Raw genomic sequence first — 68,852 nt, forward strand, 5'->3', positions numbered from 1 at the left:
TCTCTCTCTCTCTCTCTCTCACAAAAAGACTATATAGAAGCAAATTATTCACTATTGCGACCATTCTCTGCCTCTCCATCCCGCTTTTCCCTCGGCTCGCGCTCCTCCCTCCGCTTCAGAGCTCTCCGATCCAAATATATCAGCAAATATATGGCATCGCGAAATGCAGACGGAGGAGGCCAACACCGACGAGGACAATGCTTAGTGCGGGTGGTGGAACAGTCGCAGCGGTGGCGGAGAGAATCGGCCGACACCAACGAGGATGATAGTTAGTGGGGGTGATGGCACGGTCGTCGATTGTACGTTGGATTTTTATCCAAATAATTGTGTTATACATTCAAAACAAATTTGTGTGTTTGATCTTATTTGAATAATAAGATTCATGGCCGAATCCTTGATTTTTTTTAGATCATAAACTTTTTTTTAGTAGTGTGATTTTTCGGATCTAATCTTTGCGCTGCTCAGTCGTCGCTCAAGACGGAGGAGGTTGGAGTTCATCGCGGCATTGTGTATGGCGGAGATTCGTTGTGGGTTGGGTGCTTTTGATTTATTTTGGTTTATTTTCGTCTATTTGTTGTACGTTCTTGATGTTTTATATTGTTGTTGTCTGTGTATTATTATCATCTTATTAATAAGTTTTTTTTTTGTTAAAATATGTGACGTTGATATTTTTTTCCATATTCAATAATTTATGCATTTCGATCCTCATGTTCTCCTAAAATATTCTGCATTTGATAAATTTGAAAGAATTAAGTTCGGTAAAAAAGAATAAACTAAAATTTACAAAAATAAAGTTCGTAGTTTATAGATAAACAAAAATTAACACACATTAACTACGAATTGTTTCCATTCTACCCAATTAAAAATCCAAAAAACCTAAGAAAATTTTAAAAAAAATGCATCAACATATAAATAACATACCTATCTAAAAAACGTAGGAAAAAAAGATGCAGTATTTTAATATCCACGCGTAAATGTTGGTTTATTTTACTCTAAAACCGATAATTTTGGTTTATTTTACGAATTTTTGGTATAACTTTTACCCTGGTGATAGTTGTATCAGATTTTATTATTTATTAATGAATATTTAATTTATTTTCTTTATTAAATGAATTGTCTTTTAATTGTTTGAAATTTATATGATGTTTTAATTTTCAAACGCACAAGTTTACTTTTTAATTTGCATATTTCAAACGTTGGCTACTGTTTTGTTTGTATGATTTACACTACACAAAGTTATTTCCGTCATTTTATACTCGTTTATTTCTGTAAATGGCTAGATTACAAAATTTATCAAACGTTGGCTAAATCCTAAAAACCACGTTTGAAATTGGTTACTGATTGCCCATTTGGCTAAATAACTAGCCCAAACAGCCCCCCTACTTTAAAATTATAGCGTATCTATTAACATATTTAGGAAAGTAGTCAATTTGTTATAATAACATTCCAATATTCCAATAATACCCTTAAGGGTTAATATTATTAATTGTCAAAGTAAATAATATTAATGGCAACAATAACAACAACAAAAATCTCATTAACGGTAACAAGAACAACAATAAATCTCATTAACGGTAACAAAAAAAAATAGTAAATCTCATTAACAATAACAAAAACAACAGTAAATCTTATTAACCTTAACAAGAACAGCAGTAAATCTTATTAACGGCAATAAGAACAACATGAAATCTTATTAACCGTAACAATTACAATAGTAAATCTTATTAACCGTAACAAGAAAAATAGTGAATCTTATTAACTGTAAGAAGAACAACAATAAATCTTAAAAATAAATTTCATCAAAGGTACAAATAATTTTCGGATTCTTGTTCAATAAATCAAATGGTTAATAATATTAACATTAACGGTTAATATTATTAACTTTCAAAGTAAATATGATTAATTGTCACAGTAAATATATTTAACTAACGCATGACTATGGGATTCATCCTTCGATCCCTCATTCCTCGGATTTGTAAATTACTCTTCGATCTTCCTACACTTGATTTTCAATGATGATCTCACCAAATAACTCTCCACAACGAAAAACTCGCCGGAGCTCAAGAAGACGTGCTTCCGAGCTCCGTCATCGGCCATTGGACGAGAAGTGAACCAACCTCATCAGCATATCGATCCACAAAACCGTTCTCCAACGATCCACATTATACAATTGGCTTCGAAACAAAGTGATGTCATTGTAATATCCACGACTCTAATTTAACCTTCATAGTAAATATAATTAACTATCATCGTTAATATAATTAACTATCACATGACTCAGTTGCTTAACCTCAAACTCTCTTTTCTCGGCTGAAATTTACGTAGCTAACAACTATGGAAATTCAAATTTCAAATTCCAAAAACCTAATCGAGAGATCTAGTTTATCTCCAAATAGCGTTCCTCACTTGATGCAAATCCTCCATTTCAGGGTCCTTTTTACGCCTTCGAGCACCGAGAACGTCGTCCTCGGCGAAACTCCGGAGAGTTGGAGAACATTCCCATGAAGCGATCCGAGGAAGGTAATCAGTGGTGTTGGAATATTGGAGATTCCATTGGAGAAAGAGAGGCTATGGTTATGGAGTCAGGGAGAGAGAGAGAGATGTGGCATAGTGATGCTGAGTGGGGTTGGTTTTTATTTTTCTTTTCTTTTTTTGTTTGGGTAAAGAAGAAAATAATGAGATTGAAAATGGAAAGAGAGAACAAAGAATCTTCGACGAGGTCTGTGAACTTTCTTTCGCGTAGAAGGCCATTGACGATTTGGGCGAAATGGATACGATATGGGATAAGTGCATTTTTGGTAACCTAATTTTACGTTAGCTATTCTTTAGTCAATAGATTGGCTATAATTTTAAATTGGCCCTTGTAAACAAGCTAGTTATTAATAAATTTCTTAAACTATTACTAATATTGAATTTATTACATTATAATTAGTAAATAATTTACACGTCAATTTTAGAATAGCAATAAGAGAGATGGACATAAACACTATTTTTTTAATATAAATAAAAAATTATTAATTAATTTAATATTAATACTATTGTGAAAATCTCGGATTCAAACTCTCAAAAAAGAGATATCTTGAACAACAAGAAATCGCTTGATCGTCTCCGGTAGTATTTATCACAATACCACCAAACAGATTAGAATTTGGTAAAATTTTATTTTATTTTAATGAGATCACTTTTCGTTAATATTAGAATATCTATTGGACATAACTTAAATTTGGTTTAATTATTGTTAAAATTGGACGCTTGAATACGAGTAACAGAAGGCAATCATAAAACCTGAAATTCATGTATTACATACCAATTTACAAAAATAAGGACTAGCTACAGTCAAACTTTGTGGAGCAAAAGAGAAGCTATGATCAAACGGTTACCAGTGGCATTTTAATACGTTGAACCACTACCCATGTTCCCCCAAAAATATAGAAATAAACAGAGACAGAAAAATCAACTTTGCCCTTGAAAACGCATAATTCACAAAAAAGCAGCTGTGTGTACATATTCAGCCATTGACCCCTTAAAACAGACCCTTCATTTGATTAGGAACCCAAAAAACAGCCTTCCACTTCCAAGGCTAAGGTAACAGCCTGCAAAACAAGTAAACACAACATGACATAACATGATCAGTTAAATACAACACAATTCAAAATCCTCCCAAACTCGATTTTTAGACCCAATAAATAAAAAATAAAAAAAATCTACAATTATAATCACTTTGTGACAATTTTATGACAAAACTTGAGTGTTTTGAGACAACATTGTCACAAAATAATCAGTTTTTATGACATCAATGTCACAAAGTAATAATAAAAAAAATTATGGGAAGGAAAGTTGCCTTATTTTAGCCATAGATATGTCCATTTTCCCATTTTAATCCAACCAAACTAGATTTTTTTGAAAAATGAAGTACCGACTTTGTTCTTTTCCTCTGTTCCGCCAGGTTGAGAATCGCAGCGATCCCTTCCCTCAGAGTCGCCTTCCGACTTTCGCGGAAGTTCCAGAGCTCGCTGACCGGCCTCCGAGAGATCGGGTTGTACTCGCTCATCTCTCTCAACGCCTTGGCCACGGCTTCGTAGACCTTGATTCCCATTTCCGACCTCAGCGATTTCAGTTTCTTGTCACTATCGTCGATCATCTCCTGAACACATCGTAAAAGTTACACCAAATCCAATCAAAACTGTTGCTGATAATGAGAAAATGTACCACGGATTCTCCATCGACGGCGACGGCTTTGAAGGGACGCCAGCTAGGATCGCTTATGTGCTCGGCCCAGAGAGCACACTTGTTCAGCGCGATGTGCAACGCTTCCTCTTTGTTCTTGCCTCCTCTCTTGACCGCGTTGTAAAACGGCGTCGGTTCCAAATTTCCCATTCTCTTCACTCGCACGTGATGATGATTCGAGCTTTCCACGTCCTTCAGACCCTATTGAGTTACCGAAAAAAATTAAATAAATTTTTTGTACACCTAAAACTCAGTTTAACACAAGACTTGTTTGTTTGTACTTACATCGATCAAAAGCTTACGAGCTTCGCGAATCTCGTCGATCTCGTCACCTTCGTTCTCGATTAGATCTTCTGATTCGTCTTCATGTTCATCGTCTTTTAAGAGCTCGAGAACAGCCTCCAACTTTGCAGTAATTAATACCACAAAGTATTTAACCAACATTTCAGTACAAGAACAAGTCAAAATCATGTTGAAAGCAAGAATAATTACTAAATCAACATTTTATGACTGAGAAAGGGATAAAATAAGAGCTCACTTTTTTCCTCTCACGGATCAACCTTATACGAGTGCTGTTGTTTTGCTTAGCCCTTTTCTTGTTCGCTTGACTGATTCTGTGCTTGAGTTTTGCATTTTGTTGCTCGATAATCTCTCCAGCCTTCTTCAACGCTGATTAACATATGCATTAAACAAATTTGGGAATTTTTACACCGATGTTCTTAGAGAAAATCAACATTCTTCACATCACTAAAATGCAAGAAATTTATTAGAGAAAAGCAAAGTAGCTCTCTGCACTAAGCATAAATAGACCAAAATGTTTACAGAAAGTGACAAGAACAAACGCCATAGGAAGTGGAATAAAACCTTGATAATGTTCCTGAGAAAGGTCACCATTCTGGTCTGAGCCGTCCAAAACCTGATTAGCCATTTTGGGTCTGAGAAAGAGAGAAGAAAAAGATTATGAACTCAAACATAGAGCTACAAGAACCGGTTGGATTATATTAGCGAGATATGAGGGTACTGGAAAATCAACTGTTTTCCCGCCATACCGCCTGTCACGCGTTCTTCAAGCTAGTTCTTTTCTCTCTCTCTCTTTCTTTCTATTTTGCTAACCTTCAAGTAATTTTTTGTTTTTTTTTTTTTGGGCTGTGGGAATGTGAAAAGGTTAAAAAAGCATGCCTACATTTTTTTTTTTTTTTTTATATATATATATATATGGTGAAAAGGTCAAAGCAAGGGCTAATTGGTTTGTGAGTGAAGGTCAGTACACTGTACATACGTTAAGTAGGCACACAGCCACGTGTACCCCCTCAAATTTTTTTTTTTTCTTTCATTCTTTGCTAGTTTCTTTTATTATTTATTTTTTTATGTTTTTTACTTTAAATATTTACAAATCAGCCTTTATGAACTTTTTTTTGCATATTAGTCCCCCAAATTTAGATTTATGACTTCGTCTTCGCTAACAAGAGTGTTACGTTTGCACGTAATTTATTATTTACGAGAGTCTCGGCACTTTTCAAATGGTAAGATTATAAATTGATCTCATTGACGAAGATGTAATATAATAGATTTCTATTTTTGTTGATATCATGCTTTAACGGTTTAAAATCAAGTATATCTTATTAATCATTTATACGCTCATTTTTAAGCGGGGATGGATCGAGTGGTCTCAGTTGAAGATGGATTGCACGTTTTATGGACCAAACAATGTAATTTTTTTTAGATGGACTTATTAGAGTCTCGTGGTGATAGAGTTGGTGATTATGATTCTTTATTTGCATCATAGCTATCTAAACATTGGAAAAAACACACGTTTCACAACGACGATGATTCGGACCTTTTCTTCACATCCATGTTGTCTTCTCCCGAAGACCTTTTAGTGACGAACACATTGATTATACCAAACAATCATCATCCAATACGAAGTGTATAGAGATTGCAATCCTCTATAATACATTGACGAACAAGATAATGAAAAAAAATCCTTAAAATATTTAACAAATTTTTCAAACAGCTAATATATGTCACAAAAGAATGAACAATCTCCCTATTAATATTTTTGACAAAACATTCATGAACGTTTTATTCAAAAAAAAAAAATTAATACAATGATGCCCTAAGTTGAGGGCCCGCATATAGTCATCAGTTCATCAACATGTTGATGAAGAACACCAATTTTCATAAATAAATATGGATACAATCGCAAAGTACCCCATATAGAAAGGAATAAATTGTTATTTTGTGTGTATGGGCAAGTTTTGTTGACCCTTGTAACTTATTTGAGGATCAACTTTCACCTAAAGACTTGTGGATGTTATTATGCACAATTTCTTGATTACCAATATTTTTGAAGCAGAGTATTTGTGGATGTTATGCTCAAGTCTCAACTAACATATCATCTTCCAAAGATGGTGTTTTAAACTAGAGTTAATATATATATATAGATATATATATATATATATATATCTATATATATCTATATATATATATATATCTATATATGTGTGTGTGTGTTGTACTTTGCATTGTATCTTCAATTATACTTGCAGCATGTTTGGTTTTGAGTTTGGTCTGGTTTGGTATATTGTTGGACAAAGCTAACAAATTAAATATTGAAACTTTTGCATCGATGACTCCATTACAAACTACCATAAAAAATCAAGGTAACACTATTGATCTTCTTCATTCATAAATAGTAACATATTATTAATCTTATTCAATGAGATCTGCAAAGGGTGCCCATTCAATCTTGGAAAATACAAAGGTGAGTGGCCTTACTTTTACCTTTTATGTTTGGAGAATATTTATGGCTTGCCTACTTTTTCTATCAAGCATATCACCCTCTAACGCGTATGGCAGCGAAGGAATAAAAAATCCACGAGATTTCATTGTCAATTGGCCCATGGACTATATTAGAATCAGTTTTACCTTTGACCATATGTTAAAGTTAATTGTATTGCTGACATGTAAGCTTATGATTCTATGTATTATAAATAGATCATGAGCGTGAGTTGATTTAGCCAGTCTTAAAGAGAATAAGGGAAAACAAAGAAAATAAAGAGAGAGAGAGAGAGAGAGAGAGAGAGAGAGAAAGAGAGAGTTCGTGAGATTAGGGATAAATCTCAGGGTCTAGTTCTTCTTCTTCTTCTTCTTCTTCTTCTTCTTCTTCTTCTTCTTCTTCTTCTTCTTCTTCTTCTTCTTCTTTATTTCTTTCTTTCTTTAGGTGTGAACTCGGATTGTGAGTGTCACATGGGTTGTTTGAGGGATTGTATTATGTTCCTGTTCGATTATACACTGCACACATTTTGAGAGGGGAGTTTCGGGGGATTGGGTCAATTTGACTGAACCTCGTAAACAAACAATTGTGTTCTTGTGCGTTGTGTGTGTGCACGTTATTTAGAGTCTACAAGAAGTTGATCTCTAGATCCTAACAAGTGGTATCAGAGCCTTCCGGTGATTCAAGACTCAAAGACGTACAAAAAGGAAATCGATCACATAACTCAATTTTGGCAAAGGAGGAGCAAGTAGACTCATAAATATTTGATTCAAAAGGGAGGGCAAAAGAAGACCTAAATCCAGTGGAGCAAGAAGACTCGATATCGCTGATCAAGCCTTGATCAGGTAGAGAAATTCAGCTCAGCTTGGAATTCCGGTCATCCTCGAACATGAAGATCGACATCGACAAGTCCGACGGAAACGGTGAGTAAAGAATCTGGCGAAGAAAGATTTGTGCTCTGCTGGCACAACAAAGACTTCTAAAAGCGCTTGAAGATACGATAACATGGCCAGAAGGGACGTCCGAAAATAAGAAAGAAGAAATCATTTAGACGGCCAGAGGTATAATCATCTTCCATCATCCGCAAAGTCGACAAAGAAGATTCACCAGCCAAAATTTGGAAGAAACTCGACGAACTATTTCAAGTCAAGTCTTTGACAAACAAGATTTTCCTATAAGAAAGGATGTTTGGATACAAGATGAGCCCCTCCAAATCCCTAGAAGAGAACCTTGATAATTTCCTGAACATGACCATTGAGTTGGCTAACTCTAGTAAAGATGAATCGTTGAGTGATGACAATCAAGCTATCATCATCCTTATCGGCGCCTGATGCTTACAAGGAGGTTAGCTCTGTAATCAAGTACGGTCGTACAAAAATCACCCTTAGGAAGTCATATTAGCTCTCCGATTGAAGGACTTAGAGATGCGATCGGAGGAACATGCCTCATCCACTGCATAAAGTCACTTCAATAGAGGCAAAAGTCCCGGTAGATCGAACAAAAGGGACCAAGAAACATAAGTCAAAGCAATCATCCAAGCCTTCCAGTTTTGGAGAAAAGGAAACAAGAACCTGCTACGACTGCAAGAGAGTTGGCCATATGAAAAAAGATTGCTATGTTGGAATTGATCTAAGGTTTAAGAAAAAGTTTAACGCTTCGGTAAGCGGTAGAATTTTACAAATTTTCTTTTTCAAGTAAAACGTTTTTACTAACCTAGACAAAGAGCAAGCACATGTAAATAAAAACTATTATGAGCATAAAAGATTACTAACCTTTTAGAAGCATGAACGTTGAGAAGCTTTTGGAAAGTTGCAACGTTCGTCTCCCTCGCAGCACGTCTCTCTTTCTTTCCTCGGAAACTCGAGCAACCACGAAAGTTTCTATCACTAAATCACTCGAGAAAAATAGGAATTGGTGTGTGGGCACTTTTAAACACGACGACTCTAGAACAAGTCTAAGAGACGAAGAGCTAAAACCACTAGGTCAAATGAGGACCTAAGTGCCAAAACAAAAAAAAAACGGAATTAAATAGAGAGAGAGAGAGAGGAGTCGGCCACAAGGTCTAGAGAGAGAGAGTATCTCAATCTCTAACTTATGTGGAATGAATAAAATGGGAGGAATGATGTCTCTATTTATAGGGGAGGGATTACCTTCATAAAGGTAGTTTCCTCTTCTCTATAGAATATCATATATTCATGAGAAAATCTTATTTCCTCTTTTCTACCCATGTTGGACGTTCATGACATGTCATGCAAGTCCTTGGATTTGTTTCCTCATTTGTTCTATCTTAGTTGGCCGAAAATGCACTTTCCTTTTAGAGGAAATTTGTTTCCCCTTTTTCTTTTGGCAAGTATCTACATACATTAATGCACAAAATAAACTCTCTTTCCCACTATGGCATGAACGAAATTCAGCCTTATTTTCCTTGGGTTGGACGAAATTTGAGCTTCTAGAAGGAGCTTCTAGATGTATCTTCATTTGTTCATGACAACATAAGAAAAACCCATTAAGAATTTTCAAGTAAAATTCTATGAAATAAAATTAATCCTCAAGGCCCAAATTCTTTAAGTTGGCCGTGTGATTTAAATTTCATTTGTCATCATATGACAATGTCAAAAAATTTATTGACATTCATTTCGTCCTATGTCTAAAAAGACAAAAATACCCTTTTGACAATTTTCGTAAAACTTGTCTCGTTTTTGTTTTGACTTAGCTTCTAGTTTAACTATTCCTACTCGATGTGATTCGTGACAGTGACCTCATGGATCCAAATGAACAAAGCTTGAGCTAAACACTTGGACTCAAAAGTTCACAAACCTTTTCCAAGTTTAGCTTAATGTCAACTGACTCCACTAAAGAGTTGACACTGAAATTATGTCGGTTCAAATGAATTTATTTTCTACTCAAGAATTCAACCTAATTGTAATGAGTGGATCCACAGAATATTATCAGTGTTTACCCTTCATGAATATCATCAGCTAGTCGGGATTTACAAAATTACCATTTTACCCTTCTAGCTGTTATTTCCTCAACTCCTTTGTAGCTTGTGAATAAGTTAGAAACAATGTATTGACGAGGAGCTAACAAGTCACATTGTTTCATCCAAAAGAGTCAAGACTCAATTTGGACACTGGCCAGTTCATTTATTCACATTCCAAGGAACAAAGCATGAGGTGATATACATTGCATTTCAGCAATCTTGTACATGAATTCCATATCTATGAGAACTTCACAAAGTTACTCATGACATTCTCACAACTTAGTATTTCACCAATAGGCCTTGTTCGGAATCACATAGTGAGTCTGAACTCTAACTTTCTCAAATGAGAATACGTAAGGTGTGAAATGGCATGTCTCATTTCAGGATTAAGGTAAGCATGATGCAATTCATACGTAGTGACTTCGAGACATAAGAGGTTAAATGGTTTGTTCTTATCTTGTCTCTAGAAGTGCACTGGTCAATTCAGTACCTTCGGAAGATACCTAGAAGAACTATAGAGTCTCCAACTCTCAATGCCCCATAACCAGACATCATAGATTCTCCTAACAATCGTACTTAGGTCAATAGTCCTTTGACCCTTAGATTGCGAATATATCGTTTTAAGCAAACTACGAAGAGTTTGTTCATGCAAATCTACATTTGTCTCTTCGTAAGTTGTTTAGTTTGTTTATGGACTAAAGACTAATGTTTTATCATAAAGCTTCAAACAGACAAGGAAGAATGAATGAACGTTTCAACTTTTTATTAATGAATAAGCAATTTCAAGCAAGAGTCTTCGTGAGACTTTATTACATCAAATGTACAAAATAAAGACTACAACTCTTCTTGTGGGCACCATTGACAACATGCTATTCTTGGAAGAAGAAACAAAAAGAAAGAGGTAGCAGTGCAACTGAAGAAGGAAATGACTCTTGCTAATTATGGTGATGGATATGATAATAGAGATGTATTATTGCTGATCTTTGAGTACATTCATTCAGACTTGTGGAGGCCAGAGAAAAATCCTACACATAGCGGTAACTTCTATTTCCTATTTCTTGTTGATGATTTTTCTAGGAAAGTGTGGGTTTATCTTATTAAAAATAAGAGTGATGCTTTTGATAAGTTTAAGACTTGGAAAACCCTAGTAGAGAATGTATCTGATAAGAAAATTAAAACCCTTAGAATTCATAATGGGTTAAAAGGTTTACAATGAAATATTTGACAATTTTTGCAAGGAAAATGGCATTCAGGGACACCACTCAGTGAGGTTAACACATTAGCAGAACGGTGTTACTGAAAGAATGAACATGACCTTGTTAGATAAGTTAAGATTCATGCTCTTTAGCTCAGGATTGTCAAAGTCTTTCAGGGGCGAAGCTGTGATGACAACTACTTATCTCATCAACAAGATTCCATCTAGTGCCTTGGAGTTCAAGACATCAGAACATGAATGGTCTGGTAAGGCTCCTGATCACTGCCATTTAAGAGTGTTTGGTTGTACTGCTTTTGCTCACCAAATGGAGAGAAACTAGATCCTATGGCTGTTAAATGTGTTTTCTTGGGTTATCATGCTGGTACTAAGGGTTATAGATTGTGGTTGAGAGGTGAGAAAGGGTTCAAGACTCTCAACAGTAGGGAAGTAGTTTTTAATGAAAATGAATTTCCTTGTCTGATGTCTCACGATCCTATAAGTGTAGAAGAAATTCAAAATAGCAAAAGACCTAAGTTCTCTGATCAAGTGGAGCTTGTACAAAGATAAGGCCAAAAGAACATAGGTCGAGAAGACCAGTACCAAGATTTTGAGATAGATGAGTCAAGTCATCAAGAAGAACCTGATCAAGAAGAGCTTCAAACAAGTCCACAAAGCTATCAGCTTGTAAGAGATAGAGAAAAAAAGGTCCCTAAGCCAGTTGAGAGATTGCTTCTCTGCTTACACAGATATACTGGCCTATGCATTTGTCACTGCCATAGAGATATCAAAGTCATAGCCAGAGACTTATGATCAAGCGGTGAAGTGTAAAGACTCAAAGCAGTAGGAATCTGCAATAAAGAAAGAGATGGATTCTCTGTACAAGAATCACATGTGGAAAAGTGGTGAAAAGACCACAAGATTAGTATGTAGTAGCATGTAAGTGGACCTACAGGCTCAAAGAAGGAGCCACAGTTCTTGAGCCAATCAAATACAAGGCAAGACTTGTAGCCAATGGATTCACACAAAAAGATCGCATAAACTAGAACGATATTTTTTCTCCGATAGTCAAGTACAAGACTATCGGAGTCATGCTTACTCTTGTAGCTCAGTTCAATCTGGAACTCAAGAAAATGGACGTCAAGACGACGTTTCTACATGGTGACCTCGAGAAGTTATCTACATGGAACAACCGGTTGGGTTTGAAGTTCAGAAGAAAGGTGATAGTGTGTCTCTTAAAGAAGTCATTGTATGGATTAAAGCAGTCACCACAGCAGTGGTACATTGGATTCGATACCTTCATCACCAAATAAGGCTTCAACATGAGTTTCTATGACACCTGTCTCTACTTTAGAGGTTCAAGTATTGAAAATTCAAAATAATTACTCCTATATGTAGATGACATGTTGTTAATCAACATGAGAAGAGCTAAGGTGATGGAAATGAAGAAGCTACTTGAGTTAGAGTAACTTTGACATGAAAAACTTCAGAGCTGTTGGAAAATTATCGGAATGGGAATTGGTCGTGATCAAGATGAAATGGGTGCTATTTCTGAATCAACAAGGCTACTTGAACAAAGTAGTGGACAAGTTCAGAGTCAGAGGAGCAAGGTTTACAAGTCTGCCACTAGATGGTGAAATTCAGCTTTCTAGATCTTAGTGTGCATAAGATTTAGAAAATGAAGAGTTAATGACAGATAAGCCTTATTCTATGCTGTTGGGTCTATAATATATGCTGTGACATGTACTCGACCAGACCTGGTACATGAAATTAGTACTTTGAGCAGATGTATGGAAAATATAGGGAAAACACACTGGTTTGCTATTAAAGGCATGCTAAAGTACATTCACAATTCTACAAAGTTGGGTTTGCTTTACATTGCTAGTGGTGACGATACAATATCAGTAAAAGGCTATATGGATTCAGACTATGCTAAAGATAAAAACACCATAAGACCAACATCCGCTTATTTCTGGTATGTGGAAGCTGTGTGAGTTGGCGGTCTCAGTTGCATCCAGTGGTTATCTTGTCGACTACGGAAGCATAGTACATTGATGCTACAGAAGCGGTCAAGGAAGGAATTTAGCTTCAAGGATTGCTAAATGAGTTGAAGCTTTTGAGTGATGTCACTACTATATACTCAGACAACCAAAGTGCAATCCATTTGTGCAGAAATCTTGTTTTTCATGATCAGACAAAGGATGTAGAAGTGAATTATCATTTTATTTGTGATAAAGTGGCACATAGAGCAATCGTCATTAAGAAGGTCTTTACGAAAGACAAACCGGCAGATTGCAGAAATAAGGTGTTGCCCCTAAAGAAGTTCAAGTATTGCTTGAATCTGCTTGGGGTCACAGAAAGAAGATGAAGGACTTGAGCAATGATCCTCTTGGTAGGAGTGTGCACCGCGTAGGTAGTTAAAAAGGTAAACTAAGGTGGAGTTTGTTAGAATCGGTTTTACCTTTCACCATAGGTTTAAGTTGACTGTATTGCTGACATGTAAGCTTATGATTCTATGTATTATAAATAGATCATTAGCGTGAGTTGGTTTAGTCAGTCTTAGAGTGAATAAGGGAAAACATAATTTCAACCGACAAGAGAGAGAGAGAGAGAGAGAGAGAGAGAGAGAGAGAGAGAGAGAGAGAGAGAGAGATTGGGGATAAATCTAAGGTTTAGTTCTTCTTCTTCTTTCTTTAAGAGAGAGAGAGAGAGAGAGAGAGAGAGAGATTGGGGATAAATCTAAGGTTTAGTTCTTCTTCTTCTTCTTCTTCTTCTTCTTCTTCTTCTTCTTCTTCTTCTTTCTTTAAGTGTGAACTCAAATTATGAGTGTCGTAGGGGTTGTTTGAGGGATTGTACTCTCTTATTACTCAATTACATAGTGGACACGAATTCCGAAAGGAGATTTCCGAGGATTAGGTTAATTTGACTGAACCTCGTAAACAAACGATTGTGTTTTTGTGCGTTGTGCGTGCACGTTGTTTAAAGTCTGCAAGAAGTTGATCTCCAGATCCTAACAGGCTACGTAGTTGCTTACCACATGGATATATCAATGACCTATCCAAATCGAAGAAGACCCAATCCGACCTGAATTTTGAGGCCCCTCAAGGATAAGTCTCTCTGGAAATGAGATGAATTAAGGCTAGCGATTTGCGACAAGGTCACGACTATTGCTTCGACTTATTCGGTCTTTGGCAATGTCAAAAATTGGATTACCCTCGTGTCGTCCTTGCATCCGATTGCAAATGCATCATCGACAAACTTGTTCGGCACAATTTAACGATACTCTACTACTTTAAACAAGGTACAACAAAGTCTTGCTAAGTTTAGTATTATCTCTTGTATGAACAATGTATGGTGGCACGGTATACTTGACGTGTATACGGACCCAGTGACGGATCTAGGTGGGGGCCAGGGTGGGCCAATGCCCCCCCTCAATTTTTGAAAATTATTTTTTTAACCCCAAATTTTTATATTTTTTTATAATTTTACCCCTAAATTTTATTAATAATTATGTTTTTGACCCAAATTTGTAAGTTTTTTTTTTCAATAATGCCCCTCCTAAAAAATATTTCTCAAATTTGCCCCCCCTTGATTGAAATCCTGGATCCGTCACTGTACGGACCGTTATTGAAGTGGAATCCAATAATTAATATGATGAATGCGGTACTCTTTTTCTCTTGAGATTTTCCCTCTAAATTTTCTTTCAAGAAGTTTTAACGATATATTTTCTTAAAAAACATATTATTTTTACGCATCTCAGTGTAAATATACCAAAAAATCATCATCTCCGTATATCGATATTCAGAAGAAAAAATAAATTGATGGCATATTAATTCTTAGAAAAAAATATGTTGAGGATATGTTATTATGAAGTTCACTATGTCGAGGAAAGTGCTTAATAAGGCGAAATAATAAGTCGGGGAAGGGGGTTTATTGTGGGCCTGATTATAAACCATTTCTCATTATCCATTAATGTTATTGTTGTCTTTGTTTTTACCACGAAATCCCGAAAGGGAGAGAGAGAGAGAGAGACAGCCTTATCGCCACAAGAATTTCCATGCCAACCTCGGTTCGTCCACACATTATTCTCACCCAAACGCTCACCCACTGTAGCACCTTCTTCTTCGTCAATGGCTTCTTCCCTCGCTTCCCTCGCCAGCGTGGGAAGCGTCATCGTCGTCACCCCCTTCCTCTCCAACCGCTCCTTCCTCCGCCGCCGCACCAACTGGCGCTGCCTCTCCGTCTCCGTCGCCGTCAGCAGCGACCCCGTCTCCCTCAGCCGCCCCGAGCTCAAACCCCCTCCCAAGCCCCCTCTCCTCAAACCCCCCGCCAAACCCCAATCCCCCGCCGCCAGACGCCCCGCCGCCATCGACTCCCTCCCCGACGTCCTCAACAAGGCCGAGAAGCTCGAAACCACCGCTCCTCCTCCTCCGCCGCCGCCGCCGAGGCCCAGACCCGCCGCCACAGGTAATCCCTCCTCCGCTCAGAAATCCAAAACCTTGAAAAGCGTCTGGCGAAAAGGCGACGCCGTTGCTTCGGTCCAGAAAGTAGTCGTGAAGGAGGCTCCGCCGCCGAAGATCGCTGGCCCTGTGCGGCCTCCCCGTCCGAGAGCGCCGTCGGAGCTCCAAGCCAAGCCTTCCGCCGCAGCGGCGACGACGCCGGAGCTCCAGGCCAAGCCTTCCGCCGCAGCGGCGACGACGACGAAGCGAGGGCCGATTCTGATCGACAAGTTTGCCTCGAAGACGAAGCCCGCATCATCATCATCATCATCATCGGTGGCGAAGGTGGATCCGGTGGCGAAGGCGGTGTCGGCTCCGACGAGGCCCGGGAAGGCTCCGCCGGCGACGGCCGGGAGGTTCAGCCGGAAGAAGGGCGGTCCGGTGGGAGGAGGGTCGGCGCGGCGGAGGATGGTGAACGACGAGAACGACGAGCGGTCGGGTCGGGTGAGAAAAGGGCGGAAGTGGAACAAGGCGAGCCGGAAGGAGGCGAAGCAGCGGGCGGCGAGGGACGCGGCTCCGGTGAAGGCCGAGATTCTCGAGGTCCCCGAAGAAGGGATGTCCATCGAAGAGCTCGCTCGCCACCTCACCGTCGGCGAAGGGGAGATCATCGGGTACCTATACGAACGAGGGATCAAGCCCGACGGAGTTCAGACGCTCGACAGAGACGTCGTCAAGATCCTCTGCGAAAAGTACGATGTCGAGGTCATCGACGCTGACTCGGTCTCCGTCGAGGAAATGGCGAAGAAGACGAACGTGTTCCTCGACGACGACGACCTCGACAGGCTTCAGGACCGCCCGCCCGTTCTCACCATTATGGGCCACGTGGATCACGGAAAGACCACTCTCTTGGATTGCATAAGGAAGAGCAAGGTTTGTGTTTTTGTGTGTGTGCGTATAAAACATCGTATTGGAGCCTGATTTTGGGAATGCTTTGTCTATCTACAGGTAGCTTCCTCCGAAGCCGGTGGAATCACGCAAGGGATCGGAGCGTATAAAGTGTCGGTGCCGATAGACGGAAAGTTGCAAACTTGCGTTTTCCTCGACACTCCTGGCCACGAGGTGATAAAGAAATTGAAAATGAAATGAAACCCATGAGCTATCCTCGATGGCTGATGATGATAAGTAATGTGTCGGTTGTTGTAGGCGTTTGGGGCGATGAGAGCTCGTGGAGCGAGAGTGACTGACATTGCGATCATTGTGGTGGCCGCCGATGATGGAATCCGGCCTCAGACGAAGGAGGCGATCGCTCACGCCAAAGCAGCTGGAGTGCCGATCGTGATCGCCATAAACAAGGTAAAATAGTTTTAGCCTTCTCGATCTCAGCACAAACGATATTTATTATAATTTTTATTTTATTTTATTTATATCAGATAGATAGAGACGGAGCTAATCCAGAACGAGTCATGCAAGAACTTTCGTCGATCGGCCTAATGGCAGAAGAATGGGGTGGTGAAATTCCCATGGTTCAGGTTTATATTTTGTTCAACTTCTTTTTTGAAAGAAATTGAAAAAAATGTGGATATCCTCTCTGACTTCTCATAATCTCTACTGTGCTTCAACAGGTCAGTGCTCTTAAAGGAGAGAACGTAAATGAGCTCTTGGAAACTGTCATACTTGTTGCTGAGGTTTGTAGTTATTGTTATTTTCTCCTCTTTTTTGTCTTGACTTGGCAGTGCTGTGTTCAGTTCATCACTTTCATGGGTCAGGATTATGAATTGACTCGAGCAATGTTTAATTTCTATCAGATGCAAGAGTTGAAGGCTAATCCGGACAGAAATGCAAAGGGTACAGTCATTGAAGCTGGTCTTGATAAAGCAAAAGGACCTATAGCTACGCTTATTGTGCAAAATGGAACTCTTAAAAGAGGCGACATTGTAGTTTGCGGGGAAGCCTTTGGAAAGGTCTGAACTCAGAACATTTTTCATTTCATTTCCTTTTTTTTTTTTTTTTTTTTTTTTTTTTACAATTTCTCTTTCGGCTTGATGTAGTGAGGGCAAAATCTTACCTTCTGGCTCAGCGAGCTATATGATCAATGTCAAGTAGATGATAAATTTGAGTGTTTGAACTTTTGCCTATCAAAGCTCTTTAAAGACAACTTGGTTTGGTCAATGATTAGGTGCGGGCTTTATTTGACGACGAGGGAAAGCGCGTTAATGAAGCTGCTCCGTCCACACCTGTTCAGGTTTTCTTCCGTACCATATTATCTGTAGCGAGTGGTGTGTTAGAACTCTTGCCATAAGAGTCAATATCTTAAATATTGTCGTATTTTTCCGTCCTTGGTTGTCCGGATCTCCATTCCCTAAATGGTATTAGCATGTTCCAGGTGATTGGATTGAATAATGTCCCGATCTCTGGCGATGAATTTGAGGTCGTTGGATCTCTCGACGTAGCTCGGGAGAAAGCAGAGTCCCGCGCTGAGTCACTAAGAGATGAACGCATTACAGATAAGGCCGGCGATGGAAAAGTGACCCTCTCTTCATTGGCTTCTGCGGTTCAATCGGGAAAATTGTCTGGACTGGATTTGCATCAGCTTAACATCATAATGAAGGTCGACGTTCAGGTACATAAGTTAGAATGTGCTTATTCATATTCACGTTGTTGTATATATGAATAAGAGTCTCTAGATATCTTACTGTTTTTGGCGGCCACGAAACCAGGGATCCATCGAGGCGGTGAGACAAGCTCTACAGTCTCTTCCTCAAGTCAACGTCACGTTGAAGTTTCTGTTGGAAGCGACGGGCGATGTGAGCTCGAGCGACATTGATCTCGCGTTCGTTAGCAAAGCCATCATCTTTGGATTCAACGTAAAAGCGCCGGGTCCCGTGAAAAGCTACGCCGATAACAAAGGGGTCGAGATTCGGCTGTACAGAGTGATCTACGAGCTCATCGACGACGTACGGAATGCAATGGAAGGGCTCTTGGATCCCACCGAGGTTAGTCGTTGTCGATCGTTTTTACCTCCGTATTTTTTGTGTCGTCTCGTGATCACGACAGTATCTACTTTTTTTTTTATTTTTTTTTAGGAAGAAGTGATGATCGGTGAAGTGGATGTGCGAGCTGTGTTCAGAAGTGGGAGCGGCCGTGTGGCCGGTTGCATGGTAACGGAGGGAAAAGTCGTGACGGGCTGTGGGATCCGCGTTTATCGGAAGGGCAAAGTAGTCCATGTCGGGGTTGTCGAGTCCTTGAAACGAGTCAAAGAGAATGTGAAAGAGGTATGTTTCAGCCCGAGTAGGGTTTTGCTGTGTTTTAATGTTTTCGGTGGTTCACTGATTTTGCGTGTACAGGTAAGTAACGGGCTCGAGTGTGGAATCGGAGCAGAAGGGTTTGATGATTGGGAGGAAGGAGATCACATAGTGGCGTTCAACTCGGTTCAAAGAAGGCGAACACTTGAAGAGGCATCGGCGTCGATTACAGCAGCGTTGGAAGGAGTAGGAGTTTGAACAGCCATGGATTTTCTTGGACTCTTTTGATCTCTGACGAGAGCACCGGCGCCGCTGCTATAATATCGCTCGGGTTCCAACACAAGGCTCTCTCTCTCTCTTTGGCTTGAGATAGTTTAGTGTTTTATCCTATTAGTTCATGCCCTGTACATAATTCCGAACCTTGTAATTTCGTGTTCTTTCTGTAAAAAAAAAAGTAAGAGAAGGGCATTCTTTTTTGTTATAGCTGCAATGTCCAGGATTATTCGCCACATTATTCCTCTTTTATGTGAAACCAATACAGAAAATATTTTTCTCTTCTTCTAGTTCTAGCAACTGATTTGATGGTGGTGTTATTCTACGTCTGCTCTTTCATGTGACATAGATCGAAATAGGAACAGATCGAAATAGATTTACATATACAGATCCAAGATTTATGGTCACAGAGAGATTACAAGTTGCTAGTGCCTACAGGGAGAGCAACTATACCAGGAGAAACTTTTAAAAGGTACAAACTTTCATCACAATTTTTTACTTGATTTTGGACAAAGAAATATGCTAAGCAATTGATTTGCAGATCATGTATGAAGACCTTGTAGATTCCTTTGTTTTCTTTTAAGATAGCATGTAATTTCGTTGATATTGAGTCGTTAGGGCTGAAGCAAGGCAGGTTGATGAAATTGAGGGAGGCATTTGTTAGCGCGACCCAAGAGAAGTCCAGGAAGTTCTTCGATGTGGCAGTAAAGCTAAATGTGACTGACCAGATTCCACTGGTACGCATCTCGCTGCACTTTCTACGAGTTAGACTATCATCGTCGCTGTCAATGTGATTTGAATTTAAATCAAGTTCGATGTGTTTATTCACAATGGTAAAAAGAAAAATAAAAAAGTACATTACAAAAAAGATTTCGAGTTCATAAACTGAGGTTCTTTTCATAAATGTTGCCTTGGAAGTTAAGAGAAATAGTTGTACCTGGGATTTCTGACAAGCTTTTCCTCCATTTAGTCGGCGAATTTCGTTTAAATTAAATTTCTGAAGGATGCTTTTCAAATGGGATTGTTCGTGCAGATCAGTCCAAATGAATGGTGAAACCTTGGAAGCCGCGTTAAGAGGAATCTGCCAATAAGCACCGACTAGAGACTACTGAGTATCTGAAGTACAAACAGTTGGTTAAAGTAATGAATATTTCCTGTAAAATTCCTGATTCAGATTTACGAGATGGACCTCAAAAATAAGAACATCCAAAGGTATTAACAAATGTTTTTTGCTTTATTTATTTATTTTTATTTTCAATGAAATGCGAACTTTTTGGGACTGGTTGATTATAGACACAAGAGTGATTGATTATATCATAGACTAATTGGAACAAATGGTAGTCGAACTTCTGAATTATGACGAATTTGTCATTATACTTTTAGCTTTACTAACTTCGTTCATGAGTTTTTCTAATTTTATACCGAGTAAGAAAGTTCAGGCGTGATTTTGATAATTTCCAACATAATAAAAGAAAGGGGATGAAAAACAAGTTAGGGACTAAATTAGAAATTCGAAAGTGTAGGGACTAAAAAAATAAAGAGCTTAGGAATAAAATATACAATGCTAAATTTAAGGAAAATATGCTAAAATATTATAATACTGACAAATGATTATAAGTTAAAAGTTCAGTGATGAAATAATTAAAATTCAAAGTTCGGGGACTAGATATGTCAAATAGTCGGATCATACTAGGACTATGGTACATAATTGATCAGTGTTATTTCGATTGAGAGCCCAGGATCGCGTTTCTTATTGTATAAAAAACTTCATGATTTTCATTAGTGGCTACAGCTATTCATCTCATTATGACATTTTTTTTACTGTTTGGTGATAACTTTGTACGAGTTAATTCATCCCATCCATTTCCATAATTTTGAATCTACATAATTGCTCTAATATCTCATGGACTAGTTGGAAAAATTATATATTAGGGAAAGATAATTAGAGTAACCAATGGCTAGATGTTTGTTTCTGAAGTTCTTCGTGTTATAGTATCAATTAATCCACTTATTAGGGAGTGACATGAATACATTATGAAATATGATTGAATCATAGAGAAAAGAGAGCTGAGCATGATGTGCATAAATGTAAACAGTTCTTCATTAACTCTGTTCCAACAAAACCCAGAATTAAAAATCTCTGAAGCTGGCTATGTAATGTAAGAGTTGGAAAGTCATGCGAGTGAAAGAAAAAAATAAAGCAACTGGCGTTTGTAACAACTTGATGTTTGACTTTGAGCTTAGATTTGAAACAACATTGTAGTGAGAATCGCGGAATTTTAACGAAGAGGAAGATGAGTTTCCTGATTGGTTTGAAAAGTTTATACGTGGATGTATTGTCGCTAACTAGTCTTTTCAGTTTTATCAACGCACAACATTCTCATTAGCTAATGCACACCGTTACTGTTTATCAATGAGCTGAGAATCATGGTTAAAAAGGAAGACGAGAACATAATCAACCAGAACTGCGGTTTTTTTGTGATATAAGGCTCGAGGGTGAAGATTTGAACTTAAATGGCCTTTCGAGCATCATTTTGGAGGTTAAACTAGGGATCGTGACCCGAATAAAAATGAGTGACTAGAAGGCCATCCTTGCGGTACTAGAAAACGAGGCACGCCTCAAGTTTTATCCGCAACATTGCAAAAAGCGTGATGAAAATGACCGAGTGGAAGTAGCCAAACCCGAGCCTTGCTATTTCAAATGGATTAACTAACCAAGGGTGAGATCAAAATACAAAAACCTCTCCGTTGACTGTACGAGCAACCAAGTCTCATGTTAGAGGATATATATTCCGAAGTTGCTTCTAAGAGCAACTCACAAGACATTGTCATGTGATACTTGGCAGGGTGCTCTCTCTCTCTCTCTCTCTCTCTCTCTCTCTCTCTCTCTCTCTTACTTGGCAGTTCTAAAAGAGTCTGAATTGTGAACTTGTTAGAAAAACATGAGATTTGGTCAAGGATGCTGTTTTTTCTCTACATATATTTGTTTATATGGAAGGATTAATATATATAAAAAAAAACCTGCAAATATAGCTGTCGTAGAACCTGAATGGCTTCTTTCAGACTAGTCCACAAGATGGCAGACAAACTCTCAGAGAGAATCACAAAGAGTTGTAATTAATATATGTATATAATATATATATATATATATATATGTATATATATTAACTCTAATCTCAAAACACCATCCCTGGGAAGATGCTATGTTAGTTGAGACTTGAGCATAGCACCCATAAATACTGCTTCAGAAACATTGGTAATCAAGAAATTGTGCATAACATCCACAAGTCCTTAGGTAGAAGTTGATCCTCGAATAAGTTACAAGGGTCAACAAAACTCTCCCATCCACACGAAACAGAATCAACACAAAACAAAATAAAGAGTTTTTAAATTCTTAGCAACAACGGCGCGAGTCGATCTGACTGCTAACTCCACTGAGCCGATTGACTCCAAAATCCTTTCTGATCAGCACATCCCGTGCCATAGATATCTGAAAATAATAAATAAACAATAGGATTAAAATCAGACACTTTACTATTCGCATTTCAATTCATCCCCGAAATTCAAACAATGACTCAATAATTTTTTAAAAGAGAAATACATATAGCACAAGATAAGGAGGATTATGTTAGATGAGTGAAAGTTACATTTTGTAGTAAAAAAAAAAAAAAAAAAAAAGAAGAATTGAAAGATCGTACATGGGTGTGCGGTTGACTAAAAATCACTGTCGTCCTGGCTATCAATATCGGCATCGTCGTGCAAAAGATCCTCGAACGCATCGTTTTGGTTGGCAACGCACTTGTCGTGCAGATTCGGAAGTATATTTTCAATGAGAATCTGAGTAAGATTAGAGGGGCAAGTACGGTTTCCGAGTTGGATGTCACCGACATGTTCGGTCCAATCGAAATTGCAGGCCTCGGGTTTAGCCACTGCAACTTCGTCTTCTTCCTCGATACCGCTCGTTTCAAGTACGTCCCAGAATAATCGGTGTTCTATTTTTTGCGGATACACATAGAAGTGCTCGGAGCGAGTGAAAAATGCCAGTTGTGCCTCGGTAGCAAGTATGTAAGGGAAGTAGTGATGCCATATGTGTTGGGTGTTCAAGGCATGCAAATTACACTCACGTTTCACAGTACAATATTCCTCCGACCGAAACCACTTGCACTTAAACAAAACTACCCGTTTCTCGTAAGCGAACTTCAACTCCCAAACGCTGCGTATAACACCGTAAAGTTTCACCTCTTCACCTTCAATGTTCTCGAAGCAGAACACTCCACTGTTCTGGCTGACTCTGTCCTTGTCTTCGTCTTCGGTTACAAATCTTATTCCGTCAACAACGCAGCCAGAGTACAAGTTCACCTTGGCCTCGGGTCCACAAGCTAATGAGTACATGTCATTCGTCACTTCTTCCGGCTTAGTTTCCTTCAAGCTTCGAATCTGATAAGGTAATAAATACATAATAATGTACGATCAGTTCTTCAAAAACTTAATTATTAAACTGTCTTGAACATAGAAACACAGCGTTGACATACCTGCTGTACAAACCAACGTGCAAAGTTTTTAAGAAGTCTTTCTTTTTCTTCTTCCTCTTCTCCTACTTTGTGTCCTTCTGCTTCTTCTCCAGATTTTTTCTCCAGCTCATCCTCGTACTCCCTAAATGAATCTATTACAGTCTGAAACGGAAGAAGCAAGCTCGAATGAAAAATAAAAGAGTGGATATGTTCACTTACTTCATATATGGTTCTAGCTCTTCTTTACAGTGACGCAGCACGAAAATTTTGAGGTCCTCCAATTCTTCAACACTTAGTTTCACGGAATCTTGTGGCCCAAAGGGTTGAGCACTTTGTGAGAAGATGGGCATTGACGGCCTAGTCTGCGTGTCATCTAGAGTAACAATGGCATCGTCATTAATCTGAGTGTCTTCTTGATTAACAATGGCACGGTGATACATGGAGCAAAATCTAAGTGCCTCATTCGCAATGTAAGCCTCTGCAATTGAGACTTCTGCTTGAGCTCTATTTGTCACACACTTTCCGAGTTTCTCCAAATTCCTGTACACGAGAATACGAATTGTTATTTGGATTCACGATTGAAAATGGACGTCGGAAGTGCGACCAAGTACAAACCTTTCAAATGGATACAACGAACGGAAGAAAACGGGTCCACCGAATTTTGCCTGGACTGTCAAGTGCAGAGCAGAATGCACTATCATGTCAAAGAAAGACGGCGGGTAAATCTTCTCGAGCTTACAGTAAATCATCCCGAGCCTCTGTTCCAACTTGTCGAAATCGTCAAACGGTATGGCTTTGGCAAACAAACGCTGGAAGAAAGTGGCTAGTTCGCTAAATGTCGTCGTGATATCTTTCGGCAGATGTGGATGAACTGCAATCGGGAGAATGCGTTGAAGTATCACGTGACATTCGTGAGCCTCCAGCCCCGATATATTTACTTTTTCACAGCTAACATTTTTCGCGATGTCGACCGGACAAACGTCTGGGAATCTGAGTGACTTCATAAACTTACAAAACTCTATCCGTTTCTCAGGCGGCAAAGAATAACACGAAAGCCGTTTCACCAGCATGGTTCCGCTGATTTGAAGGTGCAAATCACTTCTTCTATTCAAACGACACAAGTCCAAGCGGTCTCTTTCCGAGTCCTTTGATTTCCCTTCCATGTCCAGAAGCGTTCCGATAATGTTGTCGCACAGGCTCTTTTCAACTTGCATCGCGTCGATGTTGTGTACGAGTCTAAGCTTCGACCAATAATCTAATTCCAAGAAGATACTTCTCTTCAGCCAATTACGCGTATGATCTCGGAACCGTATCCATCCACGCATATTGTTCGGATGTTTCCCCGGCTTCTGACTTCGTAGTCTGTCAAGCTCAACCAGCATGTCATCTCCAATGGGCGGTGATAGCGTCGGCGCCGATCCTAATCGAGGAAAATGATCCAAAACATATTGGGCTCCGACTCTCCAGGGATGATCACGAGGCAAGTAACGACGATGGCCCAAATAGCTGTGAGACGTCTCGAGCCCGAAATCCTTACCACCCCTGAGGTACACCATATCTGTACTGTAGCAAATCGGACACGCGTCTGACCCAGCCATATTCCATCCTGATAAGCCCTTATACATCGGGAAGTCGCCGATGGTCCACAACAGACAAGCGTGCATCCGAAACGTCTCTCCGCTCGAGGCATCGTAAGTGTCGACTCCGTTCATCCACAACTCTTTCAACTCATCCACCAGAGGCCTCAAGTAGACGTCCACGTCCAAACCGGGAGTTTCTGGTCCCTGAATCAGCATCGTCAACATCAGAAACTCCTCGTTCATACACTTCGACGGAGGCAAATTATAAGGCACCAGTGTCACAGGCCACATGTTGTACGAGTCGTCCGTGAGCTTTAAAGGGTTGAATCCTTTAGTGGCGAGACCCAAGCGAACGTTGCGCGATTCCTTCCCAAACCAAGGGTAACATTCGTCAAAATACTCCCATTCGAGGCCGTCCTTCGGGTGCCTGATCACATATTCCTCGGCGGCGCGTTTTTTCAAGTGCCACCTCATGTCTTCCGCGGTCTCTTTAGACATAAACAGCCTCTGAAGCCGAGGTTTCAATGGGAAGTAATACATCACCTTCTGAGGAATCTTCTCGCCCTTCTCATTCTCGTACTTGTACCTCGGCTCGTCACAAACCGGGCACCGGTCACAAGAGCTATGCTCTTTCCAGAACAACGCGCAATCATACTTGCAAGCATGAATCAACTCGTAGCCCATCCCAAGCTCTCGGAGTAAGTTCTTGGCAGCATGAAGTGAGGCCGGGAGGTTCGCCAATTCAGGAGAAAGGCCTTTGATTAATTGGAGTATCGTATCAAACGATTGCTCGCTCCAACCATGTTGTAGCTTCAGCTGAATCAACTTCGCCACTACATCTAATGTCTTCATTTTTTCATGGCTGGGATACAAAGGAGAGCTAGCTTCGGCTTCAGATCCGGTGCCGATAGCCTTAAGGACATCGCCAACCAAATTCTCCACAATGCTCTTTACAGATATATTCTCCGACATGCCATTGAAATCCAAGACTGTGTCCTCGTCCCGGGAAACACGGCCTTCGGATTCGAGGCGCTTGTCGTCCGTCAACTTTCTTTTCGGCTCTTCGATTATCTCTTCGCCGTGGAATATCCATCTTCTGTAGTCTCTCGAAAATCCGTTTTGAATCAAGTGAACCCCAGTGGCGTGTTTTCCATCGCGCACGCGAGTGTTCTTGCACTCTCGACACGGACAACGCCAAATGCTATATTTCAGATTTTTTTCAGCGAAATCGAGAAATGACTTAACTCCGTCTTTGTATTCCTGACAAGTTATGTCAGCCAAGTACATCCATTTCTTGTCCATCTTTCACTCGCTGCAAAAGAAACATACAAAAAAAAAGATACCCCCCCAAAAAAAAACTATATTAAAGAAAATACCAAGTGATGTTAGAAGAAGAAATAAATTACTGAACTTGGATACTAATTTATGTCATACAACAATATATTAAATAATAAAATATAAACTGAAACAGAGAAACCAAGAAGAATTGTGCACTTATTTGGGATTTAGTTCTTCGAGCTACTACTTTACAACATGTTATAATTACTGAGCAACGCGTACTGTAAGACAAGTAATATACCAGAATCCGAAGGGGAAAATAACTTAGAAATCAATGACGTAGCTAAGCCGATCATAACTAATTTGTGTGTTCTGTTTAACCAACAACCTATTTTCATTTTCATGTACATTCGTAAACGTACCTCGATGAGTTGAGTGGGAAATGGGAATCGAAGAAGGGAAACTTCAGAGCCCGAACGGGAACACGGAATAATTATATTGAGAAAGCTGGTCGAGAAGTGAGTTGTGAGAAAGAGAGAAATGGCGGTGGAGAGAGATGATAAGAGTGACGATGCGTCTTTTTGTATGTGTTTTACATTATATAATTAGGGTTTTGAAGGATGTAATCGGAGCTTTGGCGACGAACTTTGAGGCGCCAAAAGTCGCGTCTAATTGCTATGCATGGTCATTCGCACTCTCTAGTCTCCACCTTTTATTATTTGTTTGTTTATTCAAATATTCATTCATTATATAAGTTTCTAAGTTAGCACCGAATTGTAAACTTATGTTATAATTAGACAACGTCACTCCAAAATGGTCTACTACTACCCTGCTATAAATTTCATCGACTTTCAAGTTTTCAACAAGAAGAATAAAGCTCGTTGGGAAAATTATACTTAAAGTATATATCTAAATATGTTAGAATATATTTTCAACAACAACAAATAAATTAATAAAATTTGCGTATAGCAACTATGTATCAATTAAATTTCTTTCTTGAACTCACGATCGAATCATTTTTTGAGTGTTCCGTCTACAATGAAGTGAATGGGGTTATGTTTAAAATATAAACTGTCTAATGTTTTAGGTGGCTAGATATTTAATAAGAGATCATTTTTCTATAATTAAAATAGAAGAAATTGTGTGAAATAGTCTAGTCCCAACTACAATTATGGCTCAATTATATAAATAATAATAATAAACTAGCCTACTCTCACAAAATTTTAAATTTGACCCCTCCTTTTTTTCTACACTATAAATTAACCATCTTACCAAATTAAATAAACAATCATAGTAATTTAAATTAAATTGATAGCTTTGCTATGCAGATTAGATTAAACTTAACCAAAATTATTCAAAATTAGCCTTGATCCAACTTCTTTTTTACAAATTTCCTGTTCACAACAGACAAGTTTACTTTTAAATTGAATTAACCACCTAACTCAATTCAGAATTGGCCAAACTTTCATTCACTAGTACAAAATTAGGATCCTACAACGATTAGACATCCGTTATAGAAGCTTCACGACTTCTACAACGTTTACGGATCCGTTGTAGAAGCTTCTACAACGGTAGAGTTCCATTGTCTAATTTTCAAAAATTCCATAATTTCCTGCCACGGCGGTGTAAATTTCTCGCAACGGCGACACCTAAATCTTGCCGCGGAGAGTATTAAAAGTCGCTGCGGCGAGAATTATCAGAATTTTGAACTTGAATTTTTTTTTTAAACGGTAATAAAACCCGTTGTAAAAACTGGTACTTGAAAATAAACTTTAAATCCAAAAGAAAATTTTTACATCTTCAAAACATCCAAAAGCAAATATCTACATCCAAAACCAATCCAAAGTTCACAAAACCTAACTAATCATCGCATTCAATAAACGGTTGTATGTAAGTTAACAAAATCTCCACGGCGAGAATGTCTTCAAATTATCATTTATGTAAGATTTAACCTATTTTTCATATTAAACATGTTTTTCAACTAAAAAATTACCATTCAAATAAAAATTCCACAATCTCAAACATTAACAAACATATTGAAATTAAGATTAGTTTCAAACATAGAATCGAGTCTCAAACACACATAAAAAGAAAAATAATAAACGAGTCTAAAACTTAAACACACCAAACGAGTCTTAAACTTAAACTTAATCTCAAACACAACAAACTAGTCTTAAATTAAAAACTTAGAAATCCATACGATAATTATAACATACGATAATATACGATACCGTATGATAATGCACGATACAATACGATGAGATATGATACATTATAATTATAATATACCATAAAATTCATACAAATGAAATTATGTTATAATGTACGATAATATACGATAGTTTACGATACCGTACGATAATGTACGATGCAATACGATAAAATAATATTTTTAGGCATTTTAAGCGGTTAAGGTCAAATTCACGTGAAACTTTGTCATCCTAGGTCATCATAGTTCGTCGGATTCCCTCATATCTCGTCGAATTTAGTTGTATCACGTCGGAATCAAGCGTGAGAGACCGAGTGTGGGATTGAGAAGATAGATTGACTTATTTTTTAAAAATGGCATTTATGTCCGAAATATGGATAAAAGTCCAGTTTTATATATTTTTATATATGAGGTCTAGTCTTTATATTTTGTTAATTTTTAGGTCTATAAAATGAAATTTCTCTTTATGTTTTGGGTTTTTAATATATCATCTCTTTATCTAATATCATTATATACACAACCAAGTTATAATTCTGTATATATCTATTCTAATGTAACGATGACATTTGTTTTATGAGGATTCAATTTTAACTGATATTATAAAAATGATTTACAATCAGTATAATATGCTTATTTTAATTTGATATTTATATTATGTTTAATTTATTAGTCACCAAAGTGGCCGATCGAATTAGAAATTTTAAGTATCAAATTAAAATAAATTCAATTACTCATATTTATGTGATGATTTTGAGTTAAATGACATTTGGTATTTTATGATTCTTGTCATGAGTTAATTGAAGTTCATGATAATAAAATCTTTCGGATCATCCAAAGGTTTAATTCGTTTGATAATTTATGAACATTATCGTGGCCAATTGATACTTGGTTAGGTATATTTATTATATCCAAAGATTACAAATATATCTAATTTAAGTACGTCGAATGCTAATTATGTGAAAATTTATTTTTTTAGCATCAATTATGTTTACTTTATTGTATATGTTGTTGTTCTACCCAAAGGTGTTTTCAATGTATACCTTACGTTTATTTCACGTATTCTGAACCTGTATTATGGATTAGGTTTATTACTCAAAACATTAATATGTGAGCATATATTATTTATTTTTACAGATCTTTTCATGTTTCTCTTCATTCGCAAGCCACGTATATTATTAAGTTCAATGGTCTTAATTTCTCTGAATGGTCTGAACAAGTTCAGTTTCACCTCGGTGTTCTAGATCTTGATTCGGCACTCTTAAGTAAGGAACCTGCTGCTCTTACTGATGCTAGCAATGCTGACCAAAGATCTTTCCATAAAGCTTGGCAAAGATGTAACAGACTGAGCCTAATGTTTATGCGAATGAATGTAGAAGATAACATCAATAAGTCCACGTTTAAGAAAATTGAAAACGCTAATGAATTTATGAAGTTTGTGGAAGAAAGCTCTCAGTCCGACTCGGATTATAAGTCACGGGCTGGGGCACTAATGGGTAAGTTAACCACCATGAAGTTTGATGGTTCTCGTACCATGCATGAGCATGTTGTCGAAATGAAGAACATTGTAGCAAGACTAAAGACCATGGGAATAGAATTGAATGAAAATTTCATCGTAACATTTATCTTCAATTCCTTACCTCATGAGTATGGCACATTTCATGTGCATTACAACACTCTGAAGGATAAATGGAATGTGCATGAATTACAAAGTATGCTCATTCAAGAGGAAACGAGGCTTAAGAACCGGGAAATCATTTTTCCAATCTCGTTGGTCATAAAGGAGCTAGAAAGAAAACATGGAAGACCGGAAAGTGCAAGCAAGACTATCAAAGCCTAATGAGTCATCTGCCCAAATCCACAAGAAGGAACAAAACATTGATGTGTGTTGGTTCTGTAAAAAGACTGGGCACTGGCAGAAAGATTGCCTGAAACGTAAGGCATGGTTCGAAAGAAAGGGTAAGCCTAGTGCTTTTGTATGTTTCGAATCAAATTTAGCTGAAGTTCCTTATAATACTTGGTGGCTTGATTCTGGTTGTACAACTCATTTTTCAAATACGATGCAAGGATTTCTTACGACCCAAATGATAGGTGCGTTTATTACGCGTAAAACTCCTATTTCCCGGACTAAAAACTAACGAGTCCTCAAGCGTTTTTGATAGCTTTTGTATGTTTGTGAGTGATTTTCAGGTTTAAAAGTTCAATTGGATCTTGAGGAGGTTATTAGCTCATCATGTGACGATTCCGAACAATTTCAAGGAGATTCATACACATTTGGACAACTTGGAGCGAAACAAGGAACGACGTCCTCTTCGGCAGGATTTTGGGATTTTTAAATGATGATTCTGGATGATCCACTTCCATAATTGGATAGAGCTCCCTCTTAGCTTTCCAACGCATGTTTATTTGCAGAAATCGGACATCGGAGCTAGGAGTTACGACCGTTTAAAAAACGGTGTGCAGTGAACCGGGAAGCGCGCGGCGCGCGGAAAAAAGCGCGCGCCGCGCGGACGAAAATTTCGCCGTTTTCGCCTCCAGAGTCGTACGCGCGGACCGCGCGAAGCCAAAAAAATGGTCTGCGCGCCGCGCAGACAAAAGGGCGCGCCGCGCGGTCCAAAAATCAGCTTTTTCCAATGTTGCGTTTCTGAGCGAATTTTGGCCATTGGATCAAAATGAAAGGTCCAGATGGCTCCGAAAATAACCCCATTCAGCCTTAAAAGATTCATTCAAACTTGTGAATCTTGAATCTTCAATTTAGCTAGTCCTCGTGGGATCGACTCGTTCTTACGATTTATTACTATTGCGACCACGTGCACTTGCGTGTGCGAGAAAATTCGCAACACCAAACCATAAGCCAAATTGTAAAATTCATCCTAATGGGAAACATAGTCAAAGTTCAAGTTGAAGCCATTGGAACCTGTCGTTTAATCTTAGACACTGGGCATCATTTAGACATTTTCCAAACCTTTTATGTTCCTTCTGTTTCTCGCAATTTGGTTTCCATGTCTAAACTCGATAAAGCCAGGTACTCTTTTAATTTTGGGAATGGATGTTTCATTTTATTCAAACAAAATCTTTTCTTGGGTTCTAGTATTCTTTGTAATGGTTTGTACAAATTAAAGCTTGATACCCTTTTCGTTGAAACTCTGTTAACCGTGCATCATAATGTTGGTACTAAACGTGGTTTATCTAATGAATCTTCTGCTTACTTGTGGCATAAACGTTTGGGTCAAATATCCAAAGAAAGAATCGAAAGGTTGGTGAAGAATGATATCCTACCTGATTTGGATTTTACCGATCTTGAAATTTGTGTTGAGTGCACTAAGGGAAAGCACACAAAACACACAGTTAAGAAAGCAGCCACGAGAAGCTCACAACTTCTTGACGTTATACATACTGACATTTGTGGGCCATTTGACGTTCTATCACTTGGTGGAGAAAGGTATTTCATCACTTTTATCGACGACTTTTCACGTTATGGATATGTCTATTTGTTGCATGAAAAATCTCAATCGGTAGATACCCCAGAGGTGTTTGTCAATGAAGTTGAAAGACAATTAGATAGAAAGGTAAAAATTGTCAGGTCTGACGGAGGTGGTGAATACTATAGAAGATATGATAAAAGTGAATAGCGCCTTGGTCCATTTGATAAGCTCCTAGAAATCCATGGCATCTGTGCTCAATACACTATGCCAGGAACACAACAACAAAATGGTGTAGCAGAAAGGCGTAATCGTACTTTAATGGATATGGTTAGGAGTATGTTAAGCAATTTTTCTTTACCCAAATCTTTGTGGATGCATACTTTAAAGACCGTTGTATATTTATTGAGCATGGTTCCCAGTATGGCAGTTCCTAAGACACCTTTTGAACTATTGACGAGAAGGAAACCTAGTTTAAGGCACCTGTATGTTTTTGGTTGCCCAGCGGAAGTAAGAATTTATAATCCATATGAAAGGAAACTGGACTCAAGAACAATCAGTGGTTTCTTCATTGGTTATCCAGAAAAATCTAAAGGGTATCGATCATATTGTCTTAACCATAGTACGAGAATTGTTGAAACTGGTAATGTTAGGTTCATCAAAAATGGCGAAGTCAGTGGGAGTTTGGAACCACGTAATGTGGAAATCCGAGAAATTAGAGTGCAAGTACTTTTGCCTCTACCTTCTCCTCAAGTTGTTGTTTCACTTCATGATCACCATGATAATGATTCGCAAGAACAACAAATTAACGACCAATCACCACTGAATGATGTCGTATCAAAGAACCTATCATAGATGAACCACAAGAAGTCGCATTAAGAAGATCTGTAAGAGAACGAAGATCCGCTATTTCTGATGATTATGTGGTTTACCTACAAGATTCGGAATACAACTTAGGCATTGATAATGGTCCAGTTTTGTTTTCACAAGTCATAGAAAGTGAGAATTCTATTAAGTGGCTAGGCGCCATGAAAGAAGAGCTAAAATCAATGGATCACAACAAAGTTTGGGACCTTGTTGAATTGCCTGAATGTTGTAAAAGAGTCGGGTGCAAGTGGGTCTTCAAGGCCAAGCTCGACTCAACTGGAAATATCAAAAGACACAAGGCTCGACTCGTTGCCAAAGGTTTTACTCAGAAAGATGGTGTTGATTACAAAGAGATCTTTTTACCTGTCTCTAAAAAGGACTCCCTGAGGATTTTTATGGCTATGGTAGCTCATTATGATTTAGAGATCCATCAAATGAATGTGAAAACTGCATTTTTGGATGGGAATTTAGATGAAGAAGTGTTCATGAATCAGCCTAAAGGTTTTGTGGTTGACGGAAAGGAACATATGGTATGTAAATTAAAGAAGTCAATACACGGACTTAAACAAGCTTCCCGGCAATGGTATCTCAAGTTCAATGATACCGTCACATCCTTTGGATTTAAATAAAACATCGTTGATCGATGTATATATCTGAAGATCAGTGGGAGTAAGTTTATATTTCTAGTTTTGTATATTGGCGACATCTTGTTTGCTACTAATGACCTTGGTTTATTACGTCAAACCAATGAGTTTCTCTTTAAGAGGAAAGATATGTGTGAGGCATCTTATGTGATCAGAATAGAGATATCTCGTGATAAATCACAAGGATGGTTGGGATTGTCTCAAAAAGCATACATTAATAAAGTCCTTATTGAGAGATTCAAAATGGACAAGTGCTCTGCAGGTGTTGTTTCAATTCAGAAGGGAGATAAATTTAGTCTCAATCAATGTCCACAAAATGAATTGGAACGCAAACAAATGGAACAAATTCCTTATGCGTCTATTTTTGGAAGCTTGATGTACGCACAGACTTGTACCAGGTCAGATATCAGTTTTGTTGTCGGAATGCTGGGCAGGTATCAAAGTAATCCAGGAATAGATCATTGGAAAGCTGCAAAGAAAGTACTAAGGTATCTGCAAGGAATGAAAGATCGTATGCTCACTTATAAGAGATTTAATCACCTTGACGTGATTGGATATTCAAATTCAAATTTTGCTGCATGCTTGAGGCTACGATTTATGGTTTATGGCTGCAGAACTTTATTTCAGAACTTGGAATTGTTGAGATTATCGCCAAGCCACTGAATATTTACTGTGATAATTCCACAACAGTCTTATTTTCGAAAAACGACAAGTATTCTAAGGGTGCTAAGCATATGGAGATAAAATACTTTGCCGTTAAAGAAGAAGTTCATAAACAAAGGGTGTCAATCGAGCACATTAGCACACAGCTTATGGTAGCAGATCCATTAACGAAATGATTGTCCCCAAAGGTATTTACTGAACGTGTCGAAAGAATGAGGATCCTTTGATGTCATCGTTGATGTTATTTTTATGTTTTATGTGGTTGACACTTTGAGCTCGTTTATTTTATTTCTGATATGAAGTAATGAATCTTGTTTTCTTTTATGATTAGTATATACATGAATGCATTATATGATCAAGATTCGGACCATTATGAATACCTTATTATGTGTCATATTAAGTGTGAAACTAGTATTGTGATACATGAAAGGGACTATGTTGAAAAATTAACATACTACCGCTATTATCCTTATTAGTTTTCATACTTGATTATGACTTTATGATGTAACCAACATTATGATGAATTTATCTTATACTATGCGCAATTACGGTCATTATTAAGCTATATGGGTCAAGTAGGAGAATGTTAGACCGTATAATTCCTAAAGCCCATTAGTTGGCTTTGTATGTGGGAAAAAATGTGGCCCAAGTGTATTACCTATTAGGGTTTAATAAAAAAAAAAGACAAATTCTATTGGTTGATAAGTAAAAGGTAATTTCCTTATATATCCTGATGGTGGGTCTATATAAGGCTAACCCTAGGGATTGGTCCTCTCTCAACTCATTACGCATTTTTTGCTGAGCCATCACAAAAAAGCTATCAAGACTAAATGAGTAAAGAGAGAGAAACCAATTCCGGTGATTCTGCCACCGCTGCCGTTGCTTTCTTCATGGATCGAGGTAAGTTTTCTTGATCTCTAATGATATGTGAAAATCACATAGTTCTAAGATCTTGGCTAATTAAGATTGTTTAAATTATGTTTACAATGATTACTTAGTAACGCGTATATGTAAAACAAGTAATATCCTAGAATCCGAAGGGAAAATAATAGCTTAACGGCAAACAAGAAATCAACGGTGTAGCTGATCATAGCTTTAGCTTTGAATGTTCTGTTTAAACAAGCTATTTTAATTTTCGTTTCCTGATTTATATACGTACCTTGATGACTTGAGTGGGAAAACGAAAAACGAAGAAGAGAAATTTCACAGCATGAAATTCCCAAAGACGGAAACAAGGAACAAATTTGAAAAAGCTGGTCGAGAAGTGGTGTAAGTGTGAGAACGAGGGAAATGATAATGAGAAGGTACATATTTTTTTATCTTAGTATTGCCTATATAAAGTTAAGGTTTTGAAGGATGATCATCAAAAAGTTCGGAACTTTGGTCGACGAACTTACAACGACAACAGACACATGGCTATGCATGGTCACTTCGCGCAGGTTATGCTTTGGACTCTGGATCTTTTATTTTTTGTGTTTTATATATTTAATATCAAACTTTCTACCTATGTTGAGCTCCAGATCGGTAACTTTTGTTATACTTTCTACTTATGTTGAGCTCCAAATCGGTAACTTTTGTTATAATTATAAGAATTTATTTTTATGAAGTTAAATTATTATTTTTTATTTTTGTTACCCCATCACATCAACTTTAGTGGTAAGCTAAGAGCAACGCCAATATAAGCAACTTGGTAATAAAAAAATTAGCTAAGTAAACCATAGAAAGTCTAAGAATTGCTAGATATCCAATATTTTGTAAATTTTTTTGTAAATAGCCACCCCAACATATTTACGGCACTAAAAAATACCCAAAAACATTCCCGCATATTTTGAGTTTTTTTTTTTTTTGGTGCTTTTGAGTGCCGTAAATAAGTTGATGTGGCTATTTACAGAAAATTTACAAAAGATTGGCTATTATATAAAACGCTATAAATCAAATGGCTATATAGCTAAAAGACCCTAAAATAATTTGAGTAGAGTGGGACTCACTTCAAACAACTTTTGTCGCTATTCTCATATAAATATCTGTATAGAAAATAACTATATAGTATATAATATCAATCAAAACTATATAATATAACTATTTTTATAGATAATAAATGTAAAACTTTAATTTTAAAAATATATAGTAAATTAATTTTTTGAAGATAATAACTATAAAATTTTAAATTCAAAACTATAATTTTAAAATTGAACTATATAGTATATTTTTATAAATCAAACCTATATATTATAAATTAAACTTATTATAAAGATTTATATAGTATAAACTTAAGTATGTAAAATATATAGAAAGTTTGTAGAGAGGAATGTGGGTTGTAGAGAGAATGGTGAGAGTTGAGAATGTGAGTTGTGAAAATTGAAGAAAAATGGAGTGTATTTATAGTGTAAAATGAAATAGGGATGAAAGTGTAAAAAACGGTAATATTTTTCCAACGTCTCTTCTCCAACATTCACAACTTTACACCAACGGCTACTATCGGCATGCCCACTTCTGACACACCCACCGCTACTTCCGAAACATGTCGGAACTGCCGCTGCCATTTCCGTGTTATCGGAACTCGAAAATTTTCGATAGCCATAAGGATGACATGGAAGTCATTCCTTCCGTCAGCGACAGTTGTCTTGGCAAATTAATATTTTAAGCAAATTTTGTAGTTTAACGTCATCTTCGCCAACTGCCCTATCCGGCTCCCAATATTCTTCAGATTAAAGAAATTTGTTTTAAACCTGCCCTTCTATTGTTTGGCATTCTAGTGCAATTTCTTATCGTGTAGATGCTTTTTCTATTGTCAAATCAGACTATTTCTTAATCTGATGGAAAATAAAACCGAACAAGAACTAGAAGATAATGCACAGGCCATATAAAAGATATATGATTCGTCCAAATTCTAAACTCAGTCAAGAAGATACAATTCTAAAAATCATATTATGCAAAATATATCAGGGAGCGTTGGTGGGGCCATCAGAGGCGACATTGTGGAGCATCCGGTCCTTAGTGCGGATGAGCTCATCCATGGTCTCGAGTCACAGTGAGCTCTGGTAACGGTCCATCTCCTGGGGCCCGGCCTCGAACGCCGACTTCGGCGAAACTGCTGAGACCGTGACAGAGAGAATGTCTCTCGCCTTCTTGGGGAGAGTAGGGAAAGTGTCCTGCATGTAGTTCCACCAGGAGAGGATATCAAAGTCCGCCTGAGTTGAGATCATCCTAGAGCGTACAAGTACTCGACCAGTTCCAATTTTTTCTTCCGGCACTCCATATTCATCATTTCCTCATCAAATTTGATCATCATTTTCTCATCAAACCATTTTCATGTCATGGGAAGTAATGGGCCTGTAAACTGATGATTCCACGTATTCGGCGAAAAACTCGTGGATCCCATCGCGAACGATGTGCGCATCCTCGCCGAACATCTTATTAAAACCTTGACGTACTTCATATTGAACGGGGAGCTATAAAACCCTCGAATTTTTTTCTTATACATTTTTTGGTCCATTTTTCATATTTTTTTTAAATATTTTCATAAACACTTTAACTCGCACATTATTGGGTGTTGGCACGATTCATTGCTTTGTCGTCAAAATTTCACTCTAAAATATTTATAGTAACTCTATCCTATAAAGTTGCCTTACAGTTTCAATGTGGGACCTTTTTTGTGTGTACAAAGTTACCTTCAATATTTATAAAGTTGCATCTTCTTTATTTTTAAATCATTGAAATATTATTTGTTAGGTTATTATGACTATTATATTATATTATATTATTACACTATATTTACCAGTATCATACACATTAATGTAAATATTGATATTTAGTATACATATTCATTTCATTAATATATATATATATATATAGGATGCTTTGTTAATAATATATTAGTATTTTTTTCTATAATGTCATATATTATTATATATAAAAAAACATATATATATATATATATATATATATAATATTTATATCTAAATAACACAAAAATAAAATGAATTAAAGGATTACAAATTTTATACTCTTTCTATGTATAATATTTGATATACCAGTAATTTTGAATCGGTATAGATCGATAACGCGGTATTAAAATCATTCTGGCCTACCTGTCCGTATACCTGTCGGTAGTCGATATACCAGTAAAAAATCTGAAATTCATTATCAGTACTAGTATCCGTATTTTGAACAATGGGTTTAGCACACTTATAACTTGTTTGTCAAGCAACCACTACCTATGAATCAAAAGAATGCATTTTAGTGCAGACCTTAGGCTTGATAATCTTTTAGTTAAAGATTAAAACTATCTCAACCATACTTTAACCTTGTCGTTAATCTCCATCATCGAAAAGGGTTTGAATTGTTAACTTGGTTCAAATAAATCAGATTCGATGAAAGATGTTTCGTCTATAAATATTTTTATTTGGCGGATATGTGAAAAGCCATTAGTGGCTTTTTTACAGACCTCACCAGATGCAAACACAAACTCAGAGAAAATCACAAAGATTGACAGAGTTACAAGCAAAATATACACATAATATATATAAGGAGATCGTCCTTTAGCAGATGATCTGCTAGTTGAGCATATATATATAGCGCACCCACAAATACTGCTTCAGAAACATTGGTAATCAAGAAATTGTGCATAGCATCCACAATTCATTGCTAAGTAGTGTTTTAGCTAAAAGTCGATCCTTAAATAAGCTACAAAGGTCAACTAAGGTCTCTTTCATTCACACAAAATAGAATCAGACACAAACAAAAGAAAGCCTTTTTTTTTTTTTTTTAAATATCTTTATGCTAGTCGTCGCAGTAAACCAAGGTGCGTCGATTAGCCAACTCCATTGAGCTGACCTAATCCAAAATCCTTTCTGATCAGAACATTCCCGTGTGTCATAGAAATCTGTTTAAAAACATTAATAAATTGTTACATTAAAATAAGACTCGATATTTTTTAGAGATATACATATAGCATATGATAAGGATGATTATGGTAAGACGAGTGAGACTTGCATTTTGTAGACAAACAAATGCAAGAGAAGAATTAAAAAAATCATACATGTGCGTGAGGTTGGCTAAAATTCACCGTCGTCATCACTGTCATCATTGAATGATTCCTGAATCGAAAGATCCTCGAACACATGATTTTGGTCGCCAACACACTCGCCGTGGAGATTCGGCAGTATATTATCAGTGATGACCTGATAGAGATGAGACGAAGAAAGAAGGCCTCCACGTTGGATCTCACCAACGTGTTTGGTCCATTCAAAACTGCACGCCTCGGGTTTAGCCACTGCCACTTCGTCTTCTTCCCCGATGCCACTCGAGTCAAGGACGTCCCAGAATAATCGGTGTTCCAATTTCTGCGCATACATATGAAAGTCATCGAAGCGAGGAAAAAACGCCAGCTGAGCCTCGGTCGCCAGTAAGTAAGGGAAATACTCATGCCATGTCCTTTTGGGGTCAAGGCGAAGCAAGTTACAGTCGTGCTGCGCTGAAGAGAATTCCTTATCCGGACGAAACCACTTGCACTTGAACAAAACTACTCGTTGCCCATGAGGGAAGTTCACCTCCCAAACGCTGGTTATGACACCGTAAAGTTCCACCTTCTCACCTTTGATCTCTTTGACGCAGAACACTCCACTGTTCTGGCTGATTCGGTCCTTGTCCTCATCTTCGGTTACAAATCTTATTCCGTCAACAACGCAGCCAGAGTACAAGTTCACCTTGGCCTCGGGTCCACAAGCTAATGAGAACAGGTCGTACTCATCTTCGGGTTTAGTTTTCCACAATCTATAAATCTAAAATGTAATAAAGGCATAATAATGAACAATCCATTCTTCAAAAACTTAAATTTCAAACTGTTTGGAGACACAGAAACACAGGGTTGACTTACCCGCATCCGAAACCAAAAGTCAAATTTTTTTAGTTTTTTTTCTTCTTCGTCTTTATCTTCTTCTTCTTCTTCATCATCATCATCATCGTCGTCGTCATCATCATCTTCTTCTTCGCCAGATTTTGTCTTCAGCTCATCGTCGTACTCCCTAAATATATCAATCAGTTTCTGAAACAGCAAAGATAGACCCGAATGAAAAAAAAAGAGTGCATATGTTGAATTACTTGATATATGGCTCTAGCTCTTTGCAGTGACGAAGCATGAATAAATTGAGGTGTGCCAACTCTTTACTGCTTAAGTTCAGGGATTCTTGTGGCCCGAAAGGTCGGGCCCTTTGTGAGAAGAGGGACAGCGACGGCCTTCTCTGCGTGTCTTCTTGATTAACACTTTCATCGTCACTAGTTTCTCCTGTGTCACCTAAATACACGGCGCAAACTCTAAATGCTTCGTTCGCAATGTACGCCTCTGCAATTGAGACTTCAGGTTGAACTCTGTTTGTCACACAGTTTCCAAGTTTCTTCCAATTCCTGTACAAGAGAAGACAAATAGTTAATTCGATTCGCGATTGGAAACGGACATTGAAAGTACAATCCAGTAACACACCTTTCAAAAGGATACAACGAGCGAAAGAAAACAGGTCCACCGAGTTTTGCCTGGCCTGTCAGGTGCATAGCAGAATGCACCATCATGTCAAAGAAAGACGGCGGGTAAATCTTCTCGAGCTTACAGTAAATCATCGCGAGCCTCTCTTCCAGATCGTCCATATCCCAGAACATTATGGCCTTAGCAAACAAGCGCTGGAAGAAAGTGGCCAATTCGGAGAATGTCGTCGTTATATCCTTTCGCAAATGTGGATGTGCTGCAATTGGGAGAAGGCGTTGCAGTATCACATGACACTCGTGAGCCTCAAGTCCCGATATATTTTTTTTGAGCAAGCTAACATTTTTTGAGATGTCGATCGGACAAGCATCTGGGAGTCTGACGGACTTCATAAACTGACAAAATTCTAACTGTTTCTCGGGGGGCAAAGAATAACAAGCAAGCGGTTTCACCAGCCTTTTTCCGATCATTTGAAGGTGCAATTCTCTTCTTTTATCTAAATAAACCAAGTCTAAGCGATCTCTTTCCGAGTCCTTTGTTTTTCCTTCCATGCCCAGAAGTGTTCCAATAATGTTATCGCACAGACTTTTTTCAACTTGCATCGCGTCGATGTTGTGCCGGAGTCTAAACTTGGGCCAATAATCTAATTCAAAGAAAATACTTTTCTTCAACCAATTGTTCATATAACTTTGGCACTTTTTCTGTCTCTGTTTACTGCATGGCTGTTTCCCTGGCTTACAACTTCGTACATCGTCAAGCTCACGTAGCTTGAAATCTCCAAACGGTGATTTCCTTGGTGGTGAACGTCTTTCTTCTGAAAAGTGCTTTTTGTATTCTTGTTCATCAGCTCTCCAGGGATGATTATGAGGCAAGAAACGGCGATGACCCAAATAGCTATAATTCGTCTCGAGTCCAACACTCTTACCACCCTCGAGTGATACCGTATCTGTATTTCCACAACTCAGACACGCCTTGGACCCAGTCATATTCCATCCTGATAAACTTTCATACATCGGGAAATCGCTGATGGTCCACAAAAGGCACGCGCGCAGCCGAAACATTTCCCCGCTCGAAGCATCGTAAGTTTTGACTCCGCTCATCCACAAGTCTTTCAACTCATCCACCAGAGGCCTCAAGTAGACGTCGATGTTCAACCCGGGTGTTTCTGGTCCCGGAATTAACATCGTCAACATGAGAAACTCCTCGTTCATACACTTTGACGGTGGCAAATTATAAGGCACCAGTGTCACGGGCCATATGTTGTACGAGTCGCCTGTGAGTTTGAAAGGGTTGAATCCTTTAGTGGCGAGTCCCAAGCGAACATTGCGTGATTCCTTCGCAAACCAAGGATAACTTCTGTCAAAACACTCCCATTCGAGGCCATCCTTCGGGTGCCTCATCACACATTCCTCGCCGGCGCTTTTTCTCAAGTGCCACCTCATGTCTCTCGCTGTCTCTTCAGACTCAAACAGCCTCTTTAGCCGAGGCTTCAACGGGAAGTAATACAGCACCTTCTGGGGAATCTTCTCACCCTTCCCATTCTCGTACTTGAACCTCGGCTCGTCACACACCGGGCACCGGTCACAATAACTGTGCTCTTTCCAAAACAATGCGCAATCGTACTTGCAAGCATGAATCAACTCGTAGCCCATCCCGAGTTCTTGGAGTAAGTTGTTGGCATCGTGAAGTGAGGCTGGGAGCTTCGCTAACGGAGGAGAAACTTCTTTGATTAACTGGAGTATCGTATCAAACAATCGTTCGCTCCAACCCTTTTGTAGCTTCATTTGCATCAACATCGCCACTATATATGCGACTTTCATTTTTTCACGGATTGGGTGCAAAGAAGAGCTAGCTTCAGCTTCAGATCCGTTGTCGTTATCCTCCAAATCCTCGTCCAGGGAAACGACTCCTTCAGACCCAGAACGCTCATCACTCGGCAACTTTCTTTTGGGTTCTTCAATTATCTCCTCGCCATGAAATATCCATCTTTTGTAGTCTCTCGAAAATCCATTTCTATACAAGTGGGCCTTCATGTCGTGTGAATTGCACACACGAGTGTTTTTGCATTCTCGACATGGACAGCGACGGTCTCTATGAATCAGATTTGTATCAGCGAAATCGAGAAACGACTTGACTCCGTCTTTGTATTCTTGACAAGTTCTGTCAGCCAAATGTATCCATTTTCTGTCCATGTTTCAGTCGCTGCAAAAATAAGAACAAAACTTAAAATAACTACAAAACTCACGGCTAAAAGTACTAATCGATCTTAGAAGAAAGATCTAAATTGCTTAGCTTGGATACATATATATTAGATAATAAATATCAACGGAAACAGAGAAACCCATTTTTTTGCAAAAGATGGCAGATCACAAACTCGACAGAATGGTGCAAATTCCAAAGCATTAAGCAACCAAGAATTGTGCACTGATTTGTGAGCTGGTTCTTCTAGCTACTAGTTTTTAACATCAGATTATAATTACTTAGTAATGTGTATATGTAAAACAAGTAATCTCCTAGAATCCGAACGGAAAATAATAGCTTAACGGCAAACAATAAATCGGTGTAGCTGATCATAGCTTTAGCATTGAATGTTCCGTTTAAACAAGCTATTTTAATTTTCGTTTCCTGATTTACATACGTACCTTGATGACTTGAGTGGGAAACGGAAAACGAAGAAAGGAAATTTCACAGCCCGAAATTCCCAGAGACGGAAACAAGGAACAAATTTGAAAAAGCTGGTCGAGAAGTGGTGTAACTTGTGAGAACGAGGGAAATGATAGAGTGAAGGTACGTATTTTTATATTAGTATTGCATATATAAATTATAAAGTTAGGGTGTTGAAGGATGATCATCAAAAGTTCGAAACTTTGGTCGACGAACTTACAGTGACAAGTGACAACAGACACACAGGGCTATGCATGGTCACTTCGCGCAGGCTATGCTTTGGACTCTGGACCTTTTATTATTTGTTTTTTATTTATTTAATATTAATTTATCTTAGTTTCTGCCTATGTTCAGCTCCAAGTGGTAACTTAGAGCAACTACATGGTATATCACAGGGACTTACTAGTCAATTATAAAAGATTGGAGCTAATAGCTCCGCCGAGCATGATTTGATTATTGACTTAGTAGAGCAAAGTAGCTCTATATTGCAAATTAGCTCTAACAAAAATAATGGACCTCACATTCATTTGAACCAATGATAATTACGTAAAAATTTAATGAAATGGTATTTATATGTGTGATACATAGAGCAAAGAGAGAGAAAGATTAGCTTAATCATTGGAGATATTTGTTGCTTGAATGAGTTGTAGTTTGAAAAACCTAGGTGACATATTAAGCTAATGTTACCACTAAAGATGCTCTTATAATTATCAGAATATTTATTTATTATTTTTGAAAGCCCATCACTACAACTTTAGTGGTTAGATAAAAACAACTCCAATACAAACAACTAAATTTGCTCTATTGTTAAAATAATAATGTCATGTCACTTTTTTTTAGGGTTATATAATTAAATAGCCTCCCAGTTTAGACGGTTTTGGATTTGGTCATCATTTGGTTAATTTCGGGTTAATAGCCAGACTCATTTATTTACACAACATCAAAATACCAAAATAACCTCAACTGTTCCCGCCTATTAACATGCTGAAAATAAAAACATTTAATATAAAATATTATGATATAACTGCTTGCGGTTATTAAGGACGCCATTAAGATCATTAATTAAGATCATTAAGAGAGAAGAAAGAGGAAAGAAGAAAGAGATCCGAGAGAGAGAGCCGAGAAAGAGAGATCGAGGGAGTGGGCCACCGCGACACGCAGGTGATCCACATCGATCCCGCCACCGGCGCGCTTGGCCTCGATCCCGCCGACGATTTCAAATCTGAGAAGGACGTTGTGGAAGAGGTGACGCGGGGATCGCGGTGGACGGCGACGAAGGCGCGGGCCATTTTGGGGTACGCGGCGGTGGGCGGCGTGGGGCTGCTGCTGGTGGCGACGAAGGTGGCGGCGACGATCCCGTGTCTCAAGGCAACGATCTATGATTTTGTTCATTCTTGTTCCTGGAACGCATGTGCAAATCGACAAGCTTCTTGCTGAGAGAGGTAAGGGAATTGATTCTCAAAATTCCTTTAGTTCTATTTGTTTGAGAAGCAGTTAATATTCATATTTTTTTAGAAGCAATTAATTGTCCCTGTTTGAATTTTCCGAGAAGAGAAGAATCTGCGTCCAAAGGTCCCGATCGATATCATGGACTCCGCGAAGAACAATTTTTTTTAATATAGTATGTTCGTGTAAATAGAAATCATATTTACAGTATATTCGTGTAAATACGAAGCTTATTTACAGTATATTCATTGTAAATACAAAGCATATTTACAGTATATTCACTGGAAATATAAAGCCTATTTACAGTATATTCGTGTAAATAAACTAAAAAAATTATGGACGCTGTTGAATTGATTTTTGTTGGTTAAAACTGAATGATTAATTTCAATCGCAGGATATGACTTTATTTTTCTCTCGTGCTCCCTGTTTGAATTTTCCGAGAAGAGAAGAATCTGCGTCCAAAGGTCCTGATCGATATCATGGACTCCGCGAAGAACAGTTTTTTTTTATACAGTATGTTCGTGTAAATAGAAATCATATTTACAGTATATTCGTGTAAATACGAAGCTTATTTACAATATATTCACTGTAAATACAAAGCATATTTACAGTATATTCGTGTAAATAAACTGAAAAAATTCTGGAAATATTTTGGGCACGAAAATTCTGGAAATTATGAATATATGGAAGACAAAATAATATCAATGAATGAAGAATATATATACAGATTTTATCCATAATGAATTGCAACGAAATTAGAAACTAATTACCTAAAGTCAACGCTGAAAATTTCTAAATACATAGCAATTAATGGGCTGAGAACTTTCAAAATCTGCTCAAAATTCAAAATTCAAATTTGAAAACTTCCCTATTCGGTTTCAATATTTAATTCGAAATTTAAAAGAAAAAATTGCCTAATTAAAATAGCGTAAGGGCAAAAAGGTAAAACTAATTCAATTAATAAGCTGCCACGTAAGCAAGATGGCTATTTACGGGAAATTAACGAAAGGTTGACTAAAACCAAATTGCTAGTGTTTTAGATGGCTACACAGCTAATTATTTGTTTTTTTTTATAACTTATCATTGTGAATAATAATTATTATGACAATAATGCCACTTTCGAGCACTAATACCTATAGTATTTATAAAAAAAAATAATAAAATAATAAAACACACCATTAATTTAGGTAGAGTGAAACCCGTTTCAAACAACTTTTATCGCTGCTTTCATTGGAGTGTTCTTTTTTTTTTTAATGCTATAATAAATTATGTGGATGGAGAAAAAAAATAAAAATAACAAAAAATTAGCAAAATAGCCGAATCAAACCTTATGATTTGCTATTTAGCCAAGGTTTTGTAAATACTAAGTAAATAGCCATGCCGATGACGTGGCCCAATAATAGGTTTTTTTTATTTCCGAAAATTGCCCATGTGCGTTTGAATTTTGAATTACATATTTGAATTTTCGGTTTAAATTTTTTCCCGAAATTTTTTGAATTGTTTTCCTGATATAAGTGTGAATATGATTTAGTCAATTTATGATTCCCTTTATTTTAGGAACTAAATGGACGTGGAAGTTGTAATTTATTTGTTTCTTTTTATAGATTATTTCTGATATTTTCGGCCAGAAATATATTTTATCGTTTATTATTTAAATATATGTAAATAAGTTAAGGTTATGACAACTTATGCAGTAAATATGCGTAAATAAACACTTCCAGATAACCAAATATAATAGTACTTAATATTTACACACATTTACTACATATATTAACAACCATACATTGTTGTAAAATCCAAGGATTGACATACTCGGTGTAAATATGTGTAAATAAAGATTTACACACGACAAAAATTTAAACTGCCCAATATTTACTCAGATTTACTGCAAAATATGTCAACACCTATTTTTTCATTCTAACATCCAAACACCCAAAATTCTAAACGCATTCACAATGGTTTTTCCCATACATTAACACTGAAACATGATTACATTTTACAACGCATCAAGATACATTAACAGAGATTTTTTCTTAATGGCAGGTTGAATATTGGTGGAGAGATAATCGGTAATTAATTTGCAGTTATTACTTCCTTGATTCTCGTTTACACGTTACCTCTTTTCTTTTCTTTTTTTATTAAGTAAACCGTGTGCTTATTGGCGGGAAATGCCTGGGCTTTTTAGTAAATGTAGAAGTGTCTTAAATGATATCTGGCTATTTACTTAGTATTTACAAAACCTTGGCTATTTAGCAATGTTAAAGGTTTGATTTGGCTATTTTGCTAAATTACCCTAAAAATAAATATATTTTTTGATGATGTGTAAAATTTTTGCATCTTATGCATTGGAGTTCTTCTAATACTACATTATTTTTATTTGACACATAAGTTTATCAAGCTACAACTTATTTAAGCAATAATTCTTCCTAATGGTAAGCCAATATCTCTCTCCTTGGTTTAGTATATCACACTTGTAAATCATATTTTATTTTTTATGCAATTCCCACTTGTTGAAAAAAGAGTGAGGCCATTGATTTTGTTAGATAAAATTTGCTCTATGGAGTTGAAACAACGGTTGAGCTACTTGCTTCAATTTTGCATAATTTACTAGTAAGTCTTTTTAGTAAACCATTAAAGTTGCTCTCAGCGTTTGATATACTCATTCATGCATGCCGACTAACCCCACTTCTCGCACCCATAACACAAATTCTCACACCAAAAAATAATATTCTATTTTTATACTCTTGAGTATTATTTCAAATCAATTGTATATTAACCTCTCTATTGATTTTATGTCAATAATAACCATATTAAATACTTTTTCTATATAAGTAGTATAAATTAATTTATAATAATATTTAATATTATGTTAGCATCACAAAATTAATTTAAAAAAAAATCACCGTGAAAAAAGCAAAAGTATTTTGAAATAACATTCATAGGTTAAAAATTACATAAACATTAAATTTCACAGGTAAAATTAAATACTCAAAATAAATTAATGCAAAAAAAAAACACGCACGTGAAAAAACAACATAAAAATCGTTGATAATCGCTAATATGTATCATTAGTGTACGCCTCTCATAAATGATCAATTAATCATTAGTATATTCATTCTTACTTATAAAGAAAACATCAATTCTATTACTGGCATTGGTTGTTTTTATTATTATTATTATTATTTCGTGTGTGGCACTTTTAATTTTTATTGATATTGTATTTTATTTTTATTAGTATAATTGGTGTGATATTTTATTTAATATGTATTGTGTGTAATTTATGTTATGTACTTTATGAATGTAATGTTATTTAATATCGTTTTTTAATTAATGATATGTACTTTATTTTTATAAATTATTTAAATTATAGTAAAAATTACAAAATATTTTTTTTTGGAATGAATTTGCCGTAAAAAATTTTATTGCATCAAATTATTGGTGTAGGTGAACAACTCCACACTAAATTTTGTGTGATACTATTCACTACACAAAATTTTAAATTAATTTGACACAAAATTTAGTGTAGATTAGAGCAACATCTATATTAAAAGTATCTATACTTAAAGTGCAACTTCCCACACCAATTTGATCTAAGTCACATATGATAGTTTAACAGCAGTGCTCATTATCATTAATTATACAACGTCACTCCATCATAGTCTACTACGATATAAATTTTCTTGACTTTCAACTTTTCAACTACAAAAGACAGCTCGTTTGGAAAATTACTTAAATTATATCTTAACATTTTAGAATATATTTTCGAAAAGATAAGTTTGCAATCAAAACATTTTATTGAACAAAGGTGACAAATAATTATTTTAGAAAAAAAATCGTTTGAAAGAGACTAATTCTTTCTTTCAATCAAAACTATAATTTATTTCAAATATTAAAAATATAACACTATGTAACTCCCTCATAATATCTCATTATATTGCTACATTATCTTATTTTAACTATTTTTTATTATTTGATCATTAAACTAAAATATTAACATTTAATTATTGGGTAATATGATTCACTCTCTCTTAATTTAATGGTTTGATTTAGTAAAAATACCATAATTTAGACTAATAGATCTGCATTTAGAAGTCTCAATTAAAATTAAAATTATAACCAAATTATTACAAATTTTAATATTTTAGTTCATTCCTATATGTTTTTTTTTCGGGACTCTTGCTAATTAGCCAAATCAAAACATAGAATTTGCAAAATAGTTAAAATTTTAATTATATTTTAAATGTGGCCTATATCTTTAATATTTTGAATAGTGAGCTATAATTTTAACCGAGGATAGTCATTTCATATAATGTTTTCATTTATATTTGCAAAAATAACTATAAACCATTATGAACAAAATATATATATATATATATATATATATATATATATATATATATATATATAACCTTCGTTCATAGGTTAGTGTCGAAGCAAACAAATAAATTAAAGGGCCGGCTAAAGAACTAGCCAAAATGACACCCCTACTTTAAAATTATAGCCCAACTATTAACATATTTAGGAAAATAGCCAATTTATCATGACAACATTCCAATATTCCAATTATACCCTTAGGTTAATATTATTAACTATCTTAGTAAATAATATCATCCATAACAAAAAAAATTTAGTAAATCTAATTAGCAATAACAAAAACTACAGTAAATCTTATTTTTCGTTACAAGAATAATAGTAAATCTTATTTACCGTAACAAGAACAATAGTAAATCTTATTTACCGTCACAAAAAAATAATAAATCTTATTTACCGTTATAAGAACAATAGTAAATCTTATTTATCGTAACAAGAACAAAAGTAAATTTTATTTACCATAATAGTTTGTAGTTAATTTAACAGTAAATACGATTTACTAATTATTTCATATTAACAGTAAATCGTATTAATCATTGAGTAAATCATTCGTTTCTATGGTAAATATAACAGTAAATATGATTTACTAATTATTTCATATTAACAGTAAATCGTATTAACCATTGAGTAAATCAGTCGTTTTTATGGTAAATATAACAGTAAATCCGATTTACTACATATTTGTTAGAAAATTATAGGACAAACACTTTCAACAGAATTACTACAGAGAAAATATAAAATAACAAAACTCTAGCCGCCTCACCGATATCGCTGCCACGTGGCCGAACCCACCGCCTCATCAAAATTAAAAAACAAAACAAAAAAAATTCTCTTTTGATTATTCAGAACATACAGCTGTTGTAGCCGCTCATGCAATTGTCTACCATGGGAATTCCTGCCACTTGAAATAGCTTTTCCTGTATTTCACCCCAAATTACATTGACTGTGATTGTTGATATATTTAAAGGCAAAGCTATAGATCAGAAAACTTACCTGGGTGACATTCTCATCTGCGACGTGATCGAACGTAAAAGACGACTCGGGAGGTCCTAACCAAGTGACTCTTTGGCAGCTCTCCTGACGAACACATCTTCCATATCCTTGGAGAGACAGCTCCGAGATATTCAGAGGACGAATCCGAATCATGACCTACATCTCAGATATCAAATGGTCACGCAAATCTCGCTTAGTATGGGCTATTCTTTACTCATCAAAAATTCAGGAGTTACCAAATCTGTAGTTACTAATTTCAGAACAAGGTTTTAAAAGGAACCGAGGCGATTTCTGTTTTCCATCGTTCCGCTTCGGTTCGTACGCCTAAAACACCCAACGCGTAAATCGCAGAATTTCACTGTCAGTTTACATACCTGAACGTTATGATTGTTCCAAAAATCGGGATCGTCGCGTAGCTCGAACCTCTGGGCCGGCAGAGTCGCGGCTTCTGCGGAGTCACCATCGACAGCCGATTCCTGCGCCGACGCCGACTTTGAGAGATTCGGAAACTCCTCGTAGGACTCGTCGGAATCGATCCTCGCGCTCACCGGAGAAATGAAATCCCATACTGTCTCTTTATTCAGAGACTGGTCTCTCGCGGAGGCCTCCATCGCCGCCGCTTCGTCCACGATCGAGTTCCACAGCGCAGCCTCCTCGGCCTCCCGATCCGTCGCCTCCGACGATGTCATCCGCGATGTGCCGTCGGTCCCGCTGGCGATCGGCGGAGAGCCTCCGCCACCGGATCTGCCGCCGATCGACGTCGTCTTTTTCCCGCCGGAGCTCGACGAAAGCGAGAAGGTCTTCACTGCAGAGGAGTCGAAGCTGGTCTCCTCCCACGAATCGTCGACGATCGCGGTCGGCATTGCGGCGAAGGCTGGGCTGTGACAAAATATTGAAGAACAACTCTGTAATCAGTTACAAAAGGGCAAAACAGGAACAAAATATATTTATTGGCTATTTCCTTAATAGAATTGATAGTTTGGCCAAAATTTTAACTTTCCTCTTATGAAATGGCTAATTCGTTATAAATCTCTAAATTAAATAGAAAAAAATACTTGCAATTGACAACCAATAACGGCCTAGTCTGTTTGCATTCCCTAACTCACAAATGCCAACAAATTTAAGGTGCATTAAAAAAAATGAAATTTCGAATGCAGTTAATTTATATCTCATTCAGAACTTCAATTCCCAATATTGAAGGTTAAAATATGCTAATAATAGTTTATAAAGGTTTATAATGACTAATATCAATTACAACCCCAATCTTGTTCATCTCATTGTGTAAAAAAATGGGCAAGCAACTGACCAATTCATCAATTTTACCGCTCGGAAAATCCCTCTTCCACATTTACATGGCAGCTTCCACTACCGAACTCACCGACAACCCCTAGTCCCCATCCACTTCCGCCGCCACGTCCTCGTTGCTCATCATCCTAAATATTGGGAGGAACAAAAATACGATTTCACCTACATTATCCATAAAAAAAATAAAAAAGAGCAATGAGTAAAATTATATAATTTTTTTTTTAAGTTTTGCAGACACGGTGAATCGACGAAAGCATGAAGACAACTCTCTTGCAAGCGACGTACTCGGGGAGAACCAAAGAAAACATGATTTAAAAAAAAACACACGTGCCACTACGTACTTAGTAATATAATTTAGATTCTAAATTCTAAAAGAAAAAAATCTAAAACAAAAAGTCGTGTACAAAACAATATTTTCAAGAGACGATTTATATGATGATACGTGTTAATGCCTGAAAATGGATCAACACGAGAACCGGTCCGCGGTTCGGTCTAGGGCCGGACCTTATGACCGCGCGGTGGTCGAACGTTGAAGTTGTCTCAACACATGTACCTCGGCCGTGCCGGAAAAAGATTTCCGACGACTCGTCACCTGAGAAAAGAGAGAGACGTAAGCTAAAGGACCGCGGAGGGGTTTCCTCCGGCGGGCACTCCGACGCTCAACATTAGTCTAGGTGTCGCGCTTTGAGTTCTAGAGAGAGAAGTTGAGGTTTTGTAAGTGTGAGCCAAAACTTACCTCCAAATGGGAAAAATAGAGGTATTTATAGGATTTTGAATGTGAAAAGTTATGGAAACTTGGCGGAGGGATCCTCTGGTTTTGTGAGCTTTACCGGAGGGATCCTCAGGTTTTGCGAGTTTTACCGGAGGGATCCTCCGGTTTTGTGAGCTTTACCGAAGGGATCCTCTAGTTTGGTGAGCTTTACCGGAGGGATCCTCTGGTTTTGTGAGCTTTACCGGAATGATCCTCAGGTTTTGAGAGCTTTACCGGAGGGATCCTCTGGTTTTGTGAGCTTTACCGGAAGGATCCTCAGGTTTCGTGAGCTTTACCAGGGTTGGGATTGCCTTCACAATTTTTGGGTTGGACTTCCTCCTAGAGGTCGAGCCTGCCTGGAGGTCGAGCGTGTCTGGAGGTCGAGCTCGTCTGGAGGTCGACCCTGCTTGGAGGTCTAGCTCGCCTGGAGGTCGAGCGCGCCTGTGGGTCGAGCTCGCCTGGAGGTCGAGCTCGTCTGGAGGTCGATCCTGCCTGGAGGTCTAGCTCGCCTGGAGGTCGAGCTCGCCTGGAGGTCGAGTGCGCCTGGGGGTCGAGCTCGCCTGGAGGTCGAGCTCGTCTGGATGTCGATCCTGCCTGGAGGTCAAGCTCGCCTGGAGGTCGAGCTCGCCTGGAGGTCGAGCTCGCTCGGAGGTCGAGCTCGCCCGGAGGTCGAGCTCGCCCGGAGGTCGAGCCTGCTTGGAGGTCGAGCTCGCCCGGAGGTCGATCCTGCTCGGAGGTCGAGCTCGCCCGGAGGTCGAGCTCGTCTGGGGGGTCGAGCTCGCCTGGAGGGCGAGCCTGGCCTGGAGGTCGACCCTGCCTGGAGGTCGATCTCGCCTGGAGGTCGATCCTGCCTGGAGGTCGAGTTCGCCTGGAGGTCGAGCTCGCCTGGAGGTCGAGCCTGCCTTCTATGTCGAGCTCGCCTGGGGGTCGAGCCTGGCCTGGAGGTCGACCATTGGCTGGAGGTCGAGCTCGCCTGGGGGGTCGAGCTCGCCTGGAGGTCGAGCGTGTCTGGAGGTCGAGCTCGTCTGGAGGTCGACCCTGCCTGGAGGTCGAGCTCGCCTGGAGGTCGAGCGCGCCTGTGGGTCGAGCTCGCCTGGAGGTCGAGCTCGTCTGGAGGTCGATCCTGCCTGGAGGTCTAGCTCGCCTGGAGGTCGAGCTCGCCTAGAGGTCGAGCTCGCCTGGAGGTCGAGGTCGCCTGGGGGTCGAGCTCGCCTGGAGGTCGAGCTCGTCTGGATGTCGATCCTGCCTGGAGGTCGAGCTCGCCCGGAGGTCGAGCTCGCCCGGAGGTCGAGCTCGCCCGGAGGTCGAGCCTGCTTGGAGGTCGAGCTCGCCCGGAGGTCGATCCTGCTCGGAGGTCGAGCTCGCCCGGAGGTCGAGCTCGCCCGGAGGTCGAGCTCGTCTGGGGGGTCGAGCTCGCCTGGAGGGCGAGCCTGGCCTGGAGGTCGACCCTGCCTGGAGGTCGAGCTCGCCTGGAGGTCGATCCTGCCTGGAGGTCGAGTTCGCCTGGAGGTCGAGCTCGCCTGGAGGTCGAGCCTGCCTTCTAGGTCGAACTCGCCTGGGGGTCGAGCCTGGCCTGGAGGTCGACCATTGGCTGGAGGTCGAGCTCGCCTGGGGGGTCGAGCTCGCCTGGAGGTCGACCATTGGCTGGAGGTCGAGCTCGCCTGGGGGGTCGAGCTCGCCTGGAGGTCGACCCTGGCCTGGAGGTCGAGCTCGCCTGGGGGGAAGATTGGTGTTTCAGAGGGAAATCCACCATGCAGGAGGCCCACGCGGAAGCAAGGCCCATTAGGAGAGAGGGTGAGCTAGGCGTTTGATGTGGCGAAAGCAAAATAAATCCTTGCGTGTTAGCTGCCGAGATTCGATCCGGGGACCACCCACTTCAATCCTCCAGCCAGCGATTACCACTAGGCTATCTGTACGTTTTGTTCTCTTTTGGGGAAATATAATATAACTACAATTTTCGTTGTGTGTGAAATAATGGCATAACAATACGCGTGAACGATCATGCCATCTTGAACAGCTACTCTTCTCACTATTACCACTCCTTAAACAAGTCGCCGAGTTGTGAGCATCTTCCTCCAAAAGCCATTCCCAAACAAGTTACGTAGAATTTGGTTTTGATGCAGTAGAAAGGAAGTTATTTTCGAGGTTGGTATGAGCCGTATATAAGAATATTTCCATTTTTGAGTTAGCTATCAATGGAAATAATCTCTCCATTAATATGGTCCATATACAAACGGTTTTCGACCAAATATAACGCACAATTAAGAGCCAAAATTAAGCAAATTGATTACGTTTATTATAACGTAATATTTCTCATTGATGGTTATGAGAATGTATAATAAACGATTTTGAGGTCCCTAGGCTCGCTCATTCATTTTGAGAAACTAACACCATCTAAGAGAGAGAGTAAGAGCTTAGAAGAACCACAAAATTCTCGCCGGAATCGGAGTCCGAAGCTCGCCGGAAAAACACAACAATGGCTGGAGGTAAACCGATCATTTTCGCTTCCGCTTTAACGTGTTCATATTGCTAGAACACCTTTAGTGTGTGTAAATATATCTTACATTTGGTATCAGAGCTTTCCATACCTTTGCCTTGTTGTTAATGGTGTTGTTGTTTTTTCCATCCTTGGGGTTTTCATGTTCCACGTTGGTTTGAAAAACTAATACGTCAAATCCTTTTAAAATTGTTTTTCTATCAATTCTGGGCTTTAAAATCTTGAAAACCATGGATAAATGACGGAGAACCAGTTGGGTTTTTTAAACGGGTTCGCGGGTCAGATTTTGTTCTGATGGGTGAAGAAGACGATCTTAAACGACATGTCGTTTTAGTTTTAATGAAGAAATGTCGTTTTTTATAAAGCTGTCGTTTTTCATATAGATTGCAATATATCTGCTGATAACTATATTGGGCTTTTGTGTTTTTGCTTTTAAAACCCATTAAGTGCGTATGTATGGAATCGTACACATTTGATTCTCTTTGCTTTTTGTCTGTTTGTATCAACTGTCGTGCGCATATTACGTACTCTTGTTTCGGACTTTAGTTACACATTCTGACAGTAAGTTGTTTTTAAATGCATATTACATGGATAATATGATGTGCGCTTTATGCACATTCTGACATAAAGAAAACAAAATATTGTGTTAGTCATATGTCATTTAATTTAAAGTTATATGCTTTATTATTTTATTAATGTTTAATATGCATATAATATTAAGAAAATTAATGACTAACACAGTATTATTAAGCTATTGTTTAGTGATTTATATGGTCTTAATTAATTAATGAATAGCCACAGCATCTTTAATTAATTTAGATTGTATATTTAGAATTAAAATCACATTAAAATAATAATTGTGGTTAATCATATGCTATATTATGAAATCTACCCACATGAATTTTATAATATTTGTATGATTAATTAGGATAAAATATCAAATTATATTTCCTAATTAACCCACAGGTATTAGGAAAAGGAACATAGTTTGACAGTTTTATCATAATCGTGTGAATTTAATTGAATTAGAACTTTAGCCCACAGACAAGTTTTATGTCTCTAGATTCATTGAGTAAAAACATGTTTTTACATTGGTAAAACATGATATAGTAATTTTCTTCAAAACATATTTTAATAAGCATGTTTAATTTCTGTAAATTGCAGCTAGTCAAACTGTAGGTTACTCTGATGTTAAATGTGATGTTCCTGAACTCAAAAGGGACAATTTTAAGGTCTGGAAAGAGAGAGTTCTCCTTCAACTAGGATGGATGGATATTGACTATGCCATAAGGAAGCCTGAACCTCCCTCAATTACTGAGGAGAGTACCCCAGATCAGGTTGATCTTTATGAAAAGTGGGAGCGATCTAATCGCCTCTGCGTTATGTTCATAAAGACCAAAGTATTTGCTGCGATTAGGGGTTCAATTGAGCAATATGACAAAGTTCGTCTCTTAATGAAAGCAATAGACGATCAATTTGTCACTTCAGATAAGGCTTTGGCAAGTATCCTTATCATGCAGTTCTCATCCATGAAGCTCACTGGAGTAGGAGGTATGCGTGATTATATCATGCGCATGAGGGATATTGCGGCTCAGTTAAAGACATTGGAAGTTGAAATGTCTGAAACCTTTCTGGTTCACTTCATTCTGTGCACTCTGCCCCAGCAATATGGCCCATTTAAGATTTCTTATAACACACATAAAGATAAATGGTCAATTAATGAACTTATGACTATGTGTGTTCAAGAAGAACATAGGCTGGCTATGGAAGAGGGTGAGAAAGTGAATCTGACTTTCTCTGAAAGGAAGAAGAAAGATCGTGCCAAAGACAAAGGCAAGATTCCCGTCAAACTGGACATTAAGAAAGAGTCAAAGTGTTTCTTTTGCAAGAAGAAATGACACATGAAGAAAGAATGCTCTAAGTTCAAAAATTGGCTTGACAAGAAAGGTATTCAACTTTCGTTTGTATGTTATGAATCAAATCTAACTGATGTTGGTCATAATACTTGCTGGATTGACTCTGGTTCATCAATCCATGTTTCAAATACCTTGCAGGGTATGCAAAACCTACGGAAGCCAGTAGGAAGTGAGCACTACATCCTTTCAGGAGGCAGGATGAGCTCGCATGTGGAGGCTGTCGATTCTTGCGATTTGGTGTTAAGTAGTGGCTTTATTTTACGTTTAGAAAAGACCGTTTATGTTCCTAGTTTTTCAAGGAATTTAATTTCAGTTTCAAGACTTGTGCCTCTTGGTTTTGACTTTAACTTTTCGGATAATGGTTTTACATTATTAAATAAATCCGAAATTGTTGGTTATGGTACATTGTCTGGTGGTCTTTATTCAATTACACTGCAAAATGATGTTGCTAATAGCTCTTTGAACGTTACTGCTGGGTTGAAGCGTTGTATTATGAGTGAAAATTCTTCTCTATTGTGGCACCGGAGATTGGGACATATCTCCATTCTGATAATTAAAAGGTTAGTGAATGAGGGAGTACTTAGTGCTCTTGATTTTACCGACTTTGAGACCTGTGTGGATTGCATTAAGGGAAAGCAAACCAACAAGTCTAAAAAGGGTGCAAAGAGAAGTACTGAATTGTTAGAAATCATACATACAGACATTTGTTGTCCTGACATGGATGCAAGTAGTCCAAAATACTTTATCATTTTCATAGATGATTTCTCACGATATATGTATCTCTATTTACTTCGTTCTAAGGATGAAGCTTTAGACGCCTTTAAAGTTTTCAAGGCTGAAATAGAGAAACAATCTGGTAAACAAATTAAGATTGTGAGATCAGATAGAGGTGGTGAGTATTATGGTAGATACACTGAGAATGGACAAGCACCTGGGCCATTTGCGAAGTTTCTTCAAGAACATGGGATTGTTGCCCAGTACACTATGCCTGGTACTCCGGACCAGAATGGTGTTTCAAAAAGAAGAAATCGAACTTTAATGGACATGGTGAGAAGTATGAGGAGTAAAACAAAACTTCCTCAATTCTTGTGGACTGAAGCACTAAAGACGGCTGTGTATATATTGAACCGAGTTCCAACCAATGCTGTTTTAAAAACGCCACTTGAGTTATTCAAAGGTTGGAAACCCAGTTTGCGACATATACGCGTTTGGGGATGCCCGTCTGAAGTGAGAATTTATAATCCACAAGAAAAGAAACTAGACCCTAGGACTATAAGTGGGTATTTCATTGGATATGCCGAGAAGTCTAAAGGTTATAGATTCTACTGTCCATCTCACAATACTAGGATTGTGGAATCGAGAAACGCAAAATTTCTTGAGAATGACTTGATTAGTGGGAGTGGCCAATTGCATGACTCAGTGTCTGCATTAGATCACAATGAAGCTGAACCTTCTAGTTCAAGTGATAGACTGATTATCGTACACACTCCTCAAGCTCAATCGTGTGTAAGACAACCAGCTATTGAGATTCCACAAGTTAATAATGCTGATCCTTTAGATCAAGTTGCTGATCAAGATCATGTTGAACAACCAATCGAACATCCGATTGTACAACAAGATCATCAAGAGAATAATGAAGCAACATTAAGAAGATCTACTAGAGTTAGAATATCAGCAATTCCTAGTGATTATGAAGTGTATCTGCAAGAGACGAACTACAACATTGGAGCCGAGAATGATCCTGAAACGTTTTCACAAGCTGTAAGTTCTAAAGAATCTAACTTATGGCACAAAGCTATGATTGAGGAGATGAACTCTATGGCAATTAATCAAGTCTGGGATCTCGTCGAGTTGCCTGATGGTTTAAAAGCCATTGGATGCAAATGGGTCTTTAAAACAAAGAACGACTCACAAGGCAACATCGAAAGACATAAGGCAAGACTTGTAGCCAAAGGGTTTACTCAAAGAGAAGGAATCGATTACACGGATACATTTTCTCATGTTTCAAAGAAAGATTCCCTTCGCACAATTATGGCATTAGTAGCCCATTTTGATTTTGAGTTACATCAAATGGATGTGAAAACAGCCTTTCTTAACGGAGATCTAGAGGAAGAGGTTTACATGAAACAACCTGAAGGATTCTCTTCTAGTGATGGTGAGCATTTAGTCTGCAAGCTTAATAAATTCATTTACAGTTTGAAACAAGCCTCCCGCCAATGGTATTTAAAGTTTCATGATGTCATCACTTCATTTGGCTTTGAAGAGAACGTCATGGATCAATGTATATACCAAAAGGTTAGTGGGAGTAAGATATGTTTTCTTGTTTTATATGTGGATGATATTCTGCTAGCGACTAATGATAATGGAATGCTGCATGAGGTGAAACAATTTCTTTCAAAGAACTTCGATATGAAAGATATGGGTGATGCATCTTATGTTATTGGCATTAAGATCCATAGGGAAAGATCACGAGGCATTTTGGGTTTTTCTCAAGAGACCTATATCAACAAAGTTCTTGAGAGATTTCGGATGAAAGATTGTTCACCAAGTGTAGCACCCATTGTGAATGGTGATAAATTCTGTTTGGACCAATGTCCGAAAAATGACCTTGAGAGGGAACAAATGAAGAATATTCCATACGCTTCAGCTGTAGGAAGCCTTATGTATGCTCAGGTTTGTACCAGACCTGGCATTGCATATGTTGTTGGAGTATTGGGTAGATATCAGAGTAACCCAGGTCTTGACCATTGGAAAGCTGCAAAGAAGGTTATGAGATACCTTCAAGGAACAAAGGATTACATGTTTATGTTCAGACGGACCGATGAATTGGAAGTGGTTGGCTACTCTGATGCTGACTACGCTAGCTGCATGGATTCGAGAAAATCCACTTCAGGATACGTTTTTATGCTAGCCGGCGGAGCCGTGTCTTGGAGAAGCAAAAAGCAGACATTGACTACTACTTCCACTATGGAGACTGAGTTCGTATCTTGTTTTGAAGCTACATCACACGGTGTTTGGTTGAAGAGTTTCAAATATGGGCTTAGAGTTGTCGACTTTATTTCTAGGCCACTAAAGTTGTACCATGCCAATTCAGCTGTTGTTTTTATGGCTAATAAAAGTGAAGTCGAAGCAACACATCGACATTAAGTATTTAGCTATTATAGAACGTGTTAAAGATGATAAAGTGGTCATCCAACAAATTAGCACTGAGTTGATGATTACCGATCCTTGACTAAAGGCATGCCACTAAAGAAATTCAAGGATCATTTAGAAATCATGGTATCTACTTACATGATGTAATCCTTATTATGGGGTACATTTGTTTTTTCATAAACTCTAATTCAGTTAGATATTTTCTCATATAGTTGTGCACATTCATTATTGAGAAATATCGTTTAAGTGGACCTGGAATAAACATATGGTTTATTCACTAAAGAATAAGAGGGCTATCGAATTGAGAGACTTAGTATATCGTAATACATGGAAGATAATAATCGCTCATAGAGAACCTATCGCCACGATTCGTATATTGTGTTTCTTTAATGTGAGTGCTTCGTTATATGGACCAAGTGGGAGAATATAAGAATATTTCCATTTTTGAGTTAGCTATCAATGGAAATAATCTCTCCATTAATATGGTCCATATACAAACGGTTTTCGACCAAATATAACGCACAATTAAGAGCCAAAATTAAGCAAATTGATTACGTTTATTATAACGTAATATTTCTCATTGATGGTTACGAGAATGTATAATAAACGATTTTGAGGTCCCTAGGCTCGCTCATTCATTTTGAGAAACTAACACCATCTAAGAGAGAGAGTAAGAGCCTAGAAGAACCACAAAATTCTCGCCGGAATCGGAGTCCGAAGCTCGCCGGAAAAACACAACAATGGCTGGAGGTAAACCGATCATTTTCGCTTCCGCTTTAACGTGTTCATATTGCTAGAACACCTTTAGTATCTGTAAATATATCTTACACCGTAACAGCTTGATTTGGGATTTTACATGTACATGTTACATTTTCAATGTATTTATATTTTGTTATAGCTAAATGCAGTTGTCCAGAATTTCAAGCTTTTATTGGTTTGTACTTTTTCCGTGTCGAAGATTTTATTTATTGTAACCTTTTCTTCGTGTCCAGAGTGGCGAGCTTATTGATAATATGTTTTTCGTATTCAAAATGATTGTGTCACACTGTTAAATTTGTACTAGTTGATAATTTTTAGTTTGATTCCCTGCTGTGCTCTAACGACTCTCTATCAAAACTAGTTTATAGTTGATGGTATAGAGTGATCATCACAAAGACATTTATTTATTCAATTCGTCTATTATACAGTTCATGGACTTGAGCATTCTCTGTAGACTTGATCACAAACACCCTATATTGGGGCCAGTCGTAAGAGATGTTTGTGCCGATACCGTTTAAGTTTCGACATTGCTATGCTCCACGATGTTAAACAATGTTCGCGAGGAATTTTCTTTCTAATTATTGTTCTTGACCTTATAATACTGTTGCTCATTCTCTTGTAAAATTTGGGCCTAAATGTAATACAATCATTGTTTTTCAGCTGAAATCCCCTTTCATGTAATCCACACCTTATCGAGGCGAAAGTCGTTTGATTAAAATAATATTTAATGTATCATTTGCTCTTATGAGATTTGCCCCTTGGATTTGCCTTTGAGAGATTTAACGAAGCTTTCTTTAAAAATAAATAATAAAAAAAATCGTATTTACATCTGTTAGATTTCTTTTTTTTTTTTTTTGAATAAACGGATTTTCTATTAAAATTGGGTAAAAAAACCCATCAATACAGGAGAAAAACACCTTAATACAAGGAACACCAAGACCTAAGTCGAAGTGAATCTAACACTAAGAACCGGTATAAGTACGTTATGTGCAAACTTCCGACAACGAGAAGAATTACAAGCACCAATAGAGCACACAATAGGCTCGTTCAAAAACCCAAAGATTGGCGGTGGAAAAATCCAACCAACCTCGGTCCGATGACCACGAAGAAGATGACTCTTCCACCTGCATAGATCAAAACCTAACAGGAAATCCACTACGGATAAAGAGACTACGGCTAATCCGGCTCCTAAACAAGTCAAAAAAACCAAAGCACAACAACAAAGATAACGATTCACTACAGAACCAGCAAGAGCTAAAACCAAGAAATCAAAACAAAAAACTAAATTAAAATTGTCTTCCAAGAAAAAGCTCTCAAACCCCACAAGGACCGCGACGAGGCCGGCGCCGAACTGAGCCATGGACCCCCGGTGGACCGCAACTGCCTTCGCCGGTGAAGCACGGAGAAGAACTGCTGCAAGAACCACCGGCGGCAGCGCTGCACCAGCCCCGGTCGGAGAAGAAGGCAGAGCCGACCACTCGCGAGGTAAGTAGCCGTTTGTTTTTTCCTTCTCCGAAAGACCAGGCTCACCACCACGACGAGACAGCCCCAGCCGGAAGCCCGAAACCAGCGGCGGGGCGGAGCTTCCGTCGCCGGAGAACGACGAACGGCCACCCGAAACCCACATCCCGGGAAGAGCAGCGGAGGGGGGCTGCGAAACAGCGAGGAGCGGGCCCAGACGATGAAGAACGGCGGAGATGCGCACCATGGAGAGGCCGCCGGACGTCAAGGCTGGATCTGAAGAAAACACCAGATCTGGGAAAAAACAAAGAAAAGGAAAAGAAACAAAGCTTGCAAGGAGAGAGGGCTCGAAGGGCTCCCCCCCAGGTCGGAACTTGCCGCTGCAGCGGCGTCCGGGCCCCGGAGGGGACGGCGGCGGCGCAACCTCGCCTGAGAGCTTTCTGAGGGAGAGGGTTCTGAGAGAGGGTTCTCGGGAGAGAGAGAGGGTTTTCATCTGTTAGATTTCTTTTATCCATTATCAATGTTGTATTAAAAGATAAAAAAAAAGTGATTGGATTATGATCTTAAAAATGCGTGTCAAGGACACAAGTACTATTCACATCGGGATTATTTCAAAACTACGATTAAGACCAACTCCATCCGATAACACCATTTTCTACTCTATTTTACAGTACATGTCACATCAAACACTACCTCATCTCCAACCGAACTCTATTTTTTACACCAAATTGAAATATTAATTTTATATTCAACTTTCTCTTATTTATTTCTATACCCTTATATTTATTTAATATCTTTTAATTATACCACTTATTCATTATTTAATAATGAAGTATTACTCCATAAAATTATTCAAAATACAAATTAACACAAAGTAAACTTAATATTTATTAAACACATAGTTTTATTTATGTTTATGTATTGTAAATTTATGTTTAATTTTATTTTGTTGTATTTTGTTTTTTTTTATTTATTTTAATGTTCTTTTTTTTTTTAACATTTCGATGTCGTTGTAATGTTATTTTATTTCTCTTTTAATATTAATGTCGTTTTAGTTTTTTCCAAACTCCAAATATTAATGTTGTATTTGAAAATAAATTTAATGAATAATTTAAGGATAAATATGATATAATTTTATAAATCAATACAAATATATAAATTATAAACTTTATAGGGACTAAAAAATATTTTAGAGTAGTGAATAGTGTCACGCCATATTTGGCGTGACACCAAACTGAATAAGTATCCAACGCCATAATGGCGTGAAATAAAGGGTACGGTTGGAGTATATTCATACGCTATTACCACCTTTTAACGTCCGGGTGGAGATGCTCTAATTGGAAGACTTTTTTCTCATTATCTGTTAAAAATGTTTTATTCCCCTTTTTTTTATGATTTGAAACAAGTTTTTGATGACATCTAGCCGTTAAATGTAATTTTTATCTACCTATTAAATAATTTTTTCATGATACATGCCGTCATTAAAGTGGAATAAGGTTTCTTAATAGATAATGGGAAAAGTTCTAATTAGTCGTATTTTGTTTTTGAGAAATTGCCCCATTTGCCACTAATTTTATAATTTTTTCCCACTTTCCACCAAAACACTAATTTTTCCCAAAATGCCACCATCTATGTCAATAATGTTGACATCTATTTTTGCACTTCTCTATGAGATGTCAACATTGTTGACATCTAATGTTGATATCTCGGTGGCATTTTGGGAAAAATTAGTCTTTTGGTGGAAAGTGGGAAAAAATTATAAAATTGTTGGCAAATGGGGCAATTTCTCTTTTTTTTTAACAATCTCATTCATATTCCAGATATTCAACAAAATAAAAAAGTCATACTACTTATATGATGTCTCATAGAGGTGAGTCTTTTCCTCTCACATTTTTCAGAAAATGTGTATGCTACCGGATACAGAACTAAATTTCATCTCTAGAATCTAGACACTCACAGAGGACTTTGACCTTTTTTTTAACAAATAATTAACAAATTAGTCATATTTACACTTTTAGATTAATATTTAGTCAATTTTTAATAAATATTTAATAAATAGTCACGTATATGTATTTACACTCGTAAATTAACTAAATTACTCCATTTTATTTCCCGCCAAGCTTGTAAATAAAATGAAGTATTTAAGTCAATTTACGGATGTAAATGCATGGATGTGACTATTTACCAAATATAATATAAAAGTTGGCTAGATAGTAATATAAAAGTATAAATATGGCTATATATTTGATTTTATACATATTCTAATTTCGACGAAGATAGAGATGGCCCAATGAACGAGAACAAACGATCGACAAGCTTACCTCCTCCGAATGCGAAACCCAGTTCACGGCGAAGAAGTTGGAGGAGTCAGAGTCATCGATCGAAGACAACAGTGGAATCAAAGTCCGATGACGAGACATAAGCGATAGCAAGGAGGAAGATGAAGACCAAAAAGGAAATATAGAGGTCGTACGTTAGGGCTAGAGAGTATTTAACATGATCTTATTTTGCTTATTTTTTATTTAATATTATTTAAAGAAAAATAGTTCATAGAACATAGAAAATAGTGAGTTATTTTTAGGGTAATTTAGTAAAATAGCCAACTTAAACGTTGAGAATTACTAAATAGCCAAGGTTTGGTAAATATTAAGTAAATATCCATTTTTATATATTTACAAACGTAAATAGCCACTGCCATATTAAGCCACATCATCGTTTATGGCTATTTACTTAATATTTACCAAACATTGACTATTTAGCAATATCAAACGTTTAAGTTGGCTATTTTTCTAATTTTTTGTTATTTTTATTGTTAGGAAAATACTGATTTTTTATTTCCAAAGTCCAAATTGTGATCAAATCTCGCTTAAATCGAATATTTTGAAAAGTGTTACACGCCTTAGTTTTTTTTTAATATATATAGCATAATTCGATCCGTTTTTATTTTATACTTCGATCCAATGTACTGTCTATGAGAGAATCGTTCTACAATGGTACGTTTGTCCACAGAAACTAGCAAGTGCCACGTGGGTATTTCTCAAATCCTTTTTCCCCAAGCCACTTATTCCATTACACATATATGCGCGCTCGTAAGTCGTAACTATCATTTGAACGATTACATAATAGTACGTCCTAATATTATAACACTAGAAATTCAGTAGAGAGACATAGAGAGAGAAAGAGAAAGAGAGAGGAAACGGAAGAAGACATGTATTCTTGCGCTTATTGCAAACGCCAGAAGAAGGGTTGTTATGAAGGATGTCATTTCAGACCCTTTTTCCCGGTGAACGAGCCGGAAAAGCTCACCGCGATTCACGAAATCTTTGACTTACGAAAGACAGTGAATTTCTTGAGTCGAGAAATTCCACAAGACCGTCGTGATGAAGCATTGGATTCAATCATATATGAATCCCAGATGTGCAATCAATTTCCAGTGACCGACGCCTTCGGCGTCATCCGTAATTTGGAGACCGAGCTGACTCGCAAGAACAACGAGCTCGATAAAATCAAACAATTGTGTAACGTCCAAGAGAGAGCGAGGGAAATCTCAACCAGCAAGTACTCAATCGCGTCTCTTCTCACTTTGCCATCCCTCAGAATCCAGAACTGGTCTTCTAGTCTGATTATAGAAATCTCACCCGACAAGTACATCATTCAAGGTACTAGTGTTGGGATTTCTTCGTCGAAACCCCTAATTCAAACGGAAAACAAAATTAAACAATAGCAAATAAAGTACACAAGAATTTATAGTGGTTCACTTTCAATGCAAAAGCTACATCTACTTTGCCACTGCACAATCACTATAAACCCAATAGGGAGGTGTTTATAGTATGCAAGTGTTTCTTATTTTTGGGATGATTAGAATATACCCTATGGATCCATATTTATACCCCTTTGAGTTCACAAAGTTGCTCTCCATTTCCCATGTGGGACTTTTTTCACTCCTATTATATTAGGCTCCACACCTTCTAATTTTGCCATTCAAGATGCCATGATGGTTCACGTTTATCATTGTATATGAATCATCTCTTGAAGATACACACGACTTTTGTTATAGATCTTTCTTTTTAGAATTTAGAATCTAAATTATATTAGTAAGTAGTTTTTTTTGTTTTGTTTTTTTTTTGTTTTTGAATAAGTTATGTCATGTTTCTTCTCCTTGCTTTCGCTAGTTATCATCGATTGACCGCATCTGCAAAACTTAATAGTGCCGAAGTCAATCTTTTAGTGTCTCGTAGACACATTGGATCGAAGTATTATATATAAAATAAAAATGGATCGAAGTATTATCCTTATCTTCTTTCCTTCCCGACGTTTCTTTCTCGGGCGGCGAGCCACGTCGCTGCTCGTTCCAGACGAGAAGCACCACTGCCGCGAGCTCGCCTTGGCCGCCGCTCGAGAAAGAAACGCCTGGAAGGAAAGAAGATAAAATAAGGAAGAAATAGAAAGATGTTTCTATTTTGTATGGAGACAAATTGCTTATTTATTCATTAAGTCCTCCGGTTTTATTACCGACTCATTCCAACCCCTAAGCTCAAAGTTTCTTTCAAATAGCTCCAGAAAACATTACAACCACGTCAATTTTGTGACTAAAACCGTAACCGATCAAACTTTTAATTAAACGATTCAAACCGAGAATTTTCTCGTCCTTTTGATGTACTTAATTTACAACATTAATCTTAAAATTTCGAGTCGCTACAGGTACATACCGACGTATGGGGATCTGCTCAGTCCCTTCACTCGGGGGATCTCGCTACTACGTGACGTTCATCGACGACTCCATGATGAAGGTATGGGTTTATTTCTTGAAGAATAAATCTGATGTGTTTGCTACCTTCAAGACATGGAAGGCACTGGTTTGAGCTGGAGACGAGCTCGAAGGTGAAGTGCTTGAAGTCCGAAAACGGGGGGAGTACGTCGACTCCGAATTCAAGCGGTATTGTCCTGAGAATGGGATCAAGATGATGAGAACGATCCTAGGAACTCCCCAACAGAACGACGTAGCAAAGAGGATGAACCGAACGCTGAATGAGCAAGCTCGGAGTATGCGGATTCACTCTGGGTTGTCCAAGAAGTTTTGGGACGATGCAATCAACACGACAGCCTTCTTGATCAACCGAGGACTGAGCGTTCCTTTGGGTTTCAGAATTCCAGAAGAGGCGTGGAATGGGAAGAAGGTAAACCTTTCTTATTTGAAAGTGTTTGTTGCTTGTCATATGTTCATATTGATGATTCTGCTAGAAATAAACTTGATCCGAAATCTAAGAAGTGTTATTTCATTGGCTATGGTGACACTGAGCTCGGTTATCGTTTCTGGGATGCCAACACGAGAAAGATAGTTCGAAGCATGAATGTTGTCTTCAACGTGCAGACGATGTACAAGGATGAGCTGAAAGGGGAACTCGGCGAGGAAAGCTGCTCCCGAGGTCGAGACATCAACGATTGACCTAAAAGACTTCTCGACGACCGAGCTGAAAGATGAAGACACTTCGATGACCGAGGTGAGAACAACACGAGCTGATGACGGTCGCGAGATCGAAGAAGAACGAGATGATGAAGACATCGAGCTCGAGGTGAATCAGCAGACTCCGGTCATCGAATTGCGGACGGAGATCATCTAGATTCAGGAAACTGGTCCACAAATTTTCTCCATCTCTCATCTACATCCTCCTGATCGGCAGAGGAGAGCCGGAATGCTATGAAGAGGCTATGGAGGTCGACGCCTTGACCAAGTGGGATCTCGCCATGAAAGATGAGATGGATTCGCTGATCACGAATCACACTTGGGAGTTGGTGGAGTTACCGACTGGGAAGAAAGCACTGCACAACATGTGGGTGTACCGGATAAAAGAGGAGAGCAATGGAAGCCAACGGTTCAAGGCGAGGCTCATGGTGAAAGGTTTCCAGCAGAAGGAGGGAATCGACTTTATGGAAATCTTCTCTCCGGTCGTCGAGCTCGTGACGATCAGAACCGTGCTAGGGTTGGTTGCCAAGAAAAATCTGCATCTTCAGCAGATGGATGTGAAGACAGTATTTCTTCACGGTGATCTCGACGAAGAGATCTACATGAGGCAGCCTGAAGGCTTCGAGGTGAAAGGAAAAGAGAAGCTCGTGTGCAAGCTCCAGAAGAGTCTCTATGGGCTGAAACAGGCCCCGCTCCAGTGGTACAAGAAGTTTGACAACTTCATGAAGCGAGCTGAGTTCGACTGGTTAGAAGCTGACCACTGCTGCTACTTCAAGAGACTTGAAGACTTCTACGTAATTCTTCTGTTGTACGTCGATGACATGTTGATCGTAGGTGCCGACCTACATGAGATCGACAAGCTAAAGAAGAAACTGTCCGAAGAGTTCGCGATGAAGGATCTAGGAGCCGCGAAGCAGATTCTCAGGATGAGGATCAAGAGGACCAGAGAAGGCATCGAGCGCTCACAGGAGGAGTACATGAAGTAGGTTCTCCAACGCTTTAACATGGAGGATGCGCGGTTAGTCAGCACGCCGCTGGCTAGCCACTTCAAACTTTCCAAGGAGCAATCGTCGGTGATGGAGGATGAACTGGCGTAGATGGACAAGATCCCTTATGTTTCGGCCATCAGAAGCTTGATGTACGCAATGGTGTATACGAGGCCAGACATTGCTCATGCAGTGGGAGTTGTGAGCAGGTTTATGAGTAACCCGGAGAGGGAGCACTGGGAGGCTGTGAAGTGGATCCTCTGATATCTGAGAGGCAGCTCGAGCTCGGCGTTGATATTCAGGAAGTC

General features: G+C 38.1%; 5 protein-coding genes and 1 long non-coding RNA gene across 7 annotated transcripts; 2 read left to right on the top strand and 4 right to left on the bottom strand.

The window, feature by feature from the left end:
* Positions 1 to 3,271: 3,271 nt before the first annotated feature.
* Positions 3,272 to 5,341, bottom strand: LOC149379162 (factor of DNA methylation 3-like). Its single transcript, XM_089602518.1, has 7 exons — positions 5,277 to 5,341; positions 5,092 to 5,162; positions 4,766 to 4,896; positions 4,513 to 4,632; positions 4,210 to 4,428; positions 3,921 to 4,144; positions 3,272 to 3,593 (listed from the first exon to the last, which is right to left on the bottom strand). The coding sequence occupies exons 2-7, from the start codon at positions 5,153 to 5,155 to the stop codon at positions 3,581 to 3,583; spliced, it is 771 nt and encodes a 256-aa protein (XP_089458644.1). The 5' UTR covers positions 5,156 to 5,162; positions 5,277 to 5,341; the 3' UTR covers positions 3,272 to 3,580.
* A 9,787-nt stretch (positions 5,342 to 15,128) lies between these two features.
* FUG1 (Translation initiation factor 2, small GTP-binding protein) lies at positions 15,129 to 19,415 on the top strand. The gene is made up of 11 exons (XM_089602516.1): positions 15,129 to 16,544; positions 16,620 to 16,733; positions 16,818 to 16,967; positions 17,045 to 17,143; positions 17,237 to 17,299; positions 17,420 to 17,575; positions 17,791 to 17,856; positions 17,998 to 18,234; positions 18,332 to 18,607; positions 18,698 to 18,886; positions 18,959 to 19,415. Exons 1-11 carry the CDS (start codon positions 15,306 to 15,308, stop codon positions 19,112 to 19,114), a joined length of 2,745 nt encoding a protein of 914 aa, XP_089458642.1. The 5' UTR covers positions 15,129 to 15,305; the 3' UTR covers positions 19,115 to 19,415.
* A 193-nt stretch (positions 19,416 to 19,608) lies between these two features.
* LOC149379164 (uncharacterized) lies at positions 19,609 to 20,483 on the top strand. The gene is made up of 2 exons (XR_016294095.1): positions 19,609 to 19,866; positions 20,163 to 20,483. It is a non-coding gene; the product is annotated as an uncharacterized LOC149379164 (long non-coding RNA).
* A 2,472-nt stretch (positions 20,484 to 22,955) lies between these two features.
* LOC149379165 (uncharacterized) lies at positions 22,956 to 26,522 on the bottom strand. Its single transcript, XM_089603965.1, has 5 exons — positions 24,256 to 26,522; positions 23,943 to 24,180; positions 23,662 to 23,802; positions 23,014 to 23,566; positions 22,956 to 22,966 (listed from the first exon to the last, which is right to left on the bottom strand). The coding sequence occupies exons 1-5, from the start codon at positions 26,520 to 26,522 to the stop codon at positions 22,956 to 22,958; spliced, it is 3,210 nt and encodes a 1,069-aa protein (XP_089460091.1).
* A 12,319-nt stretch (positions 26,523 to 38,841) lies between these two features.
* LOC149379166 (uncharacterized) lies at positions 38,842 to 43,584 on the bottom strand. Its single transcript, XM_089602515.1, has 6 exons — positions 43,421 to 43,584; positions 40,782 to 42,980; positions 40,403 to 40,705; positions 40,179 to 40,326; positions 39,342 to 40,083; positions 38,842 to 39,185 (listed from the first exon to the last, which is right to left on the bottom strand). Exons 2-5 carry the CDS (start codon positions 42,968 to 42,970, stop codon positions 39,358 to 39,360), a joined length of 3,366 nt encoding a protein of 1,121 aa, XP_089458641.1. The 5' UTR covers positions 42,971 to 42,980; positions 43,421 to 43,584; the 3' UTR covers positions 38,842 to 39,185; positions 39,342 to 39,357.
* Positions 43,585 to 49,911: 6,327 nt separating this feature from the next.
* On the bottom strand, positions 49,912 to 51,125 carry LOC149379167 (uncharacterized). 2 transcript variants are annotated; one of them, XM_089602519.1, is made up of 3 exons: positions 50,627 to 51,125; positions 50,253 to 50,408; positions 49,912 to 50,176 (listed from the first exon to the last, which is right to left on the bottom strand). In XM_089602519.1, the coding sequence occupies exons 1-3, from the start codon at positions 51,113 to 51,115 to the stop codon at positions 50,102 to 50,104; spliced, it is 720 nt and encodes a 239-aa protein (XP_089458645.1). In that variant the 5' UTR covers positions 51,116 to 51,125; the 3' UTR covers positions 49,912 to 50,101. The 2 variants fall into 2 exon arrangements, with proteins under 2 accessions (XP_089458645.1, XP_089458646.1); XM_089602520.1 differs by lacking the exon at positions 49,912 to 50,176 and having other exon boundaries at positions 50,279 to 50,408; positions 50,489 to 51,125.
* Positions 51,126 to 68,852: the final 17,727 nt, after the last annotated feature.

The sequence above is a fragment of the Urtica dioica genome, chromosome 12 (assembly GCF_054948205.1).
Source record: "Urtica dioica subsp. dioica isolate 48M chromosome 12, U.dioica_male_clone48M_v1_H2, whole genome shotgun sequence".
In the NCBI taxonomy this organism is placed as follows: Eukaryota; Viridiplantae; Streptophyta; class Magnoliopsida; order Rosales; family Urticaceae; genus Urtica; species Urtica dioica.

Excerpts from the sequence above, each read along its gene's own strand:
- LOC149379167 (XM_089602519.1), bottom strand. The coding sequence starts at position 51,115 with ATGCCGACCGCGATCGTCGACGATTCGTGGGAGGAGACCAGCTTCGAC. Across the intron at positions 50,409-50,626 it reads GGAACAATCATAACGTTCAG|GTCATGATTCGGATTCGTCC; the intron begins GTATGTAAACTG and ends TCTGAGATGTAG. Across the intron at positions 50,177-50,252 it reads CAGATGAGAATGTCACCCAG|GAAAAGCTATTTCAAGTGGC; the intron begins GTAAGTTTTCTG and ends GGTGAAATACAG.
- LOC149379165 (XM_089603965.1), bottom strand. The coding sequence starts at position 26,522 with ATGGACAAGAAATGGATGTACTTGGCTGACATAACTTGTCAGGAATAC. Across the intron at positions 23,803-23,942 it reads CCTTTGGGCCACAAGATTCC|ACTGTAATAGATTCATTTAG; the intron begins GTGAAACTAAGT and ends CTTCCGTTTCAG. Across the intron at positions 23,567-23,661 it reads CACGTTGGTTTGTACAGCAG|ATTCGAAGCTTGAAGGAAAC; the intron begins GTATGTCAACGC and ends TTACCTTATCAG.
- LOC149379166 (XM_089602515.1), bottom strand. The coding sequence starts at position 42,970 with ATGGACAGAAAATGGATACATTTGGCTGACAGAACTTGTCAAGAATAC. Across the intron at positions 40,706-40,781 it reads TCGTTGTATCCTTTTGAAAG|GAATTGGAAGAAACTTGGAA; the intron begins GTGTGTTACTGG and ends TCTCTTGTACAG. Across the intron at positions 40,084-40,178 it reads ACTTTTGGTTTCGGATGCGG|ATTTATAGATTGTGGAAAAC; the intron begins GTAAGTCAACCC and ends ATTACATTTTAG.
- FUG1 (XM_089602516.1), top strand. The coding sequence starts at position 15,306 with ATGGCTTCTTCCCTCGCTTCCCTCGCCAGCGTGGGAAGCGTCATCGTC. Across the intron at positions 16,734-16,817 it reads TCGACACTCCTGGCCACGAG|GCGTTTGGGGCGATGAGAGC; the intron begins GTGATAAAGAAA and ends CGGTTGTTGTAG. Across the intron at positions 18,887-18,958 it reads TCAAAGAGAATGTGAAAGAG|GTAAGTAACGGGCTCGAGTG; the intron begins GTATGTTTCAGC and ends TTGCGTGTACAG.
- LOC149379162 (XM_089602518.1), bottom strand. The coding sequence starts at position 5,155 with ATGGCTAATCAGGTTTTGGACGGCTCAGACCAGAATGGTGACCTTTCT. Across the intron at positions 4,897-5,091 it reads TTCTCAGGAACATTATCAAG|CGTTGAAGAAGGCTGGAGAG; the intron begins GTTTTATTCCAC and ends TATGTTAATCAG. Across the intron at positions 4,429-4,512 it reads CTCGTAAGCTTTTGATCGAT|GGTCTGAAGGACGTGGAAAG; the intron begins GTAAGTACAAAC and ends GTAACTCAATAG.